The 72,089-nt window shown below is 41.6% G+C and overlaps 1 long non-coding RNA gene across 1 annotated transcript; it reads right to left on the bottom strand.

Moving 5' to 3' along the window:
- Window positions 1–33,107: 33,107 nt before the first annotated feature.
- LOC309873405 lies at window positions 33,108–58,016 on the bottom strand. The gene is made up of 3 exons (XR_014316345.1): window positions 57,928–58,016; window positions 44,495–44,628; window positions 33,108–33,330 (listed from the first exon to the last, which is right to left on the bottom strand). It is a non-coding gene; the product is annotated as an uncharacterized lncRNA (long non-coding RNA).
- Between the last annotated feature and the right edge of the window lie 14,073 nt (window positions 58,017–72,089).

Below are 72,089 nucleotides of genomic sequence, written 5' to 3'. Positions count from 1 at the left end.
AAACCCTGAAATAGATATTATTATTATTATTATCCCTGTTTTTCAGACAAAAATGGGTTAAGGGACTTACCCAAAGTTAAGCAGAACAGAGATTTGAGGACAAGTCTTGCAGACTATGAAAGCCATACTCAATTATACACTCATTAAGTACCTGGCCTTTTGAGTTCTAGATGCCTCACAAAACAAACAGACCTGTAGGAACAGTGAATTTAGTAGTAACTTATAAACCTTTTGTCTCCCTTACAGTTATCTAAGGATTGTACATCCAAATCCAGGCTGAGCTGCTCAGCTAAGCTACTGGGACTCTTCCACAGTGTTCATGAAATGCCCACTGAGAGCTCTGGCTGGCACTCTCCTGTTCCTGCAGCTTTCCAATGATGTCAAGAGATTAACCACATTCATACTGAGTAAATACAAAAGACTTGACTCTAGGATGTTCTTTATTTTGTTGCCCATATGACACCAAGTCAGTATGGGCTGGTAATATTTCAGTGCTTATTTTCAAGGCTAGGTTACAATCCCTGACATCTACAAAGCCTTTATCACTCCGCTGGAGGAAGGTAGCATAATTTTTGACACTGTGCATAGGTGTTCACTCCATAATTCATGCCACCTCATCCCCATTTGGGGGATTACATTTCTGACTTGCAGGGAGGAGCAGAAACAGATAAGAGAGAAAATATCATGCCCCCCCCCCGCTTTTTTTTAGAAGAAAGCTGGCTCACCATGTCCTCGGTATCCGTTCAGCCCCTTGTCACCCAGCTAAAGCAGGAACAGGAAGCGACAGAAGGATTTTTCACATAATACAAGCAAGAGGCCTCGTTCTGGGTTGATGGCTAAATGTGACTATGGAGCCAGGACAGAAAACTCAAACAATGGGATGACCAATACCAGGCCAAAGCAGAAACTGCTAGGCAATCACAGCACTCCTTGGAATCAGGATGTGACCCCTCAAATGCTCAAGAGAATGCTCTTAGCAGCCATTATGAATCAATCAGAGCACACAAGGGAAGGCCTAGTTTTAAATGTAAACCAGTCTGCGTGTTCCTTACGGGGAGGGACCCTACTTTACGAATGCATTCATCTCCTTCGATGTAACCTGATTGGTATAGTCCAGATAGCCTTCAGTGTTTGTTGAATGCATAAATGAATGAAATAGTGAATTAAGGTAGCTATTTAGAAAGATGTGACTTAGTCCTCTTCAGTGTACCCTATCTTTGATGAAGGTGCTAGAGTTTTCTGGGTACCAGACTTGTGTTTTGTTCACGTAGATCCTCTCCTGCTACTTTAGTTCTACAATATTCCACGCTGAGCCCAAAGCTGGGGAGCTTGTACTTCAGTGTCCTAGGATGTGTTAGTGAAATAATCCTTTGCCTACACCTTCCATGTACCCTTCACCATATAAATCAGACAAGACTCCGTTGAGCTTAAACCAGAAGACCCAGTAAGATAATAGATACTGGGGTGGATTTTCTCAGCCTCTGATGACTAAGCCTTTGTTCCCAGGCCAAGCTTCTCTGCTTGACTTGTTCTTCCCTTGGGATGAATTCCCCCCTGGGAGGTACTTCATGCAAATAACCTTTGAACAGACCTGCCCTGTTAGTTCCTCAAAGTTTCCTAGTCACAACTGAATTCCAATAGCTTATACCTAATCTTTTCCTATCCTTCTTTAGCGCTGCATGTGGGAGATCATATGTAACAGTTAGTTATTGCTACATAACAAACCACCCCCAAATTTGGCAGCTTTAAATAATCACTCCTTACTCCTCACAAGTCTACATGTCAGCTGGGTGGTTCTATTGGTCTGGGGTGGGCTTGGCTGATGTGGGCTAGGCTCACTCATGTACCTGTGGATAGTTTGTTAGGTGACTGGGGGTATCTGGTCTAGGATGGTCTTAGCTGAATGACTTGGCTCTCTTCCATGTATTCCTGACTCACTTCCAGTAGATTAGCATGGGTATGTTCTCATTACGATGGCCAGGGTCAAAGAGGGTAAGCAGAAATGAACCAGTGCTTTTCAAGCCTCTGTTAGGGTCAAAGTTGATTACATGACCAAACCAAGAATCAGTGTGAGGGGACACTAATAAAGGGGGAGATGCAGGGAGGCATGAAAATGGGTCATGAATGCATCAATCCTACCACACTATGGAAGAGGATGTAGCCTTCACCAGTGGGAAATATTCGAAATAGTGCCTGGATGTGATCCTTATTCCTTTGCATGATGGGAAAAGTTTCAAATCAGTGACAGTCATACTTCAGATGAATATCTTAGGAACAAAGACCTCAACTGAAACACCCTCTGGTGTTGAGCAGGCTTTGGTCTTGATTGGTCTGCTAGGTTTCCCTCAAGGACCTCAGAAGATGAAGTAAAAATAAAAGACTTCCATGGAGAGTCAAGGGTCCCCACTCACTTCCCTTCTGTGTCCTGAAAGTACTTTCTTTGTATCCACATGGTACAGAAAACCAGCTTCCTATTGCTCCCCATCCCTTGGCTTTTATACCAAGATGGGCATCCTTCCACTTGTTTAGATTTCTACAGCAGCTGTCATCATCTGGTGGTTTGGATGTAGTAGGTGTCAAGAGTGGGGGTGAGGACTCATTTTTTGGTGCTTCCAGAAGCTCATTTCCTATCTGGTTCCAGTGGCAACTCTTTAGCCAAAGCAACTTCTCAATCTCAACAGGGAAAACATTCAGGAATCCTAGACTGATTATGCCTTGCTGAAAGTTAAACTCCCTTTACTCCCATCTTCAACTAGCCAAGTCCTACTGCAGATTTGATCCATTTTCATGGGCTAGACTAAAATGCCTTACAAGGATTATTGAACATATCAAGATTGAAAGCTGGCAACCACCTTTTAGGGATCATCTCAATTAGAGAGATCTGAAAAAAGCAGGGTTTTTTTGTTTTTTTGGCAGGTTTTTCACCCTTTGATGAGGTTTCTTCTTTAGGAATGAACAGCAGGATTTTAAAGTCTTCTGTTCCTTGGTTGAACAGACACATGACAAGCCCCTATTTCTTACATCCTGTACCCTTCAAAAAAAACCTGGTCCAATTCCAATCATCTTTCCCATTAATCTTGGATGTCAACTCACAACCCTTTTCTGTGCAACACTCTGGGCAATCACTCCCATTGATTAGAGCTGGCAACCGAAATGAAAAAGATTTATCATATTGAGTAAGGATGGACCAAGGATTCTAAGGTAGAAAAGGTAAAACAGGCTATTACTATGGGTTGAATTGTGTCCCCTAAAAATTTATAGGTTGAAGTCCTTGCCCTTAAAATGAAACTTTATTTGAAAATAAGCTTATTGCAAAAACAACTAGTCAAGATGAGGTTATATAGTTATGATGAGTTTATACTGAAGTATATGACCTCCTCTATTAAGACTAGTAACCTTAGGGGCGCCTGGGTGGCTCAGTGGGTTAAGCCGCTGCCTTCTGCTCGGGTCATGATCTCAGGGTCCTGGGATCAAGCCCCGCATCGGACTCCCTGCTCAGCAGGGAGTCTGCTTCCTCCTCTCTCGCTGCCTTCCTCTCTGCCTGCTTGTGATCTCTCTCTGTCAAATAAATAAACAAAATCTTAAAAAAAAAAAAAAGACTAGTAACCTTATTAAAAAAAAACAAATTTGCACATAGAGAAACTCAGGAAAACACCATAAGAACATGAAGATAGAGCTGTATAAGCCAAGTAAGGTCAGAGATTACCAACAAACCACCAGAAACAAGAGAAGAAACATGGAGCAGACTCTATCACAGCCCTCAGAAGGAGCCAACCTGCCAACACCTTGATGTCAGACTTCTTGCCTCTAGAATTGTGAGATAATACATTTCTGTTTAGTCTACTCAGTTTGTCATACTTTGTCACAGAAGCCCTACAAAAATCATACACAGGTCAAAGAGAATCTTGCCTATGAACACAGATTTTTTCTGGGAGGTTCAAAAAGACAAACAATTTTAAAACAGGAAACCAAATAGACAACCTCTCTCCCCTCAACCATAAACCTATTTACAAATAAACCAAAGCTCAGAGACATTGTGGGGCTTAACTAGAGCCACTGAGCCAGCTCATTAGTGCTGAGATTTAAGATTAGGTCTTTTGACTGTCACTCTCCCATGCCTGATTTCAATGCATATTTTATTTTGTCATTTGCTTACATATACACCTCCTCTAATTGACACCTTGAAAGGAAGGACTATATTTTTGGACTGCAGCGTGGTGCCTCACATGTAGCAAGCCCTCAAAGATATTACTTATAGCTAATATTTCCAGGGTCTTCCACAGGGTAATCTTCATGTTGACCCAAGAAATGGTGCTTTTCCAAAAGCAATGTCGATGTTGGAGAGAGAACAGAAAAGAAGGCTCTCTATGTGTCAGGCTGTGGACAGCAACTCCCAATGGCCTGTAAGTGATCAAGCCCTATCCACAGTCAGCCTGGGCCAGGAGGCTTCTGCTGACAATATGGGGCTCAGGGTGGAGGAAGCTGCTAAGTAGGGCCTGCCAACCACCCATAAGATCTAGGCCAGCTCCCTTCCACAGCTACAAATTTATGTGTCTTCCCCAGCTGATACACTTCTTAGAGGCAAGGACCCTCTTACTTTTCTCTACTGCCTCCTCATTGCCCATAGCCTGGGGTTGGACTCCTATCACAACAGATTCCCAGTGAGCATGTGTCAGCTTGGACAGACCTTCTATACAGCCGCCCAGCTGTTGAGCACAAGAGGAAAATTTACAAGGTGTTATTTTGCTAAAAATATACCTCTGAGGAGAATCTTATGCCTTATTTGTAACTCTTCCTTTCCAAAGCCAGAAGAGTGTTGAAAGAAATCGTCATCAAAATGACACTTTTCAACACTTAAAATGTCTGCCCAAGTTTTGAGAACAAAGCTTCAGTCAGTCCAGTCTCTGCAGGAAAATCTCCCACAAGGCACACGTATGATGTCAATTGTACATTGCGCTTGATTTTCCATAATAAACAAGGGCTTGTAAGCGTTTAGGATGTGGAACTCATTTTATACACATCATATAATAAGATCATACATTTGAGATATATTACAAATCTCAAATATATTAAATGTACTTATGAGGTGACCTCATAGGACTCACATTTCACTTTTATAATTAGTTTTGGTATTTTTATGGTTTAAATGGGTTACGGTTTAAATGGGAACAGAATCTAATTTGCCATAATTGAACTGGTAGGAAGTCAGGATTGGCTTTTTTAATTATGGCGATTCAAGACCTTCTTGGACTGTGTACAGCAGGGAGTCGCTGGAGTGTGTTTGGTCTGGCTACAGAATTGTGGTGTGGGGAAATGAAATGAAATTAAATGAAATGCACCTCCAGGCACCAGTCAGGTAAGGTCTGGGTCACCAGTGGCTGGAGGTGGGGTGGAGGACCACAGGTGAGCTGAGTGCAATTGTCCCATCAGATTTCACTTATAAAACACAAAAACAGAGATGAATTAAGAAATGCAAGACCGCAGCAACATCTTGTGTGAAACTCAAGCAAAGCACCTTGAGCATGAATCTCAGACAACTGCTCCAATTACTTTCCCACGAATCCAGCCCTACCTGGGACATTTGCTTAAGGACTTTCTTTTTCACATGGGCTTTAATAAGTGTGTGGGTCCCACCTTAAGCATGTAATGCTTTGTTCAATGCTATGTAATAGCTTTGCTAGACTAGCTTGTGAGACCGTTGGGAGTCATCTTAATCCTTGTTCCTCCCAGAGCACACAGACAGTGTTTTTGACACACGAGTCACTAACGGACACCACCTAAGTCATATAAGTCACAAACTTGAGTGCTGAGAGTTAAAATATTCTGTCACACATATGTGGAGTTGAATTACAGTTTCCATCATGGCGACGTAGACTTCATTCCAGCCCACGGATTCCCAGGCAGCGTTTGAGTTAGAAAAGGGGGAAGGGGCAATTTCAAGGCACAGTGTGGAAAAAGGGATGGAGGAGGGAGGTTTCTGAGAAAGATGCTGTTTGCTGGGTCAGAGCCTCAGCTCCCATCACTGTGATACACACATCATAAAGAAACACTGACTCTTCAGGGAGAATTAGATAATGATGTGCACTGGAAACCATAAGAAAAATGGAGACACGCCTTAAATGTTGTGGTTAGAAGCTGGAAACCACAACCTCTCAGCTCCTTGCCATTGAGACTTCTTAATAACAAAATCCCTTCCTGACTCCATGCATAATTGACTGGAAGAGGGAGCAGGAGATGAGGTCCTTCCATCCTGAGAGGCCCAAACACCCGTTGGACTGATTCACTGGCTCCCTGCTGTTGGAGACCTTCATGCCAAACGGCTGCTGGGAGGAGAGTCATGAGGACAGGGGATGGAAATAGCGTCGCGCGCTTCGAGTAAAGAGGATCCTGGAGCTCTCTCTTCTTGTCCTCTTACAAATACCAACCAAGCATTTTTGCACCTCAGCCAGTTGCCATAGAGACCGTGTGGGGAACACATGTAAATATTGGGCATGTGTGAGACACGCTCAGGTCCTCCAGGGCAATGGTTCCTCTTCCACTTGGCTTTGGTTTCTCTGGCCAAGAGCAGCAGTTTGCAGCTACATTAAGGCACTGTGGTTTCGGGCCTCAGACTTTTGCAGCTCATCTTTAAGGAACTCATCTGCTGGGAGGGACCTGGAAACACCCCACATTTAGATCATGAGCCCTAGGCTTGCAAGGCTTTCCTGCCACTTTTTGGTAGAACGAGGTTGCTCCACCTCTGTCTTCTCATCTGTAAAATGGAGAACATGAAGCTCCGTTTAGGTGGAGAGGATTAGGAGAATGAACCCAAGCATTGTAAAGAGGAAGGTGTGCTTAGCAGCATTATTTTGTCAGTGCTGTGTACTCCCAAAGGCCTGTCAGATCGGTTCCTGATAGGTCAGTGTTCATGAGAGTTGGCAGTTGGATGGTAGTGTCCCTTCTCCGAGTCTAGGGTCTCCACGCCATGCACCTCGTTCTGCTGAAGGCGGACTCACAGGAGGAATCCCCGCTTCTCTCCTTCCGATTTCCCAGGGCCTCCATGGTGATCAAGGGCTGATCACAGCCTTACAGCCACATGAGACCAGAAGCGCTCAGCCATTAATCTCTTCTGACCCTTGAAAAACACCAGGTACCTTCTTATACCACAGACACACCCCCAAAGCTTCGAGAACTCCACAGACCTAGCAGCAAGAACCTCTTCCTCAAAGGACACAAGGACTGGAGTATAGATGTGGGCAAGTTCTGGTTGGAATTCCAACCAGAATTCTGGTTGGAATTCAGCTCCTCGAATTCCAGCTCTTTGTGTGGCTTTTGTGCGAGGATGGGAGGAGGGGTGGAGCCAAGGAGCAGGGTGTTGTCCTCGATGACTGACTTGTCTGCTGCCACCCACGCTCTGGAGAGCTTCTTTCTCATCAGAACGTTCCTTCCTATCTCCTTGACAACCCGACACGGTGCTGTGGTGACAAGAGGAAACAGTGCAAACAAGTGAGCCAGCTGGTTGGGGCGGGGCCAGCCGGGTGGGGCGGGGCTTGCTGGGCAGGACAGGGCCAACTGGGCGGAGCTGGGCCTTCTATGGTACCCACTCTCCTTTCAGGGTTCTAGATTGTAGCATTCATTCCGTCTAGTCTCGCAGCGACCCTGAACTGAACCCTTGGAAGCACAGCCTGGCAGATGTTCGTTATGCTGCACAGCCAGTCAGCATGGGGAAGCTGGGACACGGAGCCTGAGGCTCAGCCCTCCGTGCCCAGAGATGCAGTCTGAGGACGCCAAGAGCTCACCACACAGATTGGAGGAAGAGTTGGGCAGTAAGGACGGAGGGGAGACTAAGGAAGGGGCGCTGAGGGAAGAAAGACCAGCTAGGCCAAGAGCTTCCCACATTCTTTTCCCTTGACACTCTACAGCCCAATACTCCCATCTGGAAGGAAAAAAAAATACAGAGAGTCCTGACTTAGGATGCTATTACCGAATGATTCTCGACTTCACAATGGAACGAAAATGACGCACATTCAGTAGACCCCGTACTTGGAATTCTGAATTTTGATCTTTTCCCAGACTGGGCATATATGGGATAATCCCGTTTGGTCCTGCTGGACAGGGCGGTCAGCTTCCAGCTCCCAGCTCCCAGCTGGCCCTGCGATCGCCAGAGTCAGCAATGATAGTTACAGCCATCCAGGACCTGCATAGCCATTCTGTTTTACACTTTCAGTACACTCTCCATAAATTACATAAGAGAATCAACACTTTATTTTAAAATGGGCTTTGTATTAGATGATTTTGCCCTACAGTAGGCTAAGGGATGCATTCCAAGCACGTTTAACTTAAGCTAGGCTAAGCTACAGTGTTCCGTAGGTTAGGGCTGTTACACACATTTTTTTCCACCTAAGATATTTAAAATTTATTATGGGTTTATTAGGACATATTTTCAATGTGAGTAGGAAGATCTACTTTATACGCACACACATATATAAGTAATACATATATGTATCAGAATTTTCATGAAATTGAGAAGGGGGGAACAGTAGCATCTTGTGGGGGTTCTTTGGTTGGTGTTCTGTTTGCATTTGCTTTGCTAGGAAAGGAAAGAATGAAAAAGCGAGGCATTGGGAAAGGGAATGCATGCAATTGACAATAACAAGTAGGAGCAAGCTGAGAACTCATTTATTCAACTAATAAATGCTTTATGAGCATTCACTATATCCCATATATAGCCTGTTTAAGGAATTGGGGATACAGCAGTACACAAAATAGAAACTCTGCCCTCATTGAGCTCATGTTCATGCGAGAGAGGCAGGTAATAAGAATGACAAATTTCTTCCTCTCTGGTTTCACTTTGTTTCATTTTTCCCTCCCTTCCCCTATGATCCTCTGTCTTATTTCTCAAATTCCTTGTATCAGTGAGATCATATCCATAAGAGACTCTCAAGCTCAGGAAACAAATTGAGGATTGCTGGAGGGGAAGCAGATGGAAAGGATGGAGTGCCTGGTTGATGGACATTGGGGAGGGTATGTGCTATGATGAGAAAAAAAATAGAGAGATTGTGTAAGAAGTGGGTCCTGAAACTAATATTACACTATGCGTTAACTAACTGGAATTTAAATTTAAAAACTTAAAAATAAAGTGTTATTAAGACAAACCAAAAAAGAATGACAAATTTCTAAAGAAATGACAAAATTACAAAAAAAAAAAAAAATTCCCGAATAAGTAAAATACATTGTATGTGCACACATGCAAAAAGCAGAAGGAGAGGAGAAGAGATCTTCGAGATTTTCCATCTAGGATAACATAACCGGGGGGTCCTCACTGCCAAAGGGGCATCTGAATCAAGTCCTGGCAGATAAAGATGTGAGCTATGCTGGTATCTGGGGCAAGAATGTTCGAGACCAACAGGAGGCCACTGCAGTGAAAGGAAGGGGATGCATGGAGGAGAGAGGGTGGGGTGCGGCTTAATGTCAGGTCAAGCAGGGCCATGGCACCACTGAAGGGATTTGGGCTTTCCCTGTGAGTGAAATGAGGAGACATCAGAGGGTCTTAGGCAGAGAAGGGGCACAAGCTGACTTCTATTGAAGGGTCATGGGGCAGTCTCATGGGGGATAGACTGGGTTTGGAAAGGCCTCTGATACCGAGTCTGAAGTCTGCTCTCACTTGGTTAGGGAGGGGAACTGGAAAGTGTTCAAGAGGTCAAGGCAGTAACACCACCAAAACTTGCTCTTGCGTGATCAGAAGGGCTGAGAAACTGGAAACGAGATACTTTGGGTGTGATTCAGTGCTAATTGATGGTATTCATGCACAACCTAAAATCATCTTGATTATCACCAGTGGTTTATCTCCCATCTCTTGGAAAATGTGGTCAAGAGAGCAGCCAAACATTGACTGTACATGGATCTGTAATGTATCCAGTCCATGGACCTTCTCTGCAGGAAGCTGCTGTCCAGATATGACTTAGGAGAAGCTAAGCCTGACCTCTCCTTAACTTCATTTCTCGGGCTAAAATTAAAAATGTAAAGTGTTTTATTCAAGTGCAATGGGGTTATCAGTTGATTAACACACAGACATGTGAAACTCTCTAGCTTCTTTGTTTTATACTTAAAAAACCAATCCTACAGAATTTAGAGGAAAAGACTAGACTTACACACTCAGTCAGCACATCTTGGACTCTTCCACTCTTCCCAAGTCTCCTAACATAGCGGCTAGGTCTCTGGTGGGTGGAGGTGTCATTATCATGTGGCTATGGGGGTGGGAAATAGCATGGTGAACTCTGGTGTTCTTTCACCTGAGTTTTGGGCTCCCATGCTGGGTTCCTGGGCCTGTTTAGTCTGTGCTAGTGTCCCTGGTTGCCCTTGGCCGAGCTTGTTTTATGATATGCAATGGCATGGGACATTGAATCTGCCCTTGACCCTAGCAATCGCACTGCCTGATCTCACTGGTCTCCATTTCCAAACCTCAGGCTTCTGCATTGCCAATGATCCCTGACCTTCAGCAGAGCACACTGGAATACCGAGGTCCCATTTGTTAATGCTGCCCTGTCCCACTCAAGCCATGGGAGATGTGGTGCCAAGACAAATGTGGGGCTTCTCCTAGGTGCTTTCAGACTCCTCCAGCTTATAGAGAAAGTAGGTCAATTAGTCTCCCCCTACCTTTCTGAATACAACCTTGGTTCACCTCCCATCAAGGCTTGACCCCAAGGAGGAGGTGAGGCACCCTAATATGTAAAGGTCTTACCCCTCTTCTCATTTCCATACTGTCCTTGGCAGGAAAGAGTATGGTTTTCCCAGCCTTCCTTTTTGGTAAAAATGTTACCCTCGAAATATCTTTTCCTTTGCTAGATTGCCACCTGGCCTGCCCACCTGTGCCCAGAGCAGCAGACACTGGGACAGAATTAAGAAGGTAGGAAGTTTCTTGGGTAGTGATCCTTCTGAAGATAAAAGGTGGAGAAAGCAAGATTGGACAGGGAGAGCCTCAGACCATTCTAAGTTTTGGCCAGCTCAATGGGGAATTCCAGAACACAGATCACTCATTAGAGGAAGCCCATACTGAAAAGAAATGGCCAGGCCTAATCCCCACTATCACTCAGCCATTGGTGGGGGGATGCCCCGGGAAGATCATGGCCCTCCTGCTCAAAATTGAAGCAGATCCTAGGGTGCTAATATCTGGAGGCTATAAGCTAACTACATACCTTACAGCTGACCGGCAAATTCTTTCTTGAAGGAAGACCCAAATGGCATCCAATACTGCCATCATGGTGGAAGGGTTGCTAGACATATGATCGATGGGGGGGAATGGTAACATCATATCTGTTTAATATTTTCTACAGCTTACATATTACCCAAGCTCCTAAAGTCATCATGGAGCATAATCTTTGCCCACATCCTCTTCACTGCAGGTGAGGTTTACCCACTGGCCACAACATAGTGCAAATCACACGGATTTAGCTTCTCCTGAGCCTCTCCCAAGAACATCTGCACAGAACACAATGTTCACATACTAGCCCTCAGAGAGCCTTCTGCTTTTTATCTGAGGATTTCAGAAAAAAGATAAATCCCCCAAATGCCCATTTTAATTCAATGTTTGGAACCATCAAGTGCTCAGCAGTTAATCTAAATGCCCATGTTTTGTTTTGTTTGTTTTATCAAGACAGCATTCTGTGTGCTGTGGGGGAACTTCAGAGGTTTCTCAACAGCAAACTAACGGTGATGGGGGCCTACAGATCTTTAGCAAAAAAACTTTCTGTGAGTCAGAAGCCTATCATTCAACTGTCTGTTCACCAGGTTTCCTTCCTGTGAGTCACGTTAAGGAGCCTGACTTCTTCTTTCTCAGTTTTCAGCCCTTTTCTGGTTCAATCAATGGCAGTTGAAACCATATTATAATTCTTGGAAGTATTGGCCCTCTCTCTCAGGCAGCCCTTGGAAAGGAAGTGGTGTAGCGGAACTAGGAAGAGGCAAGGAAGAAGTCTGTATGTGGACAGAGGGAGAAGCCAAAAAAAAATTTAAAAAGACTAGAGGAGATCCTGAAGGACTAGAAATTTCTTGCTGCCCCAGAAGTCAAAATATTTAGTTTAGTCATGATTTATCACAAATTGGTGGCCAGTTTCCTAGGAATGAATGATGTTGCCAGAAAAAACACAGGATTCCAGTTAAATTTGAAATCCAAATAATTTTTATTATAAATAGGTCCACTGAAATATTTCAGACATATGTGTATTAAGACTTTTTTTCATTGTTTATCTGAAATTCAAATTAAACTCAATGTCATGTATTTTTATTTTTGAAATCTGAAACTCAAATTAAACTCAATGTCCTGTGTTTTTATTTTTGAAATCTGGCAATCCTATCCAGGAGAAATTTCAATCTCATTACCTTGGGTTGATGAGGGTGACAAGCTACCATATTGAAGAGGAAATAGAGAAGATAGCACCATGCTCATACTTTTTAGAAGAAAGATCCAAATTATTTGGACTTGATGGTTCCTTCTTTCCGGGACAGCCTCTGCCTTCTAGCTTTGTGGAGCACTAAACACCTGAAACTGGCCATTGGTTCAAACCTCCCAGCGGGTCACTGAAATTGGACTTGCTGCCCTAGACTTGGTATCTTCCATAACTAAGGTAAACTTGAATCCCAAAATTCCACTGAGCCTCATTCCTGATTTAATTCCCACCATGTTGTTCCTGTCAACTGGAGAGATTTGCCTTGGGTTCTGCCTATACATGAGGTACTAAACTCTAGAACATTCGGTTGTGGTTTTGACATCCAGTCTACACCTTACCATTTGACTCTTTTCCCTCAACCCATGCCTAGGGTGTGTCTTTAAACCAAACACATCAACTGGGTCCACAATGCTGACTCCAACCCTCATCGTCTTGCAGAACAGGAGTTGCCAAACATTTTGTGTTAAAAGGCCAGATAGAAAAAATTGGGGCTTTATAAACCCTACATTCTATGTCAATTGTACTACTGTAGCATAAGCAAATAAATGTGTGTTCTAATAAAATTTACAAAAACAGATCATGAGCCAGATTTGGCCCACAGACCATAGTATCTAGAAAATCCTGTGATCTTGCTCCTCTTGCCCAAAAGTTTCCACTTAGATATAGATGCTGGCCTAGGGGCTCTTTTTTTAATCTAATGCTATGTTGGTGGCTGCTCCATGCCCCCATTAGGGGGTCAGTCCTATTTTACAATCTTGGTGCCCTAGTCTTGGACCTGGATGTTCCCAGCTTTCTTCTCTTTTCCTCCACCAGCCTCTGAGGTCCTGGCATGTCTAGAGGATGAGCACACTCAAGTGAGTCAACTTCTGCTTTTGTTTCCATGCTACAGCCAGGACCCACCCTCTTTCTTTCCACAAACACTATCTCAAAGACTTAGTTGCCTGTGCTTTGGACTGGTTCTGTCTCTTCTACCTGAGGAATCTTTATCTTTCTATCACTTCTGCATAATAAGTCAATGAAACTACAAACAAGAGCTAAGCATGGTTTGTCTTGTAATAGATATGAATTTAGAGAAAACTTTTCTCTCTTAGATAATTAAAAAAAACTCTGGCAGAAGCAGGGAAAAGCAGCCAGTACAGCCTCAGGGCTACCCATGAGGTGTGTCAGGATGAAGAAAAATTAACATTATAAATTGTATTGATCCTGCTATTAGAAGTAATAATATGACCTTGGAAAGACCTTATTATGGTGTGAAAATACTATGTAGATTTCATAAGCAACTCAATACATGCATGAATAAATCCACTTATTCACAAGGGTACTACTTTGGGACCTAATGAATGAATGTTAAAAATAAACTTTTAAATAAGAAAAGGACAAGAACTTTGAAAAAACTCTGCACAAAAATCTTGTCAATAATGTTGACTAACATTGGCTGCTGCCCTGGGTTAGTCTGACCACCTTGTTCTACGTATCTTTTTACTTTATAGGGTAAGTATTTCTCTCAAAACTTGAGTGCAGTTAAAGGTTTTGTAAGTCAAATACTATTTTAAATAGTTCTAATTTTGGAGCCTTCCTTCCCTCATTAAAAAATTGTTTCTATTTGTTTTCTTTAATTATAACAAATTTCCAATACTTATTATATCCACCAAATTAAAACTTTCTATACTTTCTTAGGAAAGAGTATCTGTGAATTATCTTTTTTTATTTTTTAAATTTTTAAATTTTTAAAAAAAGATTTTATTTATTTATTTGTCAGAGATAGGGAGAGCGAGAAAGCAAGCACAGGCAGGCAGAGGCAGAGGGAGAAGCAGGCTCCCTGCTGAGCAAGGAGCCTGATGTGGGACTCTATCCCAGGACGCTAGAATCATGACCTGAGCCAAAGGCAGCTGCTTAACCAACTGAGCCACCCAGGCGTCCCTTGAATTATCTTTTTGATAATTATCTGAACGCCTTCACCAATCAAATGTTACAATTAATTTTTATGACTTTGGAAGAAATTGAAAATTATCAGATTACAGTTATTATTATTATTATAAACTATATAAACTATTATATATTACATATATTATATTTTATAAACTATTATAAACTATCAGATCATATCACAGTTATTCTGTGGTTTGATTATAGCTGATTGTGTCAGACAGATGCTCAACAAATACTACTTGAGCTAGAGTTCTGTAATAGTTATAATCAATGGCCAAAGCTTTCTTATCATAGACTTTTAAAAATAGGTGTATTTTTGACAATTGTCCTACAATGAACTGCCACATTTAAAACATAGTTTGATAAATTTTGACATATATATGGATGGTATATATTTGACATATATATGGATGGATGGTAGTGATGGTTTACAAGATTAAGAACATATTCATCACCTGCAAAAATTGCTCATGTTCCTTTATAATCCCTCCTTCCCATCTTTCCCTTTCTGTTCTTCAACCCCATCCCCAAACAACTACTAATCTGACTTCTGCATTTTCTAGGATTTTATATAAATAGCATATATTATTTCATTGAGTAAAATTATTTTGATATCATTCCATTTGAAATGTGCTTCAATAATTCATTCCTTTTTGTTGCTGTGTAATCACTTCATATACCTGTTGATGGACATTTGAATTGCTTCTACTTTGGGGTTATTAAAAAATAAAACTGGTAGGCCAGAGAGGAGTCAAGATGGTGGAGGAGTAGCAGACTGAGATGACATCAGGTAGCAGGAGTACAACTAGATAGTTATCAAAACATTCCGAACACATATAAACCCAACACGAGATTGAAGAGAAGAAGAGCAGCAATTCTAGAAACAGAAAAGTGACCACTTTCTGAAAGGTAAGATGTGTGGAGAAGTGAACCCAAAACAATGGGAAGATAGACCATGGTGGGAGGGGCCAGCTCCCGGCAAGCAGCAGAGCAATGGAACACAAAATCAGAACTTTTAAAAATCTGCTACACTGAGGGAGCCAAGCAGGGGTGGAGACCTCATGGGAACAGTGTGGTCTTAGGTCCCGCAGGGTCACAGAAGGATCGGGGGTGTCTGAGTTAGCAGAGTTTGCACGTATTAGAGCGGGGAAGCCCCCTACAGAGACAGAACTGAGGAGTGAGCTCTCAGCTGGGGGTTACCTTAAACTGTGATCCGTGGCACAGTCAGACCACTGCTCTTTAAGCAGGGATCCCACAAATGGCAGATCCGGGGAAACTCACCTTCCTCCTCTGGAGGCAGGAATCTGCTAGGTTTGCAGATTCCAAACAGGGCTGTGTGCCAGAGACAGAAATGCTTGGTCACAGTCCAGGTGAGCTCTGAGTGTGGCTGGAGACCAGGGAGACAGGAGTGACTGAGCACTTTTCTCCGAGGGCGCACTGAGGAATGGGGCCCCAAGCTCTTGGCTCCTCTGCCAGAGATTGAGAGGCCACCATTTTTATTCCCATCCCCCAGAGCTCTACTGAATGCATTCAGGGAACAAAAGCTCCTGAGAGTGAACCCAAGCAGATTACTTGGCCCAGCCCCTGGCAAGGGTGGTGCAATTCCATCTCCGGCAAAGACATTTGAGAATCTCTGCAGCAGGCCCCTCTCCCAGAAGATCTAAGAACATCTAACCAAGACCAAGCTCACTGATCAAGAAGAACAGTGGAATTCCAGACGAGGGGAAAGCAAAGCATGGAATTCATGGCTTTCTTCCCATGATTCTTTAGTCTTGCAAAGTTAATTAATTTTACTAAATTTTTTTTCTTATTTTAAAATTTAATTTTTCTCTTTTAACATTTTTAAACTAGTTTATCTTAACAATACCTTTCTTAAAAAATCTTCTTAAACCTTCATTATTGTACTTGTATCTTATCCTTCATTGTATATAACTTTATTTTTTGTACACATATAGGGTTTTTTCTTCTAAAAGTTTTTTGGGATACAATTTCTTCTAATAGATCAAAATATGCCCTAAATCTAGCACAGGGCTTTGTTCTAGTCTCCAGCCTGAGCAAATTCCCTCCACTTTCTTTTTCTTTCTTTTTCCAACTAACTTATCTTATCAATTCCTTTTTTAGAATTTTTTAAAATTTTCATCTTTAAAGTCATATTCCATCCCCTCATCATGTTTTTCCTTATTTTTGTATATATATAAGTTTTTATTTCTTTAAAATTTTGGAAGGTGATTTCTTCTAAGAGACCAAAATACACCCAAATCAAGTGGGTGGCTCTGCTCTGTTCACCAGTCTAATGTGTATATATATATACATATATATTTTTTTTAATTAAAAATTTTTTTTAAAACTTCTTTTTACCCCCTTTCTTCTCCCCCCCAATTTGGGGTCTCTTCTGATTTCATTAGTGCACATTTTTCTGGGGTCTTTGCCACCCTTTTAGTATTTTATTCTCTCGTTCATATAGTCTTATCTGGATAAAATGACAAGGCAGAAAAGCTCACCACACAAAAAAGAACAAGAGGTACTATTGAAGACTAAGGACCTAATCAATATGGACATTGGCAATATATCAGATCTAGAGTTCAGAATGACTATTCTCAAGGTGCTAGCCAGGCTTGAAAAAGGCATGGAAGATATTAGAGAAACCCTGTCTGGAGAAATAAAAGAACTAAAATCTAACAAAGCTGAAATTTAAAAAGCGATTAATGAGGTGCAATAAAAAATGGAGACTGTTACTGTTAGGATAAATGAGGCAGAAGAGAGAATTAGTGATATAGAAGACCAAATGATGGAGAATAAAGAAGCTGAGCAAAAGAGAGACAAACAACTACTGGACCACAAGGGGAGAATTTGGTAGATAAGTGATACCATAAGACAAAGTAATATTAGAATAATTGGGATTCCAGAAGAAGGGGGAACAAAAAGTATATTGGAGCAAATTATTGTAGAGAATTTCCCCAATATGGCAAAGGGAACAAGAATCAAAATCCAGGAGGCACAGAGAACCCCCCTCAAAATCAATAAAAATAGGTCTACACCCTGCCATCTCATAATAAAACTTACAAATCTTAGTGACAAAGAGAGAATCCTGAAAGAAGCCTGGGACAAGAAGTCTGTAACATACAATGGTAAAAATATTAGATTGGCAGCAGACTTATCCACAGAGACCTGGCAGGCCAGAAGGAACTGGCATGATATATTCAGAGCACTAAATGAGAAAAACATGCCACCAAGTATATTATATCCAACTAGGCTATCATTGAAAATAGAAGGAGAGATAAAAAGCTAAAAAGCTTCCAGGACAAACAAAAACTAAAAGAATTTGTAAACACCAAACCAGCCCTACAGGGAATATTGAAAGGGGTCCTCTAAGCAAAGAGAGAGCCTAAAAGTAGTAGACCAGAAAGGAATAGAGACAATATACAGTAACAGTCACCTTATAGGCAATACAGTGGCACTAAATTCATATCTATCAATAGTTACCCTGAATGTAAATAGGCTAAATGACCCAATCAAAAGACACAGCGTATCAGAATGGATAAAAAACCAAAACCCCTCAATATACTTTCTACAAGAAACTCATTTTAGACACAAAGACACCTACAGATTTAAAATGAGGGGCTGGAAAGCATTACTATGTTAATGGACATCAAAAGAAAGCTGAAGTGGCAATCCTCATATCAGATAAATTAGATTTTAAGCCAAAGACTATTATAAGAGATGAGGAAGGACACTATATCAGACTCAAAGGGTCTGTCCAACACGAAGATCTAGCAATTTAAAATATCTATGCCCCTAACATGGGAGCAGCCAACTACATAAGCTGATTAATGTAAAACCAAAGAAACACATTGACAATGATACAATAATAAGTAGGGGACTTTAACATCTCCCTCATTGAAATGGACAGATCACCCAAGCAAAAGATCAACAAGGAAATAAAGGCTTTAAATGACACGCTGGATCAGATGGACATCACAGATATATTCAGAACATTTCATTCCAAAGCAACAGAATACACCTTCTTCTCTAGTGCACATTCTCCAGAATAGATCACTTCCTGGGTCACAAATCAGATCTCAACTGGTACCAAAAGATTGGGATCATTCCCTACATATTTTCAGACAACAATGCTCTGATGCTAGAACTCATAAGAGGAAAGTTGGAAAGAACCCAAATACATGGAGGCTAAAGAGCATCCTTCTAAAGAATGAATGGGTCAACCAGGAAATTAAAGAAGAATTGAAAAAAATTTATGGAAACAAGTGAAAATGAAAACACAACTGTTCAAAATCTGTGGGACACAGCAAAGTCGTCCTGAGAGGAAAGTATATAGAAATACAAGCCTTTCTCAAGAAACAAGAAAGGTCTCAAATACACAACCTAACCCTAGACCTAAAGGAGCTGGAGAAAGAACAGCAAAGAAAGCCTAAACCCAGCAGGAGAATAGAAATAATAAAGATCACAGCAGACATCAATGAAATAGAAACCAAAAAAGCTAGTAGAACAAATCAATGAAACTATGAGTTGTTTTTGAAGGAATTAATAAGACTGATAAACTCCTGGCCAGACTTATCAAAAAGGAAAGAGAAAGGACCCAAATTAATAAAATCATGAATGAAAGAGGAGACATCATAACCAACACCAAAGAAATGCAAACAATTATAAGAACATATTATGAGCAACTATACACCAGCAAATCTGACAGTCTGGAAGAAAAGGATGCATTCCTAGAGACATATAAACTACCAAAACTGAACCAGGAAGAAACAGAAAACCTGAATAGACCCATAACCAGTAAGGAGATTGAAGCAGTCATCAAAAATCTCCCAAAAAACAAGAGCCCAGGGCCAGATGGCTTCGCAGGGGAATTCTATCAACATTTAAAGAATGAATACCTATTCTCCTGAAACTGTTCCAAAAATAGAAAAGGAAGGAAAACTTCCAAACTCATTGTATGAGGCCAGCATTACCTTGATCCCCAAACGAGACAAACAACCCATCCAAAAGCAGAATAACAGACCAATATCCTTGATGAACACAGATGCAAAAATTCTCACCAAAATACTAGCAAATAGGATCCAACAGTTCATTAAAATGATTATTCACCACAAGCAAGTGGGATACAATACATTAATAAAAGAACAAGAACCATATGATACTCTCAATTAATGCTGAAAAAGCATTTGACAAAGTACAGCATCTTTCTTTGATCAGGGAGATTCAAATTAAAAGCACATTGAGATACCACCTTACACCAGTTAGAATGACCAAAATTAGCAAGACAGGAAACAACATGTGTTGGAGAGTATGTGGAGAAAGGGGAACCCTCTTACACTGTTGGTGGGAATGCAGGTTGGTCCAGCCACTTTGGAGATCAGTGTGGAGATTCCTCAAGAAATTAAAAATAGAGCTTCCCTATGACCCTGCAATTGCACTCCTGGGTATTTACCCCAAAGATACAGATGGAGTGAAAAGAAGGGCCATCTGTACCCCAATGTTTATAGCAGCAATGGCCACAGTCACCAAACTGTGAAAAGAACCAAGATGCCCTTCAACGGATGAATGGATAGGAAGATGTGGTCCATATACACTGTGGAGTATTATGCCTCCATCAGAAAGGATGAATACCCAACTTTTGTATCAACATGGATGGGACTGGAAGAGATTATGCTGAGTGAGTCAATTATCATATAGTTTCACTTATTTGTGGAGCATAACAAATAGCATGGAGGACAAGGGGAGATGGAGAGGAGAAGGAAGTTGAGGGAAATTGGAAGGGGAGGTGAACCATGAGGGACTATGGACTCTGAAAAACAATCTGAGGGTTTTGAAGGGACTGGGGGAACCAGGTGGTGGATATTGGAGAGGGCACGGATTGCATGGAGCACTGGGTGTGGTGCAAAAACAATGAATACTGTTATGCTGAAAAGAAATAAAAAAAAAAAACTCTTCAAAGTGTAGGGATAGAGGGCACATACCTCAATATCATCAAAGCCATCTATGAAAAACCCACAGCGAATATCATTCTCAATGGAGAAACACTGAGAGCTTTTCCACTAAGGTCAGGAGCACGGCAGGGATGTTCATTATCACCACTGCTATTCAACATATTACTAGAAGACCTAGCTTCAGAAATCAAACAACAAAAATAAATTAAAGGCACCCAAATCAGCAAAGGAGAAGTCAAACTATCACTCTTTGCAGATGATACAATACTTTATGTGGAAAACCCAAAAGACTCCATTCCAAAACTGCTAGAACTCATACAGAAATTCAGTGACGTGTCAGGATATAAAATCAATGCACAGAAATCAGAAATATTGCATTTCTATATACCAACAGCAAGACAGAGGAAAGAGAAATTAGAGAGTTGATCCCATTTACAATTGCACCCCAAACCGTAAGATACCTAGGAATAAGCCTAACCAAAGAGGCAAAGAATCTGTACTCAGAAAACTATAAAATACTCATGAAAGAAATTGAAGAAGACATAAAGAAATGGAAAAATGTTCCATGCTCATGGATTGGAAGAACAAATACTGTGAAAATGTCTATGCTACCTAAAGCAATCTACACATTTAATGCAATCCCTATCAAAATACCATCAATTTTTTTCAAAGAAAAGGAAAAAATAATCCTAAAATTTATATGGAACCAGAAAAGACCCCAAATAGCCAGAGGAATGTTGAAAAAGCAAGCCAAAGTTGGCGGCATCACAATTCCAGATTTCAAGCTCTATTATAAACCTATCATCATCAAAACAGTATGGTACTTGCACAAAAACAGACATATAGAAAAATGGAACAGAATAGAGAGCCCAGAAATAGACCCTCAACTTTATGGTCAACTAATCTTCATCAAAGCAGGAAAGAATGTCCAATGGAACAAAGACAGTCTCTTAACAAATGGTGTTGGAAAAATTGGACAGTCACATGCATCAGAACAAAACTGGACCATTTCCTTACACCTCACGCAAAAATAGACTCAAAATGGATGAAGGACCTCAATGTGAGACAGGAATCCATCAAAATCCTTGAGGAGAACACAGGCAGCAACTTCTTCGAGGTCAGCCACAGCAACTTCCTTTTAGAAACATCGCCAAAGGCAACAATGAACCTTTGGGATTTCATCAAGATCAAAAGCTTTTGCACAGCAAAGGAAACAGTCAACAAAACTAAAAGACAACTGTCAGAATGGGAGAAGATATTTGCAAACAAGATATCAGATAAAGGGCTAGTTTCCAAAATCTATAAAGAACTTATCAAGCTCAACACCCAAAGAACAAATAATCCAATCAAGAAATGGGCAGAGGACATGAACAGACATTGCTGCAAAGAAGACATCCACATGGCCAACGGACACATGAAAAAGTGCTCCACATCACTTGGCATCAGGGAAATACAGATCAACACCTCCTCACACCAGGTAAGATACTACCTCACACCAGTCAGAATGGCTAAAATTAACAAATAAGGAAATGACAGACGCTGGCGAGGATGCAGAGAAAGGGGAACCCTCCTACACTGTTGGTGGGAATGCAGGCTGGTGTAGCCACTCTGGAAAACAGCATGGAGGTTCCCAAAAAGTTGAAAATAGTGCTACCCCACCACCCAGTAACCACACTACTGGGTATCTACCCTAAAGATACAAATGTAGTGACCCACAGGGGCACATGTACCCAAATTTTTATGGCAGCAATGTCCACAATAGCCAAACTATGGAAAGGGATCCTAAATGTCCATCAACAGAGGAATGGATAAAGAAGATGTGGTATATATATACAATAGAATACTATGCAGCCATCAAACAAGATGAAATCTTGCCATTTGCAATGACATGGATAGAACTAGAGGGTATTATGCTGAGCGAAGTAAATCAATCAGAGAAAGAATTATCATATGATATCCCTGATATGAGGAATTTGAGAGGCAAAGTAAGGGGTTTGGCGGGTAGGGAAGGCAAAAATGAAACAAGATGGGATCGGGAGGGAGACAAAGTATAAGAGACAATCTCACAAAACAAACTGAGGGTTGCCAGGGGAAGGGGGTAGGGAGAGGGTGGTTGGGTTATGGACATTGGGGAGGGTATGTGCTATGGTGAGTGCCAAGAAGTGTGTAAGCCTGATGATTCACAGACCTGTACCCCTGGGGCTAATAATACATTATATGTTAATTTTTAAAAAGTAAAAAAAAAAAAAATTAAAAACATAAAACTGCTAGGTCGTTATATGATTATATGCTTTCATTTATCTTGGGCAAATATCCAAGAATAGAGGTGCCTGGGTGGCTCAGTGGGTTAAAGCCTCTGCCTTCGGCTCAGGTCATGATCCCAGAGTCCTGGGATTGAGTCCCGCATCGGGCTCTCTGCTCGGCAGGGAGCCTGCTTCCTCCTCTCTCTCTGCCTGCTTCTCTGTGATCTCCATCTGTCAAATAAATAAATGAAATCTTTTAAAAATATATATATCTTAAAAAAAAATCCAAGAATAGAATGGCTGGCTCACACACTAGGCGTGTGTTTAACTTTTTCACAAACAGTTGAACTCTTTCCCAATGTTTATACTAGTTTTCCTACATCCTCATCAACATGTGGTATGGCCAAAATTTTTCATTTTAGCTGTTCTAATATATGTGTAGTGATATTTCAATGTAACGTAATTTGCATTTGCCTAATGACTGATAATATTGAGAACTTTTTCATTTGCTTATTTGGCATCTGATATTTTATATGGTAAATTGTTCAAATATTTCCCCATTTCTAATTTTATTTATTTTTGAAAGATTTATTTATTTATTTGAAAAAAAGAGATTGAGTGAGAGAGACAGCACATGAACACAGATAGAGGAAGAGGGAGAGAGAAAGAAGCAGACTCCCAGCTGAGTGTAGAGTCCCAGTTGAGCCTTGATCCCTGGACCCTGAGATCATGACCTTAGCCAAAGTCAGATGGTTAACCAAGTGAGCCATCCAGGCATCCCTCCTCTATGTACATTTAGAACCTTACCAAATAATGTTACCATTTTTGCTTCAATTATCAAACATAATTTAGAAGTTTCTAAAAGAGAAGGAAACTTTATTCTATTTATTCATAGGTGTGTTTCCCTGGTGTTCCATGATTCCTTCTTTTATTATTTTCTTTTTACAGAAATCCCTTTAGCCATTCTTTCAGGGTAATGCTAGTGACAAATTTTCTTGTTTTTCTTTGTCTGAGAATGTCTTGATTTCCTCTTTGTTACTGAAGGATATCTTGGCTGAATATAAGATTTTGTGTTGACAATTCTTTTGTTTTAGCACTTGGAAAATGTGTTACTTCATTTTGTCCTCCATGGTTTCTGATAAGAAATCCACTGCCATTTGAATGTGTTTCCCTTTGAAGTTAAGGCACGGCTTCTCTCTCATTGTTTACAGGATGTGTTGTCTTTAGTTTTCAGAGGTTTGACTGTGGTGTATCTTAGTGTGAATTTGAGTTATCTTGTTTTGGAGTTTTCTCAATTTCTTGAATCTGTGGATTTGTATCTTGTGCCAAATTTGAGAAATTTCCAACCTCTAGTATGTATGTATGTACGTGTGTATGTATGGATTTATTTATTTATTACCCCTGCTCTCTTTCTTTTCTTCCGCAACACTGATGACATGAATGTTAAATCTTTTGTTCTGGTCTTACTGACCCCGAGGATATGTCCTTATTTATTTATTTATTTATTTATTTATTTATTTATTTGCATTTCCCAGGATATACCTCTGTTTTTCAGTTTGGGTAATTTCTATTACTTCATCTTCCAGTTCACTGATTCTTTTGTCCTCCCCTTCTGTCAAGCTCACCCATTGAGTTTTTATTTCAGACATCATATTTTTTGGTTCTAAAATTTCCATTGGATTCTTCATATTTTGTATTTATTTCCTGAGATTTTCTATTAGTTTGCTGAGATATTCCATATTCTCATTTGTTTCAAATATGTTTCAAATTGCTCCTTGGAGCATTTTTATGAAGACTGCCATACAATTGTCAGAGAATTCTTATATCCTGTCATCTGAGTGAGGGTATTCATTGATTTTATTTTTTCATTCAGTTTGAGATCTTCCTGGTTCCTTGCATGATGAGTGATTTGTATTGAAACCTAGACAATTGAATATTATAAGACTCTGGATCTTATTGAAGCCTTCTGTTTTGTCTGGCTTCCACTGACACCTTTCTGGTAGGAGAATAGTTACTGAAGGATATCTTTCTGTAGGGTAGGGCCACTGGCCTCATTACCGTGTTTCCCACTTGACCTCTTTTGATATCCAAGGAGGATTCCTCATTATTGCTGGCCAAAGGTGAGTGTTCCAACTCTCTACTAGGGCTCACTGATATCTCCCTGGTTAGGTGGAATAGGAGTGTCTCATTACTGTTTCCCAGGTAGCCTCCATTGGTACCATAGGAAGAGTGGCCCCACACTGCCACAGTGAAAGGGCTGATTCTTCACTAGGCCTCCTCTAACAGCACTCCTGTTTGGGGGAACAGTGATGGCACCTCATTACTACTGAGTGGGGAGGCAGGGCTAGGCTTCTTTCTGGTCTCCACTGATATTGAAATAGGGTACTAATTACCACCTGGCAGGATGAAAGTCCTGCTTCCCTACTTAGCTTTTGCTAACATCACTGAGAAGGAGTTGGGGAGTTAAGGGTATAGTGTTAGGGGGTCTTGCTACAGCCTGGTGAGGGTGGAGTCTAAGCTTTCCACTGGATCTTTACAGTAAGAGTGGGAGTGGAGTCATAGTTTTCCTTGTGGTGTTTGGCTAAAGTAGAGCAGTTATTATCTAAAAGTTTGCTATCTTCCTAGGCTATTCATTTCCTACAACTTTAGCCAGAGGGAATAGACTTTTGTTGTGGCTTTTTTTTTTTTTTTTTTTTGGTCTGTGCCTGTTGGCATTTCTAGGTTGCCAGCTTTTCAGCTCCAAGTCTGGGGGATATAGGAGATGAAAACTCCCCAATGTTTTCTTCCATAGGTCCCAATCAATGTTCCTAGATCATCTGCCTTCTTCTCTCCCATTTTAGAGTCTTCTTAAACTTTTTAAATATATATTCTCCAGGGTTTTGTTGTCGTTGTTGTATTTTTCACTTGTTCCTCCAGGGAAGCATAGGCGAAAATATACCTACTTCCCATAAGTGGAGTCACTCATTTGGTTTTGTTTGTTTATTTTGGAATTATTCTCAATTTTTTGTGAAAAATAATGTGTTCTATCAGTAATATTTTGTTCTAGGTTTAAAAGAACTACATGGTACTTCGTTTGAAAGCAGATAGTCACTTACCAGTTTATTAAACCTTCACATTGGGTTTTCTTAAAGTGTTACATGCCTGTGTTCAGAGAAATAGTTCTTTTGATGACAGTATATTCTACTAGGCAACTTAGCTGCATAATCACTCCCCCAAAAGATTCTTTGTATGACAGCTGTTGTTCTGACATGGGCTCATCCCCAGAAGTGTTGCATTCAGCAGCAGGTTCTAGATGCAATTATAGTGGATCAGAAAATACAAAAGAGATGATTGTATCAAGAAAAAATTACAATAGAGAACCATCTTCATGGTCCTTTCTAGGTGGACTGGCCACTGGCTGCTGTGTTCCCTACAATGGTCAGTTGATTCTTTCCCCATTTCTTCCAACCACAGATCTTCTCAGCCCAAACCTGTTCTATTTCCACCCAGTTTTCACTAAGGGGATTATGTACTGGTTAAATTTATGAGTCAGATTCAAACTCGACTTGTGTGATTTTTCTCACTCCCACTCTTGCAGCTGGATATATACTAGACCCTGTGATTTGGCACCTATAGGAAGTGGGGGGAGATGGGAGGGGAGAGGAAGGAAAGAGAAGGGGAGGGAAGAAGAGAGGAGAGGAGAAAAAGAGAAGAAAAGGAAAAGGAGAGAGAGGTATGGCTTCTCGCCAACAAAGGATGCTGAGTAGCTCAGCTGGAAAGACCATTACACTAGCTCACAAGGGAGAGTGTTAGTCCAAGTCTGAGATGCAGAGCAGGCAGGTTGAGGACCAAATTAGTTGATAGAAAGTTTTCCCAGGGTGGGACTAGTAAGCAGCAAAGGTGCTAAGGACACCATCAAGATGACAGTGGACATGGAAGGACTGAAAACCAGGTCAGGAACTAGACTTAAAAACATGATTCAGTCAATGTGGCATCCCTCTTAGGCTAAGCTTGATGTGTGTTGTGAGGGGAAGCAGCGCTTGTAAGAGTCCACATTTTTCAGTAGTGACAAAGAAGAAAGGTGAAGAGCTGCAGCAGGTCAGCAAGTCCTGTGCTAATGAGATCTGTGTCAAGAAGGGTCAAATATAGAGATTTCCCTAGAAATAAAATAGAGCTAAAATAAGGGCAAGCAAAGGGCTACAGTATAGATTTTATTCTCTAAGTTCAGGAAAGCAATATAGGAAGGGAAAGTGTCAATCTACATTGCTTTCTTTGGACCTCCATAACATCATCTCTCTTAATAGGATGATATTATCCAACCTTTTTTCCAAACAACTTCCCAATGGTGAGTTTTAGACCATTCTCTCAGGGACAATGTCCCAAAGACCTCCCCAGACATTACATGAGATCATGGAAAAGGGGGCTGGTGAGTATAGAACAGCTATTGGGGAGACAACCTGTAGAGTCATTTGTTGGGGCAATTGGGCCATTTCTTCAATTTATTTCTCTCATAGAGGCAAAACCACACCATTTGAAAGGCATTTCAGGAGACATGATGTGTGTTGATGAGATCACGGATAATGCTGATGTTCTAATTCAGGGCCAAGCAATTCCATTTTAAAATCCAGCTGTGATTCTCTAAAAAAGAATATTTCCTAAGTTACATGTAAAAGAGTCATTAAAACATGCAACTTGCTTTTATTTCTATGTTTAGCCTATACTTCATCAAACCCCACCCTCTGGGCTGGGAGCCCACAGATAGCTAATAACACTAAAGTGTGAAATAATTTGGATGTATTTGTTTATTTCTTTGCCTCTCCCATACTTTTACTGTAAGACTCGTCCATCTTTTTCTCCATTCTTTCTGAGGCACACAGCAACAAACCTGGGTGGTCATTCAATAGCAAGATGCCAAATGAAAAAGTGAGTGAGTGAAAATCTTGGATGCAAAAACTATGAGGTAACTCTTCGTAATAGGAAAGCTACCTAGTACTATCAATGTCTTTGGCAAATTTTTGTTTAAGATTTTTTTTTAGATTTTATTTATTTATTTGACAGAGATAAGTAGGCAGAGAAGCAGGCAGAGAGAGAGGAAGGGAAGCAGGTTCCCTGCCGAGCAGAGAGCCCAATGCGGGGTTCGATCCCAGGACCCTGGGATCATGTCCTGAGCCTAAGCAGAGGCTTTAACCCCCTGAGCCACACAGGCGCCCCACACACAAGACTGTTTTTAATCTTGCCTCTGTGGGTTCTGCTGAGGAGTTCCCTGATACCCAGTAGGGAACGCTATGGGAGAAGAGTCAACAAAGCCCCTCTGCACTGAGTTCCATAAGTGTTTGCAGGTAGAGTTTGGACATAGCAAAAACAGTTGCTTTCTTACCAGTTACAAGAAGCAGAGAGTGAATTATAATTTCTTTTGTGTTCTAGGACCCTGGCTGAAGGTAAGAGGAAAAGGGATTTGTCTTTCCAACTCTCCAGGGATCTCAGACTCTTCAGTTTTTACTGCTGTGTGCTGAGTTCCCAGAGCTGACTCGGAGGGAACCCCATCCTGGAATAGGTAGGCACCAGCTGCATAAACACTGCCTCTGCTTTCGGGTAGTGGCTTATCTGGACCATGGAATAGCAATGTATGTCCACTGGTCCTTTACCACTAAGAGGAAGAGAGAAGGAAAAAAAGAATCAACAAAGAGTGGGAAGGAGTGGGTAGAGAAACCAGGTATATGTCAGAATCATTTAAAAGAATGACAGCTAAGGTGGGAAAATGATGGTGTCTCTGGAAAGTGAGACGGGGCGCCGGAAAGTTCACGTCAATAAACCCCATCTCTGCCACTATTATTTCTCCAACTTCCCTCCTATGCGTGCTTTTCTTGGCTGGGGCTCCCTGAAACAAGTCCTGGGGAGTCTGAGAGGTGACAATAAAGCTGAGGAAGGGAAGAAAACTGGGAGGCACTCTGAGAGCTTCTTCCCCAACACTCCTCTTCATTTCTCTTGTCATCTAGTTTTAGAAATAAAAAGCAATCTTGGAAAGAGTTCCTGACTGCAGCCTTCCAAGGTTCCCGCCAGCCATTTCTTCTCTTTGCTCAAACCATCAAATCCTGTAAGGTTCTTACGAACTTTCTAGCAGAGGCCCTGCTCAGATGGTGACTCATTATAAGGGGAATGGAAAACATTATGAAAGGATTTTCAGTTAATGGGTAAAATGTGTAGGACGGCTCCTATCCAAACCCTCGCTGCCTTAGAGGGCCCTTCCTCCAGCCCTCAGTCTCTAGCTTAGTTTGAAAGGATGTCTTGCTTGTCCAGGGAGTAAGCACTCTTCTGGAAGAGCAGAATACTCAAAGCTAGACCTAGAGTATTTGCCTATATTTCTCTTTGCCTATAGACAGGCAAAGAGAAGACCAGAAGAGAAGGCCACGGGTGCTGGCAAACCTGTAATAGGATGGAGAAACTTGTCTCTAGGTCACTAGTTCAAACCCCAGCTGAACTGGGTACAGGGAGAGGAGGAATGTTAACCAGAGATGGTTGGTTGCCATTGAGTTCCAACTGTCAGGACACTCACATCAGTAATGAATCAGCCATTTGGCAAAAGGCAAAATGGGGCCAATCCCTCCAGCATGAAGATATTCCTTTCCTGCAGCTGAAGGAAGAATTTAGGGCCATTCCTTGGACGACTTCTCTTTTCTGCCTATATCTAGGTGATCTCATTCGGCCTTGTGGCTTTAGACACCAACACCAAAAGTTACATCTTCAGTCCCAACTTCTCCTTTGAGTTCCAGCCTTGGTATCTCCAACTGCATCCTTATAATCTCCTCTTGGATGTCTGGTAGATACCCTAAACTAAACATGCACAAACAGCATTTCGGAACCTTTTACCTACATCTGTTCCACCCACATGTCAGTTGACAAGAACTCTGCTCTTCCAAGTGCTCAGGGGAAAAACCCCAACTCCCTCTGTCTCACAACCCAAATGGTAAACCCTTTTGATCTCTCCCATAAAATATATCCAGTTCTCACTGTCTTCACTGCTGGTCCAAGGCACTATCCCCGCTCACCTGTGTCCCACTGCAATGACTTGTTTTGCCTTTCCCCCTCATCTGTCTATGCCCTCCCAGCACTCTGAGTGAATCTTAGAATTTAAGTCAGATCAGGTCATTCTTTCCACTCAAAACCCTCCAGGAGCTCCCATCTCACTCAGAGGAGAAGCCCCAAACCCTTAGACTGCCCTAGGAGGCCTCACAATCTTAGACTCCCATCTCTGCTCTGGTCTTTGCTCACTCCCCTCCGGCCCCACTGGCTCCCGACTGTTCCTCCTATCTGCACAGGCTCCCTCTGCACAGGCTCCCAGACACCCACACAGCCACTGGTCCTCTCCTTTGGATGAGAACTTCCCTGACCACCCTCCACACACAGCAAAACCTTACTCCAGACACCCACTATCCCACACCCCCTTCCTTGTTTTTCTGCATGGCATTTGCTCGTTTTTGTGTGTATTTTCTACCTCTACCAGAACAGGCCCTTTCCTCTTTTGTTCACTGCTGTATCTGCAGTGCCTAGAATAATATCTGAGTTGCAGTAGGTGCTTCATAAATATTGCCAAGTGAATGAATGCATGCATTTCTGATCCACATTCACCCTCTGATCGCAGGATGAGTATTGTTCCTGGACCCAGCATTTTAGCATTCTTACCTATAAAGTGAGGGAGGGCGATGCTTGGGGATTTCATTTGAAGGTACTGTTTTTTAAAGACCTTACAAAGACATTGCACTTAAAAAAGAATCTGTGAAAATCCATTCAATTTTTTCCATTGTGACTGACTCATCTGGTGAGAACAAGAAGTCCACGAGGTGGGGAATGTGGATGGGGGAGTGATGTCGGAAACAAGGAGGGGAAGAACATTTTGTCATTTATTGAAATGAGTGTTGCCCCTCAAATTTCATTTCTTTAAATAAACCATCTCTTCTAAGTAGAGCATCCATACAGAAAAGCACGCAAACTTTAAGTAAGTTATTGAGGAGTTATTGCAAAAAGAACACACCCATGTACCCACCTTCCAGGTCAAGAAATAGAACATTACCAGCACCCAGAGTTCACCTCACACCCCTTCCCATTACTGCCTTCTTTAAAAGGATCACTATTCTGATAACACCATAGAGGAATTCTACTAGGTTTTGAAGTTCATATATTATGAATAACGTTTCAAAGAACGTTTTTGTTCAGGTCTTTGATAAGCTCTCATTTCTGCCAGATAAATATCTGGGAATAGATTTGACAGGTTTTGTACACATTATGTTTACATTTAGCAGATATGTCAAACTTTTCCCTAAATGACTGAATCATTTTAAATTCCCTCTGGCAAAGTTTGTTTTCTAGTTGACCCATATCCTCCCCTACACTTGGCATTGTTCATCATTTTAATTACTTTCACTCTTGTGGGTGTTTAATGATCTCTCAATATAATTTTCAGTTGTGTTTCCCTGATGACAAGTGGAGCACCATTTCCCATGTGCACCGGCTATTCTATTTTTGTAAGGAATATTCTCATGTCTTTCTTTCGTTTATTTTCAAATGAGCTATCTTTCATTTCTTTTGTAGGAGTTCTTTACATACTCTAAATTTGAGCCTTTTATTAGTAATCAGAATATTTTTCTCACTCTGTAACTTGACTTTTTAATCTTTATTACCTTCTTTATAGTATCTTTGGATGAACTAAGATTTTTAACTTTAATAAAGTTCAATATAGAAATACTCCTCTTTATGGTGAGTACTTTTCTGTGTCCTATTTATGGGTATTTAAGAGCTATTCTCCTATGTTATTCACCAGAAGCTTTCATATACAATCGACATACCACAAAGGGTTGATTTTTCCCTAGTATGAGGAAGTTGAGTTTTTTGTTTTAAAGATTTTATTTATTTATTTGACAGACAGAGATCACAAATTGGCAGAGAGGCAGGCAGAGAGAGAGGAAGGGAAGCAGCCTCCCCACTGAGCAGAGAGCCCGATGCAGGGCTCGATCCCAGGACCCCCAGATCATGACCTGAGTCGAAGGCAGAGGATTTAACCCACTGAGCCACCCAGGTGCCCCCAGAAGTTGAGTTTTATTCTTATTTCTCCATTTGGATATCCATTGGTTGTAGGACTATTTATTGATAAGATTGTCCTCCCTCCACTGCTCCGAAGTACTACTTATTTCATGAATCAAGTGCCTATATGTGCATGGCTATGTTTCTAGACTCTGTTCCACCCATTTGTCTATTGTTGTGCCAATGCCATACTGTCTTCAGTACCATCACTTTATACAAAATCTTGGTGTTTAGCTAAGTTCTCCAACTTTGCTCTTCTTTGAGGTGGTCTTGCCTATTCTTGGCTCTTTTACCCCTACTTTAATTTCACATGGGATAGAAAGCATTTTTTAAAGTAAAATGTCTTTCCATTTTGGTGGAGCCTCCTATAGCCCAAGCTACCAGCTCTGAGCTGCCATCCTAAAATCTGTCACACACTTCATTCCACAAGTTGCTTCTAGTATGATCTTCACTGCCATGCCAGGCACAGCCTGATCCATCCTTACTTCTCCCCCCCCCCTTTTTTTTTTATCCAAATGGCACTTTCTTGTGTGTCTAGGGAGCAGTGCAGCACACTGTTCTGCAAGTTTCTGCTATTAATACTACTCTATTACTTCTAATAATAAATGTTCTTCCTATTACATCAGGCACTGTGCTAAGTGCTTTGCATGCGTCATCTTAGTCAATCCTTCTTCTCACCATCATCTCAAGGATTCTACTTCTCTCACTTACTGTTCCTTCTCTGTCAGCTTCAATGTCTCCACAGGACATAGTTTTTCTGAGCTAGAAGGAATCCAAGAGATAATTAATTTGACAAATGAGAAATTAATGCCCAGGGAGGGAACAGACTTACCTAGGGCCTTCTTAGCTGGCTAATGGCAGTGAAAGGACTAGAACTTAGGTCTCTCGCATCCCAGTCACAATGCTTCTCCCCCACCCATATGTTCCAGCTCTAGCGCCCAGCAAGCAGACTGCCGGACTGTTACCCACTTTACTTCTTCCCCGTTTTCATGTAAATTTCTTCAAAGACTTGTCTATTTCCACTTCCCCATCTCCCTCTGTCTCCTCAACCCACTCCAGTCCTACTTCCTCACAGAAACTGCTCTCCTCAAGCCACCTGCCACTTCTATGGCTCCTAACCCAATGGTCTCCTCTCTCACACACACTACTAGACCTCTTAGCTAGTTTTGACCCACCCAATTATCATCTCTTCAGATTTTCATCTACCTCATTGACTATCCTTTCTCAGTTCTCCTCAGCTGGAGCACCCCCCTACCCCCAAATATTAGGCTTTAGAGTGCCTCAGGTTTGCTCTTTGACACATACTTCTATCCACACACTCTCTCAATGTGACTGCATTACTCCTATGCTCCCAAATGCTATATACTTCTGATGTTTCCCAAGTTAGTCATTCCAATCCTAACTTCCTTCCTGAGTTCTAGACTTTTAACTTCTTAGCTGACATCTCGACTTGGATGTTGTCTTAATTGAGTCCCTCATAAAACGGAGCCCAAAGGAAGGATTAAGATTCTGACAGTTTAATCGAGAGGTGTAAGTCCTTGGGTATTGGGTGTAGGAGAAAAAAAAGGAAAAAGGCAAGGGTGTGATATGATGTGTTGGGCTGTATTACCATCCTCACTTCCACCTCAGAATGCTGCCAACACACCCAGCAGGTCACTCAGAATTTGTGTTCACTTAGCATATGGTCCTTCTCTGGAAGAGGTGTCTGAAGATATTGTATCCTTGAGTAGTCTATAGGAGAGGGAAAAATGAAGAGTTTGACTGGTTCCTTTTTAGCTTCCATTTCCCCTAATTCATGGTTCACCTTCAGGTTGCTAGCTCCATACTTTCGATATGCATAACCTAAACCCTGGCTGGCATGCAGGAAGACACCTTGCAGGGTGATACGCCATTCAAGACTGGACGTGGGGGAGAGACATAGAGCTAATGGAGCACCGGCTGGGATTAAGGAAAAGGAGGCTGTACTATGTTTGTGGCCCAGTGTACCACATCAGATATACAAAGATGAGCATAACCAAACAGAATTCTTAATTTCTTTCTTCCAATCAAACCTAGTCCCTCCTTCCTCACAGGCTTTCTCCTCCCAGAAAGCATGGTGCCATTGTCTCCATTGCTAAACCTTATGAGGAATCCACCACCCAAATGGCCTGTGAAGTGGTCACTTCACTTCTATTCTTGCTTCCTTTCAATGTATTTTTTACATTGCAAGAGTGACCTTTCTAGAAGTAATACAGCACTGCTCTTCTCCCGAGCTCTAGGGTTCTGTTCCATCATTTAGCTCTCATAAAAACACTCACTAGGAAAGGATTTTCCTGACTTTCCTATCAAAAGAGTCTCACTCCCTTAACACTGTCTGCATTACCCTTTCTAGTGCATCTTTAGCAGCACTCTGTGAAATGATCCCCTTCTAATGGAGCTCCATTCAGGTCAGACAGAGTCTAGTATCTGTCTTCTTGTATTCACAGCACCAAATACAGTCCTGAGTACATAAGAGGGACATAAATGCTCATTGAATGAATGAATGTCCTAATAAACAGTAGGTGAACTGAAGACTTCACTGTGTGGCAAGGAACAATCCGTCTGCGTGACTTCTCATCTGGTTAAGTCTTCCTATGACTAGAAATTCCTTGAAGCAGGGAACATGGGAAAATTGAAGAGCATTATTTAGGTCTTGCTAGAGTTCAAGGTGAGTCTGAGGATAGTTAACCATCTTTCTCCTGTCTCCTTTTGTTTTAAATTAAACTTTAATTTGGAGATAATCACAGATTCACATCCATTTTTAAGAAAGGATAGAGTTCCCTTACACTCTTACTCAGTTTCTTTCAGGGGAACACCTCGCAAAAACTATAGCATAATATCGCAACCAGGATAGTGACCCTGATAAAGTCAAGGCACAGAAGATTTCCAACACTGTAAGGATTCTTTGTATTATATTTTTGTAAATATACCACTACTTGTATCTTGCTTCAACCACTTCTTTTTTTTTTTTTTTCCAAAGTCTTGGAACGACCTTTAAGATGATAATATCCAAAAAAACAACAGTGGGGATATGGTTAGATATGTAATAGAATTTTGTTTTACAAATAATACATATTGTTTTCAGTGTTTGTGTAATTTTTTAAAATTTATTTTTTTTTCAGCGTAACAGTATTCATTGTTTTTGCACCACACCCAGTGCTCCATGCAATCCGTGCCCTCTCTAATACCCACCACCTGGTTCCCCCAACCTCCCACCCCCCACCCCTTCAAATCGCTCAGATTGTTTTTCAGAGTACATAGTCTCTCATGGTTCACCTCCCCTTCCAATTTCCCTCAACTCCCTTCTCTTCTCCATCTCCCCTTGTCCTCCATGCTATTTGTTATGCTCCACAAATAAGTGAAACCATATAATTGACCCTCTCTGCTTGACTTATTTCACTCAGCATAATCTCTTCCAGTCCTGTCCATGTTGCTACAAAAGTTGGGTATTCATCCTTTCTGATGGAGGCAACCACTTCTTTAACCCCTGGCAGCTCCTAATCTGTTCCTCATTTCTACTATTTTGTTATTTCAAGGATATTATGTAAATAGAATCACACTATATGTAACTTCTGGGAATTGGATTTTTCACTCAGATGCTTCTCTGGAAATTCATCCAGGTTGTTGCTTGTGTCAATATAGGCATATCTCATTTATTATCATTAGCAATATTATTATTATTACTACAGGCTTGTGACAATCCTGCCTTGAGCCAGTCTATCGGCGTCACTGTTCCAACAGTATTTGCTCACTTCATGTCTCTGTGGCACACTGTGATAACCCTCATACTCCTTCAATCTTTCCCATTATTACCATATTGAATTGCTGCAGTCTCAGAGTAAAACCTGAATGGACGAGAAGTTCCTTTGTATGCATGAACAAAGAAAGTGATCTCGAGATGGAACCCACTCCCAGGGAAGATGCTGTGGAGATTGTTGAAATGACAACACAGGATGTAGAATGTTACATAAACTCAGTTGACAAGGCAGTGGCAGAGCTTGAAAGAAGTTCAGCTGTGGGGAAAATCCTATTAGACAGCATCACGTACTAGAGAGAAATCATTTCTGAAAGGAACAGTCAATAGACGCAGTAAAATTCTTCATTATTTCCTTAAAGAAATTGCCACCTTGACCTTCAACAACCCCCATCTTGATCAGTTAGCAGCAAGGCCTCCTCGATCAGCAAAAAGACTATGACTTGCTGAAAGCTCAGATGATAATTAGCATCATTTTTAGCAATACATTATCTTGTCATTAAGGGATATAGATTGTTTTTATAGACACAATGCTACTGCGCATTTAATAGACTATAGTGTACTATAAACATTACTTTTATATGCACTGGGAAGCCAAAATGTTCATTTGACTCACTTTGAGGCATGCCCTGCTCTTTGTTCCTTCTTTGGTGCTAAGTAATATTCTATGGTGTGGCTACACCAAAATTTGTTTAACCATTCACCCACTGAAGTACATCTGGGTGGTGGTTTCCAATTGGGGATATGACCAATAAAAATGCTATAAACATTGGATTACAGGTTTTTGTGTGGAAGTTAATTTGTCATTTCACGGGGATAAATGGACAAGAGTGCAATTGCTGGGGTGCGGGGGGTATGGCAGTTGCCTATTTCTTTCTTAAGAACCTGCCAAGCTTATCAGACACATGAAAAAATGTTCATCATCACTAGCCCTCAGGGAGATTCAAATTAAAACCACATTGAGATACCACCTTACACCAGTTAGAATGGCCAAAATTAATAAGACAGGAAACAACATGTGTTGGAGAGGATGTGGAGAAAGGGGAACCCTCTTACACTGTTGGTGGGAATGCAAGTTGGTGCAGCCTCTTCGGAGAACAGTGTGGAGATTCCTCAAGAAATTAAAAATAGAACTTCCCTATGACCCTGCAATTGCACTCCTGGGTATTGACCCCAAGGATACAGATGGAGTGAAAAGAAGGGCCATCTGTACCCCAATGTTTATAGCAGCAATGGTCACGGTCGCCAAACTATGGAAAGAGCCACGATGCCCTTCAATGGACGAATGGATAAGGAAGATGTGGTCCATATACACTATGGAGTATTATGCCTCCATCAGAAAGGATGAATACCCAACTTTTGTAGCAACATGGATGGGACTGGAAGAGATTATGCTGAGTGAAATAAGTCAAGCAGAGAGAGTTAATTATCATATGGTTTCACTTATTTGTGGAGCATAACAAATATCATGGAGGACAAGGGGTGTTAGAGAGGAGAAGGGAGTTGGGGAAAATTGGAAGGGGAGGTGAATCATGAGAGACTCTGGACAATACAATCTATGGACTATAGACAAAAACAATCTGAGAGGTTTGAAGTGGCGGGGGTGTGGGAGGTTGGGGTACCAGGTGGTGGGTATTATAGAGGGCTTGCATGGAGCACTGGGTGTGGTGAAAAAAATAATGAATACTGTTTTTCTGAAAATAAATGAATCAATTTAATTAAAAAAAAAAAAAAAAAGAACCTGCCAAGCTCCCTTCCAGAGTGGCCATACCATTAGACACTCCACCAGCAGTGTATGAGTGATCTCGTTTCTCCACATTCTCACTGCACTTGGGAAAATCGAGGGGGTACTCCTTAGATTCTGCTAGAGTCTGCAGATTCACTAGCCCACTTTTTTCCTGTCCTAGTCTTCTAAAAATGTTCTGTCCCAAGTTTGGCTCAGTTGGAGATTAATGATAAAAGCCTACTGTCATCTAGATAGAACAGCCTACCAAGCATTTTCCTTTAAGAGAGGCTGACAAGAAAGGAAACTTTCACGTTTCCTGGCCTCTCCACTCCATTTTAAACAGCATCAGAAATTATGACTATCACTTGAGGCTTTGGAGGAGTAGTCTTGAGGCCGGATTTCCATCAGGACCTTGATAAGCCATAGGAAATCATGCACTCAGGCCAAATCAAGTGGGTAGAGGACGCCTTGCCAAGTCCTTTCTAGATTCCGGGTAGAGAGCTCTGTGGATGGCAACAGCATGGTACCTCGCCTGAGCCCACGGGGATGCAAAAGCTGCTTCTAAGGAGGGGAAAACTGCGCCTTCCTAGTTGGGACTGGGGTCATGCTGGGATTTTCTCTTTGGCGGCCTGCCAAGACAAAACAGAAGGACAAAAGTCTGCTGTCTGCTCCTATCATGACTGCCTACACTGTCATACTCCGGGTTTCTCAGAGACCCAGCACCCCTTCGCCCTGCCTTGCCTTGCCTTGCTCTCGCCTTCTCAAAGTCATCTGTTTTACCACCTTAACTTTTTGTATTTTATTCAGCACATACTTATGTAGTGGTTCTTATTTTTCAGGCATGGTTTTGTGTGTATTAGCTCCTTTAAAACTCTTAGCGACTCCCTAAGGTAGGAATCATTAACGTCTCAATTTCACAGATGAGGGTACTTAGATACAAAGAAGTCCAGTAACTTGCCCAAGGTCGCAAAGCTCGTAAGTGTCAAAAGTGAGATTTGAACCCAGGCAGCCTGGTTCCAGAATCTATGTTCTTAATCACCATATTATGATGACTGTCTATTATTGACAAATATGCTTTGAATAATTCTCTTTCTCAAGGCCATTGGTATTTCCGTGAAGAATGGGATGCCTGGCAGTCTCAGTCCATATAGCATGTGACTTTTGATCTCAGGGTCATGAGTTCAAGTACCACATTGGGCATAGAGCCTACTTAAAATAAAGATTACAAGATAATAATAAATAATAATAACAAATTAGATTGGGTATATCAGTAAGGAAAAAAGCTTTCTGCCAAAGGAATGAAATATTTAGATGTGGGGCGTCAGACAGTGAGTGAAGGAGACATCTGGGGGCACCCCTGCCTTCCAGGTGCTCTTTATCCAGATCATTACTTGTCACCCAGGCTAAGGCATGTACAGGATCCCCACAAGGAAGACTATATTGCATATTGCAGCATATTCTTCTGGAGGTTATTTCAAAGAACTACAACTAACATATATGTGGCGTTACTAGCCCAGAAACTGGGCTAGGAGCCGTACCTACATTGTATCAACAGCTGTGTGGGACAGAGGATACTCATTCCCTTTTTAGAGATGAGAAAATTGAAGCATCCAGTGGTGAGTGGCTGAGGAGTTTGCTGGAAGCCCCCCCCCCCCCAACAAAGTTGCAAAGGGCAGTCCTAGCTAGGTCTGTCTGCACCCAGTCCTAGTTCTGTCTGGTATACAGACAAAAATGCTATACAAAATGACTATACAAAAATGACTAAAAAGTTAAAACTACTACTTTTGTGTTATTTTTGGCCACTGTGTCAATTTTGGCAACTGAAGGTAAGAATAAAACCTTCCATTTCCCCGCCCATGAATCAGTTACTCCCCCAGGTTTTCACATCATAGAATACGGCACGGCCATTAGCCTACAGGAAAACCAGCACTTGGCCTTTGTTCTGTCAATTCTATCTCCAAAGTGCATCCTGAGTCCATCCACTCGTGTCCATAACCACCAGCAGCCCGTGGAGTCCAGGCTACTACCATCCATTTCCTCAACAGCGCCTTCTGAGCACGTCACCTGCAATCTACCCCCACGGCGAAAATATACATGGTCTTCTTGCGATAACGATTTGCTCTTGTCCCTCTCTGGCTGCTTATGCTTTCCACTGGATTTGACACCATGTTCCTGCTCTCTAACCTGCAGCCACAGCAGAAGAGGCCTTATTCCTCCATACTTGGGGCCCGTCACCCATGCCAGGATGGTCTTCTCCCACTCTTCCTGCGGCTGCCACCTCCCCAGAATGTCCCATGGGATCTGCACTAGACATCCTCCCTCTGCTAAGATTAAACGTATCAGTCCATCCACCCGAAGACTCAGACCAGCACCTGGCATAGAGTAAGCACTCTGTTAACAGTTGTTCTTGTTACTGCTTTGATCACTGTTCTAGCAGACACTTTAAAATGCAGGCATAGGTGATTAGCTAAATGAAGTAGGAAAGAGGAATGACCTCACCATCTGGGCCCCAGGAGCTCCTAGGAGAGGAAGGTCAGATGTTTTTAGAGGAAAAAGAATGTGGGCTTGTAAATTCTTTTCTCTGCCTTAAAAATGAGTTATTACTGCTATTGCCACATACACAATTGCTTTGTGCCTAACGGAAGCGGTAAAAACAATAGCACCGTAAACTGTTTTGAGAAAATACAAGAGTGCTTAGTATATTGTTAAAGGCAATATCTAGACTTGTCTGATTTTCTTACTCGATCTCACCCCAGCTCTTAAAGTCCCGCATCACATGTTTTTCTATGACTTAGTAAGAAGTACCTAAAACACAGGTTGTCCTCCTTTTGATTTTCTGGCATGCCTGCTAACAATCCCAGAAATAACTACCAGACACCTGAGAAGAGGGAAAAGAGTGAAGAAAAATTGGGTTGAAACACCCTATGAAATGCATCATTAGACTTTGTTCAATTAAGAACTGCTTTTTACCAGTGAGAGCAGGGGACAGTGCGGAGACCTCACACCCAGCAGGTGGCTTGGCCGGACTCTGCTTCGACAGACGGTGCTCTGGTTTATGCACAAAGAGTTCTGTCACAGCAGGTCCCTGTAATGCATCATGTCCACGGCCGGGCCTGCTTCCACAGGGCATGGATCAGCCATTTGACAGAATCTTATAAAGCCATGTCAGTGACATGAGCGAAGAAATTCCAAAACACGGGGAATGCCTCACATTACAATTAAGCGCATAAAGGACACACGTGAACGGCATGCCTGAAGACCTGTCATCATGGTAGCTGTCCCTGTGACACTTTTACTTCATCTGGGGCACCCCCGTTCCCTCTGTGCGAGCAGATAGGACAGGAAAGCAGTCGCGGTGGGCACCATGCCATTGACCTTCCTCCTCATTTAAAAGCCAGGATTGGAGACATGGTGAAATATTAACATAGCACATTAGTGCTATATTAGTTGCAGACTTGTTCTTCTTTGTTCCTCTGTATTTTGCAAATGTTCTAACACTTTAAAAAAAAAAAAAACCACTTTTTTCTCTTTTAGTTTCCCTGGAAACTTCCAAAAGGCAGCAGCTGTGGTCTCACATCATACCCTCTCCCCCGCTCCCCCAAGTGTGTAAATAAAGTAACATCTCTGTGTCTTTAATTTATAACAGGCTAAACTTTCCCCTGTAAGCTGATACTCTGACCAGAAGTCTGTGGGTGGGACGGGTGTTGTGTGTGTGTGTGTGTGCGTGTGTGTGTGTTTGTAGTCGTAGCTTCTTTTGGCTGATAAACTAGCACTTAAGTGTTTCCCTTTTCCAAACCCCCAAATGACAAGTGTCTTTGTGGTGAGGTGGCAGCCCAACCGTCATTGCCAACATGAGCGGTCCTGGTGACACTTATTTTTAGTTTGCTGTTTTAAACAACGGTTAGGTGGCACAGCCAGGGCCCTCAAGGCCCAAACTTCTATGATCCAGTGTGGGGAGCTATTAAAGAGAAAGCAAGGCAAGGTGGGTAGCCCTCTTCAGGAAGGGCTGAACACTGGCTCTCTAGGTGGACTGGAGAGACAAGGCAGAGATCTTGTCTTGGGTGAGAAGACTGTCATCTACTTTTTACATGGGCGAGTTTTATCAAGGATGCTATGAAACAGAAACACATTGACTCCGTTTGGACGAATGCAAATCCAGGCAGCCTCGGGGAACTAATTACAGTGACGAGGCTGATGAGACAAAGCAGCGACCATAGTAGACATCTGCTCTGTGGCCTGTTCAGCATTCTGTTCACCCTCCTGACAAAGCCCAAAGCAAGGTGTCTCATCTCCTGCGGGTCAAGTAGTTGGCATGGCATCAAGCGAGGCCAATTAACTCTCCCCAGGGAAGAGGACATAAGGAACCTCTGGCTAATGGGGAATCCATTCATTTCTCCAACCTAAGTTTCCCAGCTTCCTGTCCTGTATGACGCCAGAGTTCTCTGCTTTTTATTTGACTCTGTGGCTTTCTAACATGTATGTGTATGTGTGGTATGATATATATGTGTGCATGTGGTATGATATGTATGTGTGGTATGATATGTATGTGTGTGTATTTTTTAATTTATTTTTTATTAAATTAGCCAAAGTCGGTTTTTCTATGCTTGGAACAAAAGAACTCTCCCTCAGATGAGAACCTCAAATATTTTACTATATATGCAAATCTCTGTCTGGCTCTGGACAGTTCAATTTCTCCCTCCACGTCCTCCACCCCAACACCCCATCCCAAATAATCTCAATTTAGGGGAAAATGAATCCTCTCCCTTAAACAGGAGCTGTGACATGCTGGGTTTTATGAAGGTATCGGTGATTTTTTTCCCCCTTCCTTTTTCTACAAATGCAAGCTTCCTGCTATTTCCTAACCAGGGGCAGCCCAGCAACTCATCTCAAAAGGATTGTTCAGATAGGAGAGGGTGGGAGGGTCTGCACATCCCCTGGGTCTCTCGTATTGCTGCTGTAGGACCTGGCTTTGCTTGTCCTATGGTCCTTGAGCTGGAAAGCAAGTTCTGGCACTGGCCTCAGCGGTTAACCACCTCTAGAAGAAGCACTTCGGACTCCAGGAGAGAGGTGGTGAACATCAAAAGGCAGTGCTCTCAGCCACATGGGGTTCTGTCACAGGCAAAGCAGAAAGAACTAGCCCCACACATCCCAAGAGAATCTGGCTCCTCCATCACCGTACAGGCAGAGGCAACATTCACATACGTGGCGTGGGATGGACAACGACCCCCTCCCACTGCCATGGCTACTGGTGCTATTCCTGTGCCCAGCCTGGACAAGATCTCCCACCCCCACAGGATATATTCATGTTTCAAGCCATCTCTTATTCCTTAGATGCATCTCAAAATCCCATAAGGTAGGAAAAGCCAGCAACCTTGGTCCCATTTTATGGATATGGAAACTGAAGTATGGAATGTGCTGGTATGTCACATTCAATCTTGTAGGATTATTACTGACAGTAAAAACAATGGTCATAGGTGTTGAGTATCAGACTTCTCTCCCAGAATCTCTTTACAGCACAACAGAAACAAGAGCAGCTCATATTTACCAAGTGCTCCCTATGGACTTCAAATTTATTGAAGTAGATGCAACTGTCCTTATTTTCAAGATAAAGGAAGTGGGGCTCAGGAAGATTAAGTAATCTGCCTACAACCACATAGTTGGTAAGCGGTTGAGTCAGCCTAGGGACTCAGGCAGTCTGACTCCAAAGTCACGCCCTGGACTAGAAAGTCACATGCCTGTTAGTCCATTTTTAAAGGAAAAAAAAAATCTAATAGAGTCAATTGGCCAGACCCTTAGGCTTTGTTCTGTTCTAATCTGACCCCCATTTGTAATACTTTTTAGTCTGAGAGTAAACATCCCATATCCACTATGGGCAGAAGTAGTTCTTCACAAATATTTTTAGCTCAGAGTGAAAAGGTGCAAGAACTTAAAGGAGATGTTCAAGTCCATCCCCTAGACCCAGATGGCTTACAGGATTTGGGTAAACACTCAGCTCAAAAATGCTAACAAATTTTCCAGCCTTGGCTGTTGACCTCAGCCTGTGTATGCCAGGCCAACAGAAGTAGTAGCCTGGAAAATGTCAAGGATCTAATCAGTTCGTGCTGAAACTAAACTTGACTTCCTTCTGCAGTGTGTATCTCTGCCATGTCAGTCTGCACAGCCCGGCCAACACCCAAATGTGACTGGAAACCCAACAGCCTAGGCTAGTAACATGTTCTTTTCAAAGCGGTGTTCATAGGCTAGGGAGGGAGGGCAGGTCAGACAAGCTCTTACGAATAAAATAAGATCAAAGGTTTGATAAGACTTGGTATCATTCAGATGACACCCACAGACGTTGGAAAGGTGTCTCACATAGGCACCCTGGGGCAAAATGATGAGTGCAAGAAAATTGGTCATCAGCAGCTCTACTGTCTCTCAGTGCTGCTTCTTCTCTTTGAAAGTCTTCTTCAGACACTCACCGCTCTCAACTACCATTCCTCCCCAGAACCAGGGCCTCTACAGTGTCTTCCACACAATCCTGTCCTGCCTGGCCAGACCCTGGGCTGGTTTTTAAAAGAAGTGATCTTAAAGTGTGTTTACCCCCTAGCTGTTCATTCCTTCAAAGTACTAGTGACTAAACCAAGGCTGATAAGCTAACTCATAATTTATATGCTATTGGGTGATAGTAACTTAAACAAGACTCATAGGGAACTTTTGAAATTCACCCGAATAATAACTAATGGAATTTTCTGGCATTCTGGGAGGTTGGTGCGGTAGTGCTCTTTGGTGCTTGCTTTTATGCAACCCTCCTGGCCTTTCACACAGGGTCATGTGACAGCAGCCTCTACATATGGATGAAGGCATTTAATTCTCAGTGAGAGACCTTCCAGCATGCTCTTCCTCTGCTGCAGGAACTGTGAGTCATTTGTTGAAATGGAGGTGTCATGAGAGTAAAGCAGACTGGATCCCTGAGGCACCATGTGATGTCCCAGAGAACGATCCAGACCTACAATGGATTTTGGGTGAAAGGAATAATCTTCCTTCATGTTAATCTACTAATATCTTTGTGATATCTGTTATAGCAACAAAGTCCAGCATATCCTGATTGTTACAGCTGGTAACTCTTGACCACTTTCAAATCTCAATCCATTGTTTGCCTCCCATCTATCGTTAAGAAAGGTGTTGGGGCACTTGGGTGGTTCAGTCGGTTAAGTGGCTAACTCTTGATTTTTGGTTCAGGTCATGATCTTGGGATCCTGGGATTGAGACCTATGTCAGGCTCCACGTTCAGTGGGGAGTCTGCTTCAGGATTCTCTCTCTCCCTCTGCCCCTCCCCCGGCTTGCTCACTCACACACTCTCTCTCTCTCTCTAATATAAATAAATCTTAAAAAAAAAAAAAAAGATGTGCGTCACTTACCTGTGTGATTTTGAACAAGCTAGTCTCCTTTCACAGAATGAGTCTCTGTATTCTGTGTAGTATAGGATGGCTGGTCTTTTGCAGAGGTAAGGTTTTACCCGAATGGCAATCCATAGTCGCGTTGAACCTGTTTTCTAAAGATAACCATGGTGTGTTAAGGCACGGTGATCTGTCCCAAAACAAACAGAAATGTTTAACCCAACCCAAATACTTTTTGCCTGGTTGTCTCTGTAAGCAGCAGGATCAAGATCCCAGGTTGACGGTACACAAGCACAGTTTTAGGAGGCTTAAAATTATACCTGAAGGCCACACGATATCCCAGTCCCCTTTAGAACTGGTCATGCTCGCACCTCTCAGCTATCTATATTTGTCAAACTAGAGCTGCTCAACTGAAACATCAGGCAGATTTTCTCCAAGTTTACTTAGAAGTTATGTGAGAACTTCCCAGTAGAGAAGGCCACATCATCTAAAACAGTATTTCTCAGTTCTTTTCATGAGGACTCCTCTGCAGTACAAAAAGTTTCCCTCCCTCAATGTGTGTGTGTGTGTGTGTGTGTGTGTAAAACTCTTGGTGTCCAGTGATCTAAAAATGCACTATTTAAAAAAGTAAGTTTTAGTGTATTGTTATTCATGTATTTGAAAAATAGCACATATACTATTAAGAATATTTAAACATATGATGTATTTGGGCCCCAGGCACGTATGTGTATTTGCTGACCCCTGGGCCATAACTCTGAGGCTCCCCCGGGGCTATTCCCATGCAGGGGCTGGGAGCTATAGACTCAAGAAAGCTAAGGAAATGTTGTAATTTGTATTTGGTTCTTATTTTCTTCACCAGTCCCCACCCCCAGTCTCCAGTTCTCTAGGAAGAAGATACTAAAACAGAATTAGAAGTGCATAAGGTTTGGGCCGGGGTGAGGAACAGCACCTGTGGGAAAGTGTGAGGTAAAACAGAATTAGAAGTGCATAAGGTTTGGGCCGGGGTGAGGAACAGCACCTGTGGGAAAGTGTGAGGAAGCAGGAGTGGTCGTGAGAAAGCCACCTGATTGGGATACTGCCTCTGTTGGCCCAAAATGTTGCTCCAGGGCAAGATCACCTGTGGGATCCAAGTCGTCATCTGGCAGAAATGGCCAGGTCTCTTTTCCATGGTCCTGATCATTTATTGACTGGGGCATAGAATGTGGCTTTGGCTCAAAGGTGGCTCACAGAGGAGGCTGTGAGCTAGCTACCTTCCTAGTAGCTGGGCAGGGGGCCCTTTCTTGAAAGGGGATCAGGGTAGCCTGTCTGTAGCTGCCAAACCCTACCTTTCCCCCTAATTCTGTGAGGCAATTTTTGCCTCTCACAGTTATTCATGAGGGCAGTATGATTCTATAAATGACAGTGTGAATTGCCCTTGGGAAATAGGCCATCTCTACACCAGCAAAATTAGAAGGCAATCATAACCATACGTAAGCATATTTGAATCAGCTAAAAGGTGAGATGCCCCTAGGATATGGGACTGTGTTTTGTTTCAGCAGAATCTCCTCTGCAGAGGGAGCTCATTGCAAACCTGAAAGAAGATCAGAGAAATGTTGGCTGCAATAAGCTGGTCGTCCTCTGCCATGAACGTGAACACTCGTGAGTCTGTGAGTCCTGACTGCTTACTCAGGGGAAGTCCCTGTGCTAAGACAGACAAAGCGGTCATGGGATGGTGGGAAGCGGCCTAGGGAAAGCTCCCCTGGAGGGAGCCTATTCTAAGTGTCCGTCCCTTCACTTAGCCTGGCCTCAGAGGGGGTGTTTAGCATACGGCATGAAGAACAGACTAAGAGGGACCCAGTCGGTGGGAATGATCTCCCACATCAAACCCTGTTAGTTCAGTTTCAAACATGGAACACTAGACCTCCAAAGATTCATCTTTCAGAAGCTGCCACCGTGGCTTCCAAGTGAGAGTTTATGCAGATCAAGGAGAGCAGAGGGAAGATGGAGTAAAAGGAAGGCTGGGCCATGCCCTGCCCTTACCTCCAGCCTCCTTCAGAAGATAGGGTCCCATCCTTATCTGTTGTACATGTTTGGATTTTGTGTAAGGTGACGTTTAAGAAAAGGTTCCTTAATGAAGATAAATGAGTCAGATAACTACAGTTTCCTTGGCCTCCCCTGAAACCTACTGAAATAGAATGTCCCAGGAATGTGTTCTTCCAAAATGCTGCTCAAGGTACCTCCTGATAGGATGGATAGCTGGAAGGCAGATGACATAGATGACAGACAGACGGATGGTTAGCTAGAATAAATTTACCAATATACACATTGTACCAGACATACACAGGTAGAAAATTTTAAATAAATATAATAGAAGCTCTAGTATTTTCTTCTTGTCTCCAAGGGATCATCTTGATTTCCCCTGATGCAGGCATACTTTGCACTGGAGCATTCTCATAGTCTTGTCTATGACAGCAAGAATGTGTGGGACACAAGGGGATAACCTACCAAACTTTTATTGGTCTCTGAGCCACTGAGATAGGGATTGGTATGCTCCATCCTAACCCATTCCTTCCTCTGTTCCAAGGCTAGGGCCCGGGGATAGATAGAGTATACGGTGACTGTAGTTGATGACTACAAGGTGGGAAAAGGGGACATGTCTTTTTCCAAACCAGATGGATTCTTCTTCCCTCTTCCCTTTGAGCACAGGTGAAATCCAATTTAGGCAAAATGGATATTTCAAAACTGAGCTCTACTCCATCATCCATGTTTAGAACAGTAAGTGGAGCTGCTGACATGTTCGTTGCTGGAATGCCCTGTAGATCACCTCTGAAAGTCATTCATAGACATGCAGTCACCCACAGCTGGGACAATGACTAGAGGAGGACCAGTGTGTGGGGCATTGTCGCTGGCCACGGTGGTTGGATATCAATGGAGAGGAGAGTGCAAGGTCTGAGCAGGCAAAGTCCGGGCTCTTCAACAGCCTGGGGTCTAAGGAGGCATGAGGCAGGCACCAGATGTGTTTCTGTCCCTTCTGTGAGTCAGCTTCTATTTTAGCTACTGCTAAATAAAAGACTGTTTCCAGGTATGCTATGTTTGGCTGAACCCTAAACTTGGACATTAAGTATAGCCCTGAGGTTCCCAAGACTACATTGCTCTAAACCACAATTATTCCACACACGTTGGATTGAAAAGAAATTAAAATTAGAAGCATGAAGAAAATGAAATAAATGCCTGTGGGTTTCCCACACAACCTGCAAATCTCCCTTCACTATCAATACAACACGACAGTTCTGCTTCTGTTTTGACTGCTCTTTCCACCGTGGGGACCCATTTTCAGTACTATTTCCCCAATGTGGTTCCCCCCCATCCCGTTTGTTCATTCACAGTCTCTCCCCCACCACACACCTTTCCCTCCAAATTCCCGGGTGCCCATCTGCTTTTCCAACTCCACCTCCAGATGCATGTACAGGCTTTACCCCAAAGCCTCCCTAGTGAGCAATATCACTTTCTGGGGATAGTAAGCACTGACTCATTGCCTCCTGCTTACCACAGTTTCCAAAACACAGTCTTATTTCACCCTTGTCTCTACCCAGATCTCTGTGAGTTTGGGCCACCACGTACGTAAACTGACTCTTAATGGGGGATTCCCTGATCATCTTCTCAACAACACTCTCACTCCCCATCCCTCCTCTGATGACTATCCTACCAAAAGTCTGAAGAGAGCAGACCTTAAGGAACTAAGACTCCTCAGGATCCATCCTTCTCTGCCTCTCAGACTTTTGGTCCACAGAGGAAATAGGCTTCTGCTGTTAAAATAAGACTTGGGAGATCCTTAGAGAAAATGGCACCACGAAGACAAGACGGTACCTCCAGTAAGTTCCATCTGAGCATCAACACCTGTGCCAGAACAGTATAACCTAAAGATGAGCCATGATGTTCTCTGAAGTGGGCAACTACGTGAATTTGACTCTTGTTCTCCCAGCCCCCATGAGAAAGAGCAAGAGACTGAAATGCGAGTAGTTGAAGATGAAAGTTCTCCAATTTTTATGTTAAATACAAGTATATTTATCTCTCGATCAGATCCAAGCAAAGCAGCTCCTTGAGGACACTGATCTGAGGGGTGCCTGTTCACAAGGAGAACGACGCCATGCAGCAAAATCCATCAGACTGCCCTCTTAAATGTTCCCAAGCAGAAGCAGCATGAGCTGGGTGTTCCTACCTCTTTCAAGCCTCCCTTGCTGGAAAATCGGTCTCCTGGTGACTCAGAATTAGTTAAGGATACTCCCCCACACCCTTACCGTCAAGATCAAGCCTGTTCCCTACTGATTTCTAACACTGATCCCACATACCCTCAGGTCTTCTCTCTGCAAAGGTGTGCGCAGCTTTTTATCTGGGAAGCAGGAGAAGCAGCCTGTGCCTTTAAAAGTCCTCAAAGCTGATGAACAGCTCTGCCTAGGCCTTCCTGGAGGAATTTATGGAGAAATTCTTTAGTCCACCACACCTTCATTTTCCAGAAGAGGAAATGCCTTCTTGTCCTCTGGAAGTCCTGCCTGTCTTGGCTTAGATTTTAGAGAAAGTGTGATCTAAAACACTTAGAAATATGCTCCTTACAAGATCACTGAAACAGAGCAAACCAAACCAACAAATACAAAAAAGAGGGTGTGTAAAATGTCCCCTGTGAATATAATGGGGTGTTGTCCCCAAATTCATGCTAGCTAGGTGGGGCTGCCGCTGGGACAAGGTCCCCACAAGGAGTCTGCTCACCTAGTCACCAGGTCTCAAAGAAGAATTTACATTCCACAGAGCCTCCAGATGGTGCATTGCAGATGATCTCATGTTCCTTCTGCAATATGTTCAGTCATATTTGGGAATTAGCATCCAGCTCCAGAGCTTCCCAGTAGTACGGAAGCCTGTTTCAGGGCTGATCCATGAATATGACATAAGCTCAGGGCTGGGCAGTCACAGGGTTTCAAGTAACCAGAGGAGAATCCATCTCTCTTCTGCTTTCATCTGCCTCCCAAATAGGGTCTGTTGCTGCCTCTGATCCCTTTTCTAATGTCACTCTTCCAGAACACAAGAAGGAAGCAGAGCTGAAGGAAATCAGGACTTCTAGAATCCAGTTCTCTCCTGCATCTCCAGGCAGTGATCAGATGGCGTATTCGTGGTGCCAAGAAAGACTCTGAAGTTCTTGGTAAATGGTATCATAAAATTCACAGCAGTAGGTACAGTCATTTCCAACTCCAGTTCTTCACCTGGGCAGGAAACTCAAAGATGAGTTAAATTGCTCTGAAGAATGATTTCACGCATTCATTCAATTAATTTTATCTTTGTGGTCATGCAGATCTGAGGATGAACAGCCATTGGTGCCCACAACTCCTCTCATCTCCTTGGAATGCATAGATCATATAGGCACGTCTCTGGCTTTTTATTTGTTTGCATTTTAATTTTTTTTTCCTAAGGCCAGTGACTTAGCTGTGCCATTGAGAATTGAGGGTTAATTCACCTCCCCCATATTGTATGATCCAGAATTCTTGAGCATGAACAACCAAGATTAACTGAAGCCAAGAAGACATTTGTTGGGAGGGTTTAGGGATGTTCACAGAATTACCAGGAAGGTAGGAGAGTGAGGCTTGGGGAAATGCAGAAACTAGAGCAGCTCCAGGGTTACAAGGAACAGTAAGCACCATCAAGGGCAGGTCTTAGGAAGAACTTGTCCAAGACATGCTGTGGATACTAGTGGTAGTGTAGGCATTGCCTCCTCCTGCTGTCACTGTCACTTCTGCTGAGAAACATATTTCTGTGGGTCCCTGCAGCCTACGCCACGATCAAGAGACTCCATGTCTCACAGAGGGGCAGCTGGTTGGGTATGTGGAGGTTAAGAGCCCACGCTGCCAGAACTCACAAGTTCCCTCTCTCAGCTTCTATAGGACGGGCGGAGGGCACTGGGATCTACAACACAAAATATCAGGGTAGGGAAATCCGCCCAAAAGGGGATAGGAAGATGGATAGCCAAAGGGGGGAAAAAAAGAGAGGGAGAGAAAGGAAGAAAGAAAGAGAAAAAGAAAAAAAAATAGTGAACATCTACCATATTAATATCAATCTCCTCCAAACACACACACACACACACACACACACACACACACACACATCTATATTCACTTCTTGCATAGCTCTCTCTCTAATTAGATCTTTTAAGGATCTGATTTTACACATTAAAAAAAACCCTTATCTTGAAGAACTCAGACAGGGAGACAAAGCACGAGAAACTCTTGACTCTGGGAAATAAACTGACTGCTGCAGAAAGGGAGGTGGGTAGGGGGATGGGGTAACTGGGTAATGGGCATGAAGGAGGGCACGTGATGTGATGAGCACTGGGTGTTGTACGCAGCTTGATGAATCATTGAACGCTATATCAAAAACTGGAGGTGTACTAAATGTTGGCTAATTGAATTTAAATTAAAAAAAAAAAAGAAAGACAAACCCTTATCTCAAAGGACTCACTTTGGGCTATAGCATATAGCCCGTATCTCACATTATTTGTTCTCTTCTGCCAAATTCTGGCATTGTAAATACAGTTTATGCTCATATCTATTATTCCCTTGGACACTTCCAACAAAAATTTGATGTGGTCCACATAATTTAATATGTTGTAAAACAGGCCAGTGAAAAATAAAAACAAACCAGGTGGGACCCCGTGTGGTGTCCTCTCCTCTCAGTATTTCCAGGGAAGGGGGAGGCTAACCAAGGAAGATGGGGTCTGTCTGGGCTCTTGCATTCTCTTGATGGGTCAAGGGGAGGCGCTCTGGGCTGATAGACAAGGTTTCAGAAAAAGGGCTGAGGGGTTGGTTGAGTCCACAGGTATGGAGCATGGCTCATATGTGTTCAGAACAAACAAGAACTAGGCTAGGGAAGGGGGCAAGAGTCATGGTAGGGATTGACCAGTTGGCTAAAGCAGGACCATGGATAATGGGCTGCAGAAGGAACCCCAGCAGGCCTGCTGGTGGTTAATAAGTCATGGCTGAAATCAACAGGGTATGTATGCAAGGGTTCAGGTGAGGCTGGAGGACAAGGCTGGGATTTCACCAGGATTTCACCAGAGACAGGCTTCCTCTGGGAATGGGCCCTGACATGTGCTGCTCCTTGGAGGGGAAGCTCCAAGTGGTTCTTCTGAGGGCTAACCCAATCCCAGAGTGTTCAGGATGGCAGTTCTGAATCTTCATGTACATATTACTCTTTAATCAGAAAACACACACACACACACACACACACACACACGGTATACTTTGAAATGAAATTTCCAGATATGGTAGAAGGAGACCTGACTTTTATCTGAACCCAGCTCTTTCACCAACTAACTGTGCGACATAAGTTAAGTCAGATATTTCAGGGCCTCAATTTCCTTTGATTAAATGAGAAGATGCAGCTAAATATTGCTTAAAGATTCTCCTAGCTTTAGATATGGCTAGTCCATTTTCAGGTGCCTGGTACACACAGGCACGTGTGTGTGCGCGTGCACGTGGCACACACACGCACACACACCCCAGGCGTGATGCTGCAAGTGTGCTCCCAGAAGGAAGTCTCCAAGCGCCATCCTTGCTGTGTATCTCTACCCTGAAGCTGGCTCTGGGAGAGGCGGACTTCCTCGCAAACCACAGCTGTTGAAATGGCTCCAAGGGAGTTGTACTTAATTCCTGTTTCCTAACATCCTGGCTGCAGGTCCCAGCAGAATCAATAATGGGGTACTTCCCCCAAGTTACTAACCACAAACTGAAAGGGGGAAAACCATGCTACCCAAGGACTTAGCCAGTAGTGGGAAACTGGGGCCAGAAATAATAAGGCTGACCTGGGACCGACCAGTTCACAGCTCGAGAAATCACAGTGGTAGCCCAGCTAGGATTTCCTTTTTTTTCCAAGACAAATCATGTCAGCTCTGATTAATCTCCTGGTTGTGGCTAAATGCCACACATCAGGTTGAGGCTAAATCCCTCACATCAATATTCCCAAGATTGCACGGTGCTCCACCATCAGGGGTTTGGGGGAAGTCTTTGAACTTAGTCCACCATTCTAACCGATGTTCATTTATTAGCCTCTCTGAGTGACTGGCTTTTTCTGTGCCAGGCTGTGCTGGGCATGAGGATCACCTTAGTAACAAGACTGACATGGCCTGTGCCTTTATGGGCCCTAGAGTCTTACAGGGGAGGTGGAAAACATACAAATAAATACAAATCTCCAAATTTCCCCCCCAATTTGATTAGAAAGCAGTAAGACATTTTAAATAATGATTATCTTATTTCCATTTTCTGTTTGTTTTGGGGACAAAAAAATAAGAAGACAAATAAAATTTGAAGTAAAAGTCCAGGTAGGAGATTATTATAGCTCAGTGAGGAAAAGGTGAGGACTTGGACTCAGTTAGTCGATTCAGTCCTCCAGGGGACACTTGGCAGTTGTGCCTGGAGACATTTTTAATGGTCATGACAGGGATGGGGGGATAGGTGCTACTGGCCTCTAGTAGGTAGTGGCCAAGAATGCTGCTAAACATCCTAAAAAAGCATATGGCAGCCCCCCCCCCCAAAACAATTATCCAGACCCAAATGTCAGAAGCACCAATGCAGACAAACTCTGGACTAGGTCATGGCTGGAGAAATGAAGAGAAATCATTGGATTCAAGATGTACTTTTAAGCTGAAATGACAAAGAATTCCAAAGAGATTAAATGTGGAGCTCAAGAGAAAGAAATAATGCAAAGATGGCTTTCATATTTCTGTCTTGAGCAATGTATCATGAAAACATGTTGAATGAATAGATATCAAAATTTCTGTCTGGTAGATAAAATCTACTGCACAGTTTAAAACTCCAGATCTACTATTTGCCAATTGGGGACTGCAAAAGACACAAGCATTCTGTCTCCATCCCCCTATCAATAAAATGGGGATTACAACATACCGACTCCAAAGGTATGTGATGAAGATCAATTATTCCATCATATAAAGCATTTCAGAAAGGCCTGGCATGTGGTCAACAGTTGGGTTTTAGCTACTTTTTTTGTTGTTAATATTGATAATAATATTACTACAGTCTAGATCTCATGAGAATTATTCATCCAAATGGGACAAATGAATTTGGGAGCCATCAGCATAGAGATGATTCCACCAACGCAGACAGCCTCTAAAGCCTTGAGATGAGTATGTCCTAGGGAAGGTCCAGGGTTGACCATGGATACCTGTTGTTAGAATACTGGGGGATGAGCCAAAACCAGCCAAGGAGACTAAGAAGAGTCAGACAGTGAGGTAAAAGGAAAGTCAATGAAAGAAAGCATTTCTAGGAGTGGGTGCTCAACTGGGTTAAGAAGAGGATAGAAAAGTACCTCTTGAATTTCAAGGTCATGGGTGACTATTGGTGAAGATAATTAAGAAGCCATGACTTCGACTGACTCATGAGCTGGATCCAAGCAATTGGAGGCTCCTCACCCTCTTCCCTGTTTGTGGAATGTGAGTTCCACTTGCCTTTCCTGCTCCCAGAGGCTGCTCCAAGGACACGGGCATAAGATGGTGATGTGGTGTTGAGAATGGTATATGCATGCAGTATTTGTGACTGAACCCAACTAAGGCCTCTTTATAAACTTAGAAGATTGGCAGCAGGGATCCATTTGTTTTGCTGCTGCTCAAGTAAGTCCCCTTTGCTTTTTAAGACGCCACTTTCCACCATGGAGTGGTGGCCTCTTTCTTTGGTTTCTCCTACCCTCTGCATAGGGGGGCCAGCTTCAGGTTACACCTAGGGAAGCTCCCAGGGGGGAGGCTTACAGACTGACAGTGACTTTGACAAAAATGACATCAGTTAAGAAGTGGGAATGGAAACCAGTCTGGTTTGAATTGAAGCTTAAGTGGGAGAAGATATGCAATAGAGTGTATGGCAGTTTGGGGAGATTTTGGCTAAGAAGAGCAGAATCAGTGGGGGGCCTGTTAGGCTAATGAGGGATTGTTGTTTCTTTAAGATAAATACTATTATATTTATGTACTGATGGGAATAACATGGCAGAAGGGGGAACATTGGGGATGCAGGAGGGAAGGCAGTAGGTAGAAAAAAGTCCTTGAGAGGATAGGAGGAGGCAGGAGAGTGTGGTCTTTGGGGAGATGGGAGACAATTCGTGTTTTGAAACAGGTGGTTAGCAGGAAGTGGACACCGTGTAGACAGGTTTGTAGTTTTTTGGTTAGGGGAATGAAAGTAGGGCATGTCTGGTCACTTTTATTTTCTTCGTGAAGTATGGGGCAGGCAGGACCCCCAGAGCAAAGTAGAGGAAGAGAGAACAAAACAGTCACCTGGGAACTACAAAGGTCAGACTTCTAGAAAAAAGTGGGAGTTCTGTTTTGAAACTTTGGATTATGAATTTTAAGTGACACCAGGAAACTTCATTCCTTGACTTCCTCCTGCAGTGTCCAGTTGTTCAGATAGAAGTGTAGAGAAGGTAGGAGGTAGAACAGTGGATTCATTGGCAAGTGGATTTTTGCCAGACAAATAGGGCACCGGGGAAGGTGGGGGGAGTTGAGGGTATTTGCAAGGGAATGATTATAATGGTGGACCCCTGAAAATAAGCTGAGATAAAAGGAGATGAGAGAGAGATTGTCTTGGTTAGCAAGACAATTTTGGTTGGTTAGCAAGAAAGCACACATTGTAAAGCGGCAGAAGAGAATGAGGGAACACTTCCTCCCCAACCAGACTGAAGCACATGGGGTATGAGCCAACCAACAGCCCCTGGTTGACAGACCTGAAGTGAGTGGTGGAGCTGTGAGCTGCCAGGTCTTAGGGCAACACAGTGGAGTTCAGAGAGGTCAAGCCAGCTTCAACCCCTATTTGCTCTGTACACAGCAAAGTCTTACACAATCTGAGGTCCAAGCCTGCTTGGTTAAAGCCTCTTCACTCCCATGCCCCTGTTCCCCTTTCCAGGGCAGGGGCAAGATTTTCAAAAGTTTGCAGATTAAAAATAATCATAGAGTAAGCTAATGAAGCAGCACCAGTGGTTTAAACAAAAGCCCATACCTAGCACCAATGTGGATTAGGTAGAGGTTATTTTTTTTGAAATCCACATTGTTTCGAGAGCATTCCCTTTACACAGCATTCAGTTTAAAGCATACTTTTAAGTTTTGTTTTCAATACTCTAGGTTCAAAATGCCTTATAGATAGAGTCAAAAACAAAAAGAGAGAAAAGTTGCCCAGTTAACACCTTATTTACTATGGCCTTTTATTTTTATTTAATTTTTATGAATTATTTAAATTTAATTTCGTTAACATACATGGTATCATTATTAGTTTAAGAGGTAGAATTCAGTGATTCATCGGTTGCATATAGCACCAGTGCTCATTACACCATATGTCCTCCTCAATGCCCATCACCCAGTGACCCCATCCTCCCTCTCACCTCCCCTCCAGCAACCCTCAGTTTGTTCTCTATAGTTAGGAACCTCCCTCTCTGTTTTCATCTTACTCTATTTTTCCTTTTAAATGTGATCCTCATCCTTACATATGGCAGACACCCCAAAGCATTTCATGGTCATAGTCCAAGATCAGGGATACCACTGTAATTATTGTTAACAGTTATTTGGTGTTGACTGTGTCCCAGGCATTGTTCTAGATCTTGTTCCTTTGTTATTACATTTGATGTTCACATTTATGGCTTTTTGTCCTATTTTACAAGTCAGGAAAATGAGACATTGAAGAGGTAAGTAACTTGTCCAAGGTCACCCGTCAGGAGGGGTAGTGATGAAAAGGTCTGCAGAGTTTGTGTTCTTAACCATTTGGCAATGCTAACATATACTGCAAGAATACAGCATTTACTCTTTTGTTATCCAGGGCAGACACCCCTGGCCTGTCACAGAACCATCCCACAAAGCTTGGTCCCTAATCTGTCACTCTGGAATCTCTAATTAGCTGATGAGTGTTGATACCAGAAAGGAAATCTATCTGCTCTTCCAGGCCTAGACCCTTTTCCCTTGGCTGTTCCTATTCTCCCACAAACTGACCCTCTATATTCAGCATAGGGTCTTGGTCTCTCACAAGTCTGACTCAGGATGAGACTTGTTCCTGGTCCTTCTGCCTATCTTCTGGTCCTTCTTCATCCTCACCCCATCACAAACTAACCCAGGGAGTGATTTGATAGGTGTTGATAAGGCATCTGTGGTACAGAGGTGAAGTAGAGGTAATAGGCAGGACAGAAAGGGAAAGGGCTCAGTGCAGATTCATCCTCTGACTCCTGAGCTCCAATCGTGCTATAAGAGTTCTGGGAACTCTAGAGATCCAGAGCTTTAGACGTGGCATCATGTTCTGAAGTTCCTACAGTTGGAAACATACCACTGAATTATCCTTTCCATATCTTCTTAAATGGCCCCAAGATACTCCCTCAACTTCAGTCAACTGAATTGCAAACATAAGAAAATCTTTTAATTTTGGAGGAAAAACTTGGATATTTTTTGGATATTGAAGGTGTTAATTAGGGGGCTGAAAAATATTGAGTTCTAACTACCTGTGCAATGTTGGAAAATTGCTGGGCCTCTCTGAGCTGCAGTTGGTCCATAAAGCAGGCCAATTAAGTCGAGGACCTCTCAGGTCCCTTCCAGTCTCAGCATTTTGTGTCAATACAGAGGCCCTTGTGTTCTCCCCCATTTACTCCCAAGGGTCACCAAAAGATGTTCCCCATATACTGGTGGGACTTCTGTCAGTTTCTGCAGGTCTGATGATATCTTCTCCCTCCTGCTGTGGCTCTGCCCTTTCTTGCCCCCATAGCTATTGCCTTATGGCGTTCCCTGAGTTGCAGGTTCTGTGGGGTTTAAAGTCTATTTACCTATCATCCCCATTATGGCCATGGGGGTATTCATGTCCTCATGGTGCCAAAGCTCTTTTAGGACTTGTACACTCTAGTGAAGTTAGTCCCCTTTGAAACCTGAAGTAGAACTGATGAGGGAGCAGGAGGCTGGCTGAGGACAAAGTAAAAGCTGGCACCTTGCACCCCTTCTCCACCCGCTCCCCTCGGTAATGTGTGTGACATTCCTCAGGCACCCCTAACTGCCATAAACAAGAAACAAATAGTTAACTTGCAGAGATCACAATCCTGCAAGACAGAGTCTCCCTTGGTTTACAAATGTCCTAGAGATCTACAAAGAAGTTACCTTATCAATAGCACAATTTCCAGAAGCAAATAACTCAGTTCCTCAAGCCCCAAATAAAGTTAAATTTCTTCTAAACCCAAATCTCACTAACAAGGACACTTGATAGGAGAAATGTGAAACTTTAGATCTCCAAGATAGTGTCGAGAATCATTCCCAAGTATGTGGCCCATTGATATACATCTAAAGGGTCTCACAAGAAGATTTTTACTACTAGTAATAAATAACCTTTCTCCCAACAATAGCTAGCCCCTCAAGGTCCTGGAGACCTTGCTTCCAAAATTCCTTAGAGACTAACATCACCCCCTTTGTTCTCACCTACCCAACTCCTGTGTATATAATCAGCCACTCCTCAGGATAACAGGGCAGCAGCTCTTCCTGCCCATGGGTCCTGTCCCCTTCCTGCCCATGGGTCCTATCCCCTGTCCCGTCTCAAGAATTCTTTCTTGGTCATCAGCTCTGGACCTCAGCCCACCGAACCTCACCTAGGTTCTAGAACTTCATCAGAACTACCAAAATCTACTGCTGACATCTGAACCCTGGGCACACCTGCTAAGAGGTACTGTCAAGTTACTGTGAAAACTTTAGAGGCAGTGCTCAAACTCTGGCCTGCATGTCAGTCTCTCCTCCACTGACACAAAGAACAATATGAGTTGGCTAAACACCGAAGACTCACAAAATACAGGATTGATCTAATCTGTCCCTGGAAACCATTGAGACAAACCCATTATCTGAGGAGCCAGGACAAGTTATAATTAGAAGCCCAGTGAGTCACGGCTCGTGGGAGTTAGCTCAGAGGCTCTCGCTCATAAAATGACACACTAGTTTGACGTCTGTTGGGCTCATCCTGGGCATCAGAATTTAGCCCAGTACAAGGACTCAGAGACTTTATTAGAGATAAGTAAAATTTTGGAGAACTAGAATATTCATGCTGAGTCTACAGTCTCTAATGGATTGTGTCCCCCTCCAATTTCCCCCAAGTCACTCACTCTGAGTGGTTTTAGAAGGGAGGAGAATGGAGAGTTAGGTGAGCTTGGTGGTGGGCATTAAGGGGCGCATGTATTGCATGGAACACTGGGTGTGGTGCATAAACAATGAGTCTTGGAACTGTAAGGACCTATTTAGCCAGGGCTTCCATCAAGGTTAAAACAATAACGTTGTTTAACCCTAAAACTATCCCTGCTCCCCTTCCCCCCAGGAACTTACTTAAAAACAAGTCCCAGAAACCAGCCACAGGTAACAAAGCCCAGATACAAGGGTGGTTCAGGCCAGGTGGAGACATCTGATCAGTGGGGGGTGGCATACTGTCTCCCTAGCTACCAAGGAGTATGGGCCCCACCCTTTGGAGGCCTTTTGGATGCCAATTCTAACCAAGGTGTGATAGGCTAGGTCAAATGTCTACTATAGGGTAAATTGTAATTCAATTGGTCACCTAGCATCACTGTGCAGCTTTCTCTGTGTGTTACAATTTCATGGGCCACCTGCGCATGGCCAGGCCCAACCTCATGGCCTTTGCCCTTAAAAGCTAGTCTGTGAAACAGAGAAGGGTTACCCTCTCTTGTAAGAGGTGCGACCCCAAATGTTTGGTCTGATTCTTGATGCTTGGTGCGGAATAAAGCTTTGCTTGAACTTCGCTTTATATCAGTCTTGCTCCTTTAATCACGGACCCATTTTGGGGGGACCTAACAGAACACTGAAAAAATAAAATAAAATTTAAAAAATTCATACATTAAAATATCTATATTTTATAGATATTTCAGGATTTAGAATTTTTCATGATAGACGTGGCCTAGTAGGCCAACTTTAATTCAAATGTCTCCTTGTTTATGCATCTTGCTGAATATTTGCATTTTTTTTTCAGATGGTAGAGAATTGCTTTTTCACCTCTGATAATTTTATTACCATGATTGGATTTGCTATAACCTCAACTCTAAGCAAGAGAATAAAGACTTCAATAATGTAAAAAAAAAAAAAAAAAAAAAAAAATCATGCTGGGTCCAGTCTCATCAGGAAGACAGAGCATCAGACTTAGAAGTATAGACAAAGTGATAAAAAAATATTGGCTAAAAAAAAAATTCTCTTTACCACATATAATTTCTCTTTAATTTTTCACAGTTGCTAATTTAAGCCCTTCACATATTTTCCCAGCAGTGAAGTGAATTTATGAGTTTACTGTACATCCTTCCAGGCCCAGTGGATTCAAAAGGAGAATGAAATTTAAAATCCCAGCTCCATTACCTACTTGCTATCTTTGTGAATATGAACAAGTCTGTCAATTTTTCTACACCTTTGTCCCCTTATTTATGAGGTTTCTATGAACATTAAATAAACAATAATGCATGCAGAGCATCTGGCTCAGGATCCCACACATGGTGTCCAGTCAGTGTGGGCGTCCTCCCTCATGGAAATCACCAGATGATATGAGCTCCAGGTCTTCTGTCAGACACAGAACACACCCATGCAAAGTGCTAATGCTGGTTCAGCTCAGCAGACACCTTGTCTCAGGAAAGCCATTAGAAACCCCCAAAGTACTATATTTTTCTCCTGGTAAGTAGCTCACTTCCCACAACTTCCCACCACTTTATATTAAGTGAGCCCAACAAATGAGTCACGCTACTTACAGACGCAAACTTGGGAGCCACACCCAAAACAGAGGCATCTTGGCTTTTCACAAGAAGCTGTCAATCCCACCAAAAAGAAGGCCTAGGGGACCCACAGTTAGAAAATCTCAAACTCCCAAGCTACCTCTGAATTCATATGCAAATCCCAAACCTTAGCTTGTTTTTCTTGCAGTGAGTTTTAATGACAGGTGAGAGTCACTGGAACATTCAACCTTTTGCTGAACTTGCTGTTTGAGGGTGGGTGGTGTGGGTACAGCCGGTTCAGGAAGATAGGCCATTCACTTTCCCTCTTAGGTAAATGGCAATACCAAATTAAATTTAAAATAACACCCTACTTGTTGGATCATTTAGAAGGTGATTATTTACTTTTTGAAAAACATCTACCATAGCAGTTAAAGGATGACTGTTTTCATGAAAATTTTCAAGAGTTTAATCTACTGTATAAAAATACAAAAACAGATCAAGGAAGCTTGCCATGTGCCAACATCAGAGCTGAAGAAAAAAGTTATACTTGAGATATAAACACTCCCAGTCTATAGAAAACACAGGTCTGCTATTTGAATTTATACCTCTTGTGTTGGATGAAAATCCTACCCAAGGAATTAGCATAAAACTGGTATAGAACCACTGAAAGCCCCAGAAGCAGAAACTAAAACAGACATGGGTCTTCTCCTGAAAGTAAGCTCACAACATCAAAAGAGGAAAAATGATGAACTATGTGAGTAAGTAAATACCATTACAGAGAGTCATCAGGTTTCATAAACAAAAGAATTAGCACCTCAGGTGTTGGATTTGATAGAACGATCTAGAAGGGACAACAAAATAAGTGTGTTTCAAATAACTAAAGCATTTTAAGAATGGAAAAAGGAAAAAATAAGATCCATAGTGAAAGCAGAGGGCAGTACGACAAAAGAAAAGACAGATTTGCAAAAGAACCAAAAGAAGATTCAGTCAATAAAATGAAGATATTAGAAGGTTATTAGAGCTGCTCAGAAAATTAGTGAATTGAAAGGCAGAGCTGAGGAAACTACACAGATTATATCACAGAGAACAAATGGCAAATACAAAGGAACAGATAGGAAATATGAAAGCTAAATTGAGAAAATCCTACAGATATAAAATCAGGCTGCCATGATGAACAATTCTAAAGGTTATTCCATTCACTAGGAATCCAATATGAACAGTGTTTTTTTGATTTTTACAACATATCAGTCTTTATTTAATAAGAACTCCAGAAGGTAGGAATCGAAAAGAAAGAAAATGGGGATAAAGTGATAATTTAAAAAAAGATAATAGACCAGAAATTTCCAAAATTGAAGAAAGACATAAGTTTTCAGTTCTCAGAAAATGTACACAAAAGTCTCAATCAGGCTAAATAAAAATAAATGTATGCCAAAACAATTTGTGAAGAAAATGAAAAATGTTAAAGACAATGAAAACAACCAGAAAATAAAAGAGATTGCCTGAGAAGTAATGAGCAATCAGGATTATTGTCTGTGTGATCGTGAACAAACCTGTTGAACTTTCTAAACCTTGGTCCCGATATTTATAAAATGGGGTTTGTACAATGACTGAAAAAAACAATGTATGCAAAGCACCTGGCTCAGGATTCTTGATTTTTTTTTTTTTATCAGCAATGATGCATGCCAGGAAACAATGATATATCTTTAAAATGCTGAGGTATCAGTTCTTTTAAAAATTCTAAATACAGGGGTCCTTGGGTGGCTCAGTTGGTTAAGCATCCAACTTTTGGTTTCAGCTTAGGTCATGATCTCAGGGTCACAGAATCAAGGCCTGCATCAGGCTCCTTGCTCAGTGGGGAGTCTGTTTAAGATTCCCTTTCCCCTCCTACCTCTGCCCACCCCCCACCTGGTGCACACACACTCTCTCTCTCAAATAAATAAATTAACAAATAAATATTTTTAAGAAATTTTAAATCCAGAGACATTTCATTCAACAATAAAGCACAATTTATACACAGAGTGGAAGCTCACAATGGAGAGACCATGATAATACATTCTTAAGAAACAAAACAAAAAAACACCCAAACAAACAAAAACAGAAAAACTTCTGTTATAAAAGAGGGAAAATGGGTATATCCTCAGTTTATAAAATACGGGAAGGCTACCCAACAAATGAATATACTTGGTTAGGCGGTTCCACAGTGTAATGGTGAGCATTCTGGATTCTGAATATACTTGGTTACCTGTGGAGGAAGGGGGGAGCTGAATGAAAGCAAAATTTCTCACCTCTTTAAAATTTGTATTTCATAGGAAAATTCCTGAAGCACAGAACCTATCAAGATTGAATCATTAAGAACAGAAAATCTGAAGAGAACCATAACTCCAAAAAAGAGACTGAATTAATAACCAAAAAACTTACAACAAAGAAAAGTCCAGGGCCAGGTGGCTTCATTGGTTGATTCTCCCAAACACTGAAAGGAGCATTAACATTAATCTTCCTCAAACTCTTCCAAAAAAATGGAAAAAGAGGAAACATTTTCAAGTTAAATCTATGAGACCAGCATTATTCTGATAACAAAGCTAGATAACCCACAAGAAAAGAAAACCATAAACCAATATCAATTATTCATCCAAAAATTTTCAGCAGAATACCAGTAAACAGAACCCAACAACATACTATAGAATTTTAAACTATGATATCCTAAATCCCCAAACTATAGGATTTATTTCTGAAGTGCAAGGGTGGTTCAATATATGAAAAACATCAGCATAATCCACTACATTAACAAAAGGAAGGGATTAAACCCACATAATCTTCACAAATAATACAGAAAAGGCCTTTTAAAAAAATTTTTTTAAAAACACCCTTTCATGACAAAGAAAAAGCTCTGGACAAAGTAGAACTAGAAGGAAATGACCTCGACATAATAAGGGGCATGTATGAAAATCCCACAGCTAATACCATCCTTGATGGTGAAAGACTGAAAGGTTTTTTTCTCTAAGGTCAGCAATAAGACAAGAATGATGACTTTTGCCACTGCTGATCAACACAATATTAAAAGTCCTGGCCAGAGCCATTAGACAAGAAAAAGAAATAAAAGGCATCTGAATTGGGAAGGAGGAAATAAAACTATCTTTGTTTGCAGATGACATGATTATGGAGAAACCCTAAATATTAGACACACAACTGTTGGAACTAATAAACAAATTCAGCAAAGTTGTAGGATACAAAATCAACACACAAAAATCAGCTGCATTTCTATATACTGACAATGAACATTTCAAATGAAATTAATACTTCCACTCACAGTGGCATGAAAAATAATAAAATACTTAGTAATAAACTTAAATATGGAGGCAAAAGACATACACTGAAAACTATAAAATATTGCTTAAAGAAATTAAAGAGGGCACTGGTAAGTGGAAAGACATCCAGTGTTTATGAATTAGAAGACATAATGTTGTTAATACCACCCAATGGAACGTCCAATGTTCCATTGAATCCCTTTCTACATTCCAATGATGTATTTTCCAGAAATAGAAAAATCCATAAAATTCATATAAAATCTTAAGGAACCCCAAAGAGGCAAACAATCTTGAAAAAGAAGAACCAGGCTGGAAAGTTCACATATCCTAATTTCAAAACTGATTACAAAGCTACAGTAAACAAGATAGTATGGGGTGGGCATAAAGACAGACATATAGTCAAAGGAGTAGAGTTCAGAAACACACAGAATATAAAATGATTTTTGGCAAGGGTTTTCAGACTATTCACTGGGGAAAGGGCATTCTTTTTTTTTTAATTTATTTTTTATTTATTTTCAGCATAAAAGTATTCATTATTTTTGCACCACACCCAGTGCTCCATGCAATCCATGCCCTCTATAATACCCACCACCTGGTACCTCGACCTCCCACCCCCCGCCCCTTCAAACCACTCAGATTGTTTTTCAGAGTCCATAGTCTCTCATGGTTCACCTCCCCTTCCAATTTCCCCCAACTCCCTTCTCCTATCTCCCCATATCCTCCATGCTATTTGTTATGCTTCACCAATAAGTGAAACCATATGATAATTGACTCTCTCTGCTTAACTTATTTCACTCAGCATTCTTTTCAATAAATGGTACTGAGAAAACTGGATATCCACATGCAAAAGAATGAAACTGAACCCTTTTCTTGTATCATCTATTAAAAAAAAAATCCCTCAAAATGAGTCAGAGACCTAAATACCTAAATATAAGAGCAAAACTTTAAAACTCTTAGAACAAGGGGGAAGGAGCAAGATGGCGGAGGAGTAGGAGTCCTCAATATTATTGGGTCACAGGAGTTCAGCTAGATAGTTATCAAACCATTCTGAACACCTACAAACTCAACAGGAGATGGAAGAGAAGAAGAGTAACAATTCTAGGAACAGAAAATTGACCACTTTCTGGAAGGTAGGACTTGCAGAAAAGTGAATCCAAGGCGATATATGGGAAGAGAGACCGTGGAGGTAGGGGCTGGTTCCTGGCAAGTAAGAGAGAGGTAGAGCACAAAATTGCAACTTTTAGAAGTCTGCTTCACTGAGGGGCATCACTCCAGAGGCTGAGCAGGGGGTGGAATCCTCTTGGGGACAGTATGGTTTCAGGTTCCTTGGGGTCAAAGAAAGACCGGGGATGCCTGACTGCAGCAGACCTCCCAGATAACAAAGTGGGAAGCCGGCTACAGAGATCGAGCCAAGGAGGGGGCTCTCAGCTCAGGGTTACCTTAAACCATGATCCGAAGCTCAGCCAGGTCACTGTGGGACCTCAGTAGGGACCTCACATGTGGCAGATCCGGGGAGAGACACTCCTTCCTCCTCCTTTAGGAGCAGGGCAGGAGTGTGCAGCAGAATCTGCTGGGTTTGGAGACTCCAAACGGGGCCATGTGACAGAGATAAAAACTCTCGGTCACAGGCTGGGTGAGCATGGGGAACAGCCAGAGACCAGGGAGATGGGAGGGATCAACTGCTTTTCTCTGATGGCACACTAAGGAGTGGGGTCCTGAGCTCTCTGCTTCTATAGGGCCAGAGATTGGGAGGCCACCATTTTCATTCTTGTCCTCCAAAGCAGTACAGAAAGTGTTCAGAGAACAAAAGCTACTGAGAATGAACCCAGGCAGATTGCTTAGCCTGGCCCTTGGCAAGAGCAGTGCAATTTTGCCTCGGGCAAAGACACTTGAGAATCCCTGCAACAGGTCCCTCCCCCAGAAGATCAGCAAGAACATTCAGCCAAGACCAAGTTCACCTATCAATGAAAACTGCTAAACTTCAGAGCTATGGGAATACAGCACATAGAATTCATGGCTTTTCCCCCCATGATTCTTTAGTCTTTCAAAGTAAAATTTTTAATTTTTTTCTTATTCTATTTTTAAACATTTATCCTCTTTCCTATTTTAATGTTTTTAAACTATTTTACCTTGTCAATACCTTTTTAAAAAATCTCTTAAAATTTTCATTGATATATTCCTATTCCATCCCTTCGTTATATTTAAACTTATTTTTTATATGCATACAGGTTTTTTTTCTTTAAGATTTTGGGATTAGTTTCTTCTAACAAATCAAAATATACCCTAAATCTAGCCCATGGCTTTATTCTAGTTTCAGCCTGATCACATTTTTTCCTCTTTTTTCAGTCAACTTCTTATCTTATCAATTCCTCTTTTAGAATCTTTTTAAATTTTCATCATTACAGCCATATTCTATCCCTTTATTGTGTTTACCCTTATTTTTGTATATATGTAAATTTTCCTTTCTTTAAAATTTTGGGACACAGTTTCTTCTAACAGACCAAAATACACATAAAATCAAGTGTGTGGCTCTGTTCCATTCACCAGTCTAAAATATACATTATTTATATATATACACACACATACTGCTTTGGAGTATAGGAATGAATATATATATATATATATACACACACACACGTGTATATAATATATAAAATATATTACATATATAGACATATATAGATATATATAATATATACTTATTACATATTATATATAAGTATATACTTATACTTATATATTATAATAATGGTTTAATAATATATACTTATTATATATAAGTATATACTTATACATATTATATATTATATATATCTATATATGTCTTTATATGTAATATACTTTATATATATATATATATATATATATATATATATATATATATACTTTTCCCTTTTCTCCCCCTTTGGTTTCCCTCCAGTTTCCAGTCTCTTCCAATTTGGTTAGTGTCTATTTTTCTGCGGTCATTGCTATCCTTTTAGTATTTTATCCTTTTAGTAGTTTGTTCTCTCATCATCTATTCTTATCTGGATAAAATGACAAGGTGCATAAACTTACCTCAAAATAAACCAAAAAACAAAAAATAACAGACAGTACTGATGGCTAGACACCTAATCAATATGGACATTAGTAAGATGTCAGAACTAGAGTTCAGAATGATGATTATCAAGGTGCTAGATGGGCTCGAAAAAAGCATGGAAAATACTAGAGAATCCCTTTCTGGAGAAATAAACGAACTAAAATCTAACAAAGTTAAAATAAAAAAAAAGCTAGTGATGAGATGCAATAAAAAATGGAGGCTCTTACTGCTAGGATAAATGAAGCAGAAGAGAGAATTAGTGATATACAAGACCAAATGATGGAGAATAAAGAAGCTGAGAAAAAAAGAGGCAAACAACTACTGGACTACAAAGGGGAGAATTTGAAAGATAAGTGATACCCTAAGAATAGGGTATTATTGAAATAGGGTATTATGAAACAATATTAGAATAATTGGGATCCCAGAAGAAGAAGAGAGAGAGGGGGTCAGAAGGTATATTGGAGCAAATCATAGCAGAGAATTACCTAATTTGGCAAAGGGAACAAGCTTCAAAATTGAGGAGGCACAGAGAACTCCCATCAAAATCAATAAAAATAGACATCTCCAGATTTAAAGTGGGGGGCTGGAAAACAGTTTACCATGCTAATGGACATCAAAAGAAAGCTGGTGTGGCAATCCTTATATCAGATAAATTAGATTTTAAGCCAAAGACTATAATAAAAGATGAAGGAGGACACTATATCATACTTAAAGGGTCTGTCCAACATGAAGGTCTAACAATTTTAAATATCTATGCCCCTAACAATGGGAGGAGGAGCCAATTATATAAACCAATTAATAACAAAATAAAAAAAATACATCAACAATAATATAATAATAGTAGGGGACTTTAACACCTCCCTCACTGAAATGGACAGATCATCTAAGCAAAGATCAACAAGGAAATAAAGGCTTTAAATGACACACTGGACCAGATGGACATCACAGATATATTCAGAACATTTCATCCCAAAGCAACAGAATACACCTTCTTCTCTAGTGCACATGGAACATTGTCTAGAATCGATCACTTCCTGGGTCACAAATCAGGTCTCAACTGGTACCGAAAGATTGGGCTCCTTCCTGCACATTTTCAGACCATAATGCTTTGAAACTAGAATTCAACCACAAGAGGAAAGTTGGAAAGAACTCAAATACATGGAGGCTAAACAGCATCCTAATAAAGAATGGATGGGTCAACCAGGAAATTAAAGAAGAATTGAAAAAATTCATGGAAACAAATGAAAATGAAAACACAACTGTTCAAAATCTGTGGGACACAGCAAAGTCATCCTGAGAGGAAAGTATATAGAAATACAATCCTTTCTCAAGGAACAAGAAAGGTCTCAAATACACAATCTAACCCTACACCTAAAGGAGCTAGAGAAAGAACAGCAAAGAAAGCTTAAACCCAGCAGGAGAAGAGAAGTAATAAAGACCACAGCAGACATCAATGAAATAGAAACCAAAAAAGCTAGTATAACAAATCAACAAAACTAGGGGTTGCTTCTTTGAAAGAGTTAATAAGACTGATAAACCCCTGGCCAGACTTATCAAAAAGGAAAGAGAAAGGACCCAAATTAATAAAATCATGAATGAAAGAGGAGAGATCATAACCAACACCAAAGAAATGCAAACAATTGTAAGAACATATTATGAGCAACTATACAGCAGCAAATCTGACAATCTGGAAGAAATGGATGCATTCCTGGAGACATATAAACTACCAAAACTGAACCAGGAAGAAACAGAAAACCTGAACAGACCCATAACCAGTAAGGAGATTGAAACAGTCATCAAAAATCTCCCAGGGATGCCTGGGTGGCTCAGTTGGTTGGACGACTCCCTTCGGCTCAGGTCATGATCCCGGAGTTCTAGGATCGAGTCCTGCATTATGGCTCCCAGCTCCGCGGGGAGTCTGCTTCTCTCTCTGACCTTCTCCTCGCTCATGTTCTCTCTCACTCTCTCTCTCTCAAATAAATAAGTAAAATCTTAAAAAAAAGGGGTGGCTCAGTGTGTTAAGCCACTGCCCTTGGCTCAGGTCATGATCTCAGGGTCCTGGGATCGAGTCCCACATCAGGCTCTCTGCTCAGCAGGGAGCCTGCTTCCCTTCCTCTCTCTCTCTGCCTGCCTCTCTGCTTACTAGTGATCTCTCTCTGTCAAATAAATAAATAAAATTTTTTTTTAAAAAAATCTCCCAAAAAACAAGAGCCTAGGGCCAGACAGCTTCCAAGGGGAATTCTACCAAACATTTAAAGAATGAATACATATTCTCCTGAAACTGTTCCAAAAAATAGAAATGGAAGGAAAACTTCCAAACTCATTGTATGAGGCCAGCATTACCTTGATCCCCAAACCAGACAAAGACCCCATCCAAAAGCAGAATTACAGACCAATATCCTTGATGAACACAGATGCGAAAATTCTCACCAAAATACTAGCCAACAGGATCTAACAGCACATTAAAAGGATTAATCCCCATGACCAAGTGGGATTTATTCCTGGGCTGCAAGTTTGGTTCAACATCTGCAAATCAATCAATGTGATACAATATGTTAATAAAAGAAAGAACAAGAAACATATACTCTCGATGGATGCTAAAAAAGGCATTTGGCAAAGTGTAGCATTCTTTCTTGATCAAAACTCTTCACAGTGTAGGGATAGAGGGTACATATCTCAATATCATTAAAGCCATCTATGAAAAACACACAGCGAATATCATTTTCAATAGAGAAAAACTGCGAGCTTTTCTGCTAAGGTCAGGAACATGGCAGGGCTGTCCACTATTACCACTGCTACTCAACATAGTATTAGAAGTCCTAGCCTCAGCAATCAGACAGCAAAAAGAAATTAAAGGCATCTGAATTGGCAAAGAAGAAGTCAAACTCTCACTCTTTGCAGATGATATTACACTTTCTGTAGAAAACCCAAACGACTCCACTCCAAAACCGCTGGAAGTTATAGAGAAATACAGTAAAAGTGTAAGGATATAAAATAGATGCACAGAAATCAGTTGCATTTCTATATACAAACAGCAAGACAGAAGAAAGAGAAGTTAAGGAGTTGGTCCCATTTACAATTGCACCCAAAACCATAAGATACCTAGGAATAAACCTAACTGAAGAGGCAAAGAATCTGTACTCAGAAAATTATACAGTACTCATGAATGAAATTGAGGATGACACAAAGAAATGGAAAAACATTCTATGCCCATGGGTTGGAAGAACAAATATTGTGAAAATGTCTATGCTGCTTAAAGCAATTTACATATTTAATGCAATCCCTAACAAAATACCATCAATTCTTTTCAAGGCAATGGAACAAATAATCCTAAAATTTATATGGAACCAGAAAATTGACCCCAAATAGCCAGAGGAATGTTGAAATAGAAAACCAAAATTGGTGGCATCACAATTCCAGACTTCAATCTCTACTACAAAGCTATCATCATCCAGACAGTATGGTACTGGCACAAAAACAGACATATAGGTCAATGGAACAGAATAGAGAGCCCAGAAATGGACCCTCAACTTTATGGTTAACGAATCTTTGACAAAGCAGGGAAGAATGTCCAATGCAAAAAAGACAGTTTCTTCAACAAATGGTGTTGGGAAAATTGGACAGCACATGCAGAAGAATAAAACTCGACCATTTCCTTACACCACACAAAAATAGACTCAAATTGGATGAAGGGCCTCAATGTGAGACAGGAATCCATCAAAATCCTTGAGGAGAACACAAGCAGCAACCTCTTTGACCTCAGCCGCAGCAACCTCTTCCTAGAAACATCACCAAAGGCAAGGGAAGCAAGGGAAAAAATGAACTGTTGGGACTTCAAGATCAAAAGCTTTTGCACAGCAAAGGAAACAGTCATCAAAACCGGAAGACAACCCACAGAATGGGAGAAGATATTTGTAAATGATGTATCAGATAAAGGGCTAGTTTCCAAAATCTATAAAGAACTTATCAAGCTCAACACCCAAAGAACAGATAATCCAATAAAGTAATGGGCAGAAGACATGAACAGACTTTTCTACAAAGAAGACATCCAAATGGCCAACACACATATGAAAAAGTGCTCAACATTTCTTGGCAACACGGAAATACAAATTAAAACAACAGTGAGGTGCCACTTCACACCAATCAGAATGGCACAATTAACAAGTCAGGAAATGATAGGTGTTGGCAAAGATGCAGAAATAGGGGAGTCCTCCTACACTCTTGGTGGGAATCCAAGCTGGTGTAGCCACTCTGGAAAACAGTATGGAGGTTCCTCAAAAAGTTGAAAATAGAGCTATCCTATGACCCAGCAATTGCACTACTAGGTACTTATCCTAAAGATACAAATGTAGTGATCAAAGTGGCACATGCACCCAAATGTTTATAGAAGCAATGTCCACAATAGCCAAACTATGAAAAGAACCTAGAAGTCCATCAACAGATGAATGGATAAAGAAGATATAATGGAATACTATACAGCCACCAAAAACCTGAAACCTTGCCATTTGCAATGACATGGATGGAACTAAAAGGTATTATGCTAAATCAAATAAGTCAATCAGAGAAAGAAAATTATCATATAATCTCTGATATGAGGAATTTGAGACGTAGGGCAGGGGGTCATGGTGGGTAGGGAGGGAAAAAATGAAACAAGATAGGACCTTGGAGAGACACAAATCATAAGAGATGCTTAATCTCAGGAAACAAACTGAGGGTTACTGTGGGTGTTGGGGGAGGGATAGGATAGCTGGGTTATTAACTTTGGGGGAGGGTATTGCTATGGTGCTGCTGTGAATTGTGTAAGTCTAAGAATTCTCAGACCTGTACCCCTGAAGCAAATAATTCATTATATGGTAAAAATAGCAGTAATAAAACTCTTAAAACATAGGGGGAAAGCTTTTAAGACATTGAATTTGGCAATGATTTCTTGAATGTGACACTAAAGTCAGAGACAACATAAGGAAAAATAAGTGGGACTACATCAAAGGACACAATCAACAGAGTAAGAAGGCAACCCAAAGAATGGGATAAAATATTTGCAAGTTATATAACTGATAAGGGGTTAAGATGGAGAATATACAAAGAATGCCTACAACTCAAAAACAGACAAACAACACAATTAAAAATAGGCAGAGGACTGGAAAGAAGAGATTTCTCTAAGGAAGATATGCAAATGCCCAATAAGCACATGAGAAGATGCTTAGCATCTTTGATCATTAGGGAAATGCCAATCAAAACTACAATGAGATAACACTTCATATCCATTAGGATGCTACTATTAGAAAAAAAAAGATGACAAGCGTTGGCAAGGATATGGAAACATTGCAACTCTGCACTGTTAGTGGAAATGCAAAGTGGTGCTACCACCAATGAAAACACTATTGCAGTTTCTCAAAAAATCCAAAATAGGGGGCGCCTGGGTGGCTCAGTTGGTTAAGTGGCTGCCTTCGGTTCCGGTCATGATCCCAGGGTCCTGGGATCAAGCCCCGCATTGGGCTCCCTGCTCAGCAGGGAG

Source organism: Mustela nivalis (genome assembly GCF_964662115.1).
Source record: "Mustela nivalis genome assembly, chromosome: 9".
Classification (NCBI taxonomy): domain Eukaryota; kingdom Metazoa; phylum Chordata; class Mammalia; order Carnivora; family Mustelidae; genus Mustela; species Mustela nivalis.
This window is presented reverse-complemented; position numbering and strand designations above follow the sequence as displayed.